The following is a 72,089-nucleotide window of genomic DNA, read 5'->3' as shown; positions in this document are numbered from 1 at the left end:
AATCTACTGAAGCATACAATGAAATAGCCCGCCAACTCGTCCTGTCTGTCAAGCAACGAGATATTTGATACTTCTTCGCCTCACTGTTGATTACATTGAACCGTTGGACTGTTGGAATTCAGAGATGGCAGATCAGAATTCTTCGGTAAATATTGTTTATTCTGTCGTGATTTTATGTTTAAATATGCGATTTGAAGATAGAGTAGTTGACGATAAATGCTAGATTGTTTTTAGCTCAATTTTATTGAGAGGCAGGAGGTCGGATGAGATGTTCTCACACCACATCTTCCATCCCACCCCCACACACATGCTTTTTTTGATACGATACCTAGCCTAGGCCTAACTGTAAATAAAGATCTGTGTTTGCCATGGCTAATTAAGGTCGCAAGTAAAGGAGTTAAGTTAACTTTATGCTAGATATATTCAGTCGTTGAACTAAACTTTAATTAGGAACTTTGAATACGATTTTGTTTCTATCCTGAACAACAAACATGTCCAGTTTAAATTAGGATCGCCTTTTTCAGTCACTGGGCATTTGTGAAGGCATACGCAACAACTGTCTGCAGACAGATACAGAGGCAGACTGTATTACATACTGTAGTATGGTGCGATCTTACATTTTGACAAAGACCAGGTCACACAAGCATGTTGGCTGTGTGTTTGTGTGCTGACATAATGGCATTATGCCATTAATGTGTGTAGGCAGGCCTGCTAGGCTAAAGGCTGATAATATTACGCAGCAACTGTATGATTGTAGTTATGCTTTTTAGGTAGAGTAGTAAGCCAATTAAATATAATGTACCAGTGACAATTTTATTTTTCGCGATAAATAATTGTTCAATCAAATGATTATATAGGCCTATGTTTGGGAACGAAGACCACAATTTTAGGGATAACGATGTAAAATTAAAAGTTAATATTTTTCAAACAACTTATATACATTGAATTAAATACGCTTACAGTTTTTAGTAATATATTTTGTATATCAACATTGTACAATTCAATAAAATATATGTTTATTAAAGAAAAAGGAGTGTTTATTTAACCTCATTCGAAGGATTTCAATACATTATTTTTCCGTGTAATTGGACAGTCCTCTGAGAGAACGTAACTTCACCACACACAAGAAAATTCTTCCGCAGTTTGATGATTCGCATCAATCAATCAAAGGGCGAGAATCCAAAATCGTTCAACCATGAGCCCTGCAGAGCGGTCGAAAGCAGAGGTTTGATTTGCTATACAATGGCATCACAAAATAGCATTTTATAGTTGAGCATATCAGAATTTTCAAAAAATTATTTAAAACGTTGCCTATCTATACACGAGGTGTAGAGTATCGGAAAATTAAACTTATATAGTTTGTGTCATGATCTTAGAATATCTTATTTTAAACATCAATAGAACAAGAATTTATCAAGCAAGTATACAGTGTTCGTTAAGATAGAAATGTACAAAGAAATTTAATAAGCCTGTTTATGGCAGCTGATACCAAATACAAAATAATGTATTATGGCTGGGCTCGCACTGGCCGATCGCCAAGTCGCCATGGGCGAAAACGTTTCCAGATTGGCGAAAAATAAAACGGCTACTTTAGCCATTTTGGCTATGACATATGATAAAATAGATAATAAAATAATAATTTTGGCGAAAGCATAAAGTCCTACTAAAAGGTCCATTTGTCGATCTTCAAGCATTTATTTTGTTCGTTATATCATGTTGTTTACTTCAAGCTCCATTTTCGTCAACTTGTTTCGTTGTACCAGGCGTCTCTTTGTTATTTCAATATGATGGAGATAGCAGAGGTAGACTGCACAGAGAGACAGACATTACACGACACATGGATGATGGAGTCTACCCAAACTATCACGTGTTGCGCTGCACAAGCGAACGACGACTCGACAGCCGACGGTCGGCTATTTACCGGGATTGTCTATTTTTCGATAAGGGTGTTCTTTTCAGATTAAAAAAAAACATAGTATCTTCAATGAATGATCTTATCGAAATCAATATTTATGCGTTATGCATTTTAGGCTCCAATAATGTAGTTTCATATTTTACCCTTAATAAAGTTTCCTTGTGCGTGCAGTGCGTCAGTAGAGTAAACAAAACAACATTCGGGAAATGGTAGAGTCTAACGGGGATTTAGTTAAACACACACGTGCATTTATTGCGGACTATATAAACAGCAAGGCCGGCCGCCGGCTTCTGTGTTGTTGGTGGGTAATAAATAATCGAGCCGGGATGGTATAAATTTCTCCCCCGACAGAAACGCCTTTTCCCTGTGCTTTGGCCTATATTATCTGCACGTTCAACAAACGATACGAGTGTTCGTTTGCTAGAAATATTTTTAGCATATAGGCCTACGACGTACCGTCGTACATACTTTTGTAGGCCTAGGTCCCTAGCCTAGGCCTGCGCTACTGCACTTTCGCACCTCTTGAGCATACCCAATTTAAAAACATTCACCCGCTGCGCGGCGGTGACGGTGGGTGACCGTGAAAGTCTTAGGACACGATTTTCGCGTGGTATAGTACGGAAGCCACCAGCCAAGCGTAAAAAACAAAAATAACATACGTTCAGGGGATTTCAGAAAACTGTAAAATGTTTCTTATTAAATTGATAACTGCATGCATGCTGTATGATTAAAAACAATTTTAACAATTGTTTTGATCATAAAAAATACAACAATTATTTTTTTAAATCAAATATACAGTGATTTAGGCATGGCTCTCTTTCCCCAAATGCCTTACAAAAACGTTCAGGGAACAGTGTATAGACCTATTGACATAGATAAATTAACTAAAACGTTTTTACCATTATATTTCAACAATTTTTAATTTTGGCTAATGACCGATTCATTTGGCTAAATAAAAAAATTGAACTTTAGCCATTTTGGCTATAGATAAACTGATTTGACTAAAAAAAATATTTTGACTTTCGCCAAATGGCTAAACAAAATGAAATGTTAGTGCTACCCCAGTATGGCACCTACTGTAGATCTTCGAATTAATGGCTGGGTTAATATTCCGTACCCGAGTGCCTCATTTTGCATGAAAATTAGTCAAAATCGGGGTTGGCTTATACCCAGGTATGGGCTTATAGCCGCGTTAGTACGGTATATACAGTATTGTCCCCATGAAAAGGTAATTTTTTAACATTTTGACTAAAAATTTGATTGGCAAAACAAATAATAAATAGTCAAATTGTCAGATGATAATATTTTGCTTAAAAACTGTTTGTCTTTTTATAAGTGAAATCATTATTTTTGTTTTTTTCATAAATTGAAAGGTGAATAACGGCATTCAAACTGCAAAATGGCCTATTCAAAGTGTGATTTTATAAATCTTTATTTTTTCATGATTTTGGGGGACAATACATTTTTAATGTTTATTGTATATTAATTTTGTATGAATAATAACATAATAATTTTATTTTGGTTTTAAAGTTTAAACTTTTTTTTTAAAGGTAACTGATACATGTAGTAATTCATCATCTCCTGTACCCCTGGCAGCAAATGCCCCTAAATATGGCACAGTTATCCCAAATAGAATATTTGTAGGTGGAATATCATTTCAAGTAAGTAATTACATTTTCATATTAAAAGAAAACACGGACTAAGTTACATCACAATCTAAAAATAAGTCTTACTTTTCTACAATCTCATAATATGGCAGACTGAACTTATTCAGAATTCAATAGCTAACTGGAAACCCTTGTTTGGATTGACCAGTAATATTTGACAATCGAGAAACTATGATTGCATTTAAAAGAATCGAAAAGAGTTGATAAGAATTTATAGTTTTTGGGAATGGTTTGTATATATATACAAAACAAAAATATTAAACCAGGATATAAAATGGCTTTAAATGTTAAATGACTGAGTATAGATGTGAAATTAGGGTGTGGGACTATACTTCGATTGCATTGAAAAATGAATTTTGCATAAATTCTATAAATTAGGGGAGAGTTTATACTTTAGTCATATACAGTAAGGGTAATCTTTTTTTATGTGTTCAAAATGTCTGAGCTTTGTAATTTACAGTACAGGTTGTAGATTTTATGTTTTTGTTTCTTTTATATTTTATATCAGACAAATGACATAGAACTTAAGAATTTTTTCTCAACGTATGGTCAAGTCAAAGAAGCCAAAATTATAACAGATCGAGCTGGAATTAGTAAAGGGTAGGTAAACAGTATATTCTTGTTTATTGGAACTGTAGAAACAGTTAAATAATAGGGAACTTCCGATTTGCGACAACTGTCACTTTAGTTCATTGTGCGCATGCGTTGATATTAGGACATGTCCACGCTCCTCACCACGACACACGCTTGACAATTGGTTGTCGGTTCTCGGTCGTCACATATCGAAAGCTCCCTAATAGCGATTGTCTGGTGGACTCGTTTGTTAGAAATGAAGTGAGTCTTCATGTGTGTAAAATAGTAGTTTAAATTTTTTTTTAAAGACTAGGCTGAATGGACAAATGCAATTTGTTGTTTTATAACTTTAAAATAAAAGTTGTTTTTTGGTTCTTATTAACACATCTTATGTCAACACATCATGTGTTTTCCTTTTTACAAAATTATAAAATGTACGCCAATCAATGACATCAGGCAAAACACTCAATTAGTTCGATATGTATATTAAACAAACTCTGAAAACAAAAGTGAGGCCAGCCATTGTTGATTAATACAAATATATTATTATCTAAAACAAAAGACTTTTTAGAACAATGAAAATAGAGTAGACCTACCAAAAAGCTGCAAATAAATGTTAATGTATTGTATATAGCACTTGGAATATTGTTAATTGTATTCAACCATTAAGTTTCTATTGTATATTGTTTGAAGGTTTGCATTGTGAAATCAATTTTGTTTATTTAAAGTTTACAATACACTGCTACGTATATAGAACTGCTGACTTTCTCTACGTTTCAATAAAATAAATAAGCATAAAACAAACAATACTTCATTTAATTCCTTTGTTTTTTTATTCTTGAATATTAGGTATGGTTTTATAACATTCGAAAATCCTGAAGAAGCAGTTCGGATTATTAAAGAACAGGTGAACACACGGTTTAACTAGGAACCATTCTATTTTAAGCTCCTCTAAAATTCTTGAAAATCTGAATTATTGGCAGTAATGTGGACACATTTTATAATTTAAGCCTCTGTTCACATGGTGAATAACTTTCACCATGTTCGATACTTTGATTTTAATGTTTAAAATAATTCTTTACATATTTTTCGATATCATCAGTGATCTATATGAATTTTGAGAGGTTTTTAAAAACTGTTGTAATTATTAACATATATAAAACTGACTTCAAATAATGAGAGGGAAGCCATGATTCGACATTTCAATCTTTTATTTGATCATCATCAGGAATGAAGATAGAAACGTCGGTGCATTTTTTTTTTTATTAGGATAGATTATTAAGACAATTCTAAATTAGTACTTATTATTTATTTACTTTATTACTTAGTATATAATAATTATATAATACAGTAGATAGTGTTATAGTCTATCCTATATCAGTTATGGGAAAAATAGCAAAATCAGCACTGTGGTCATGTTAACAATGAGAATATAGATTATCTGACAAAACTCCTAGAATGTATGAAGCCTTTTGCCATTTTCTCCCTGACTGATATAATAAGAATACAAGTTCAATGAACATACAACTGTAGGGTTTGTGAAATAGGAATTATCAAAATTAAGTTATGTATATTTTTTTAACTATTTCACCATTATATTTACCAGGGTAATAATTTGATATTTAAAGACAAGAAATTAAATATTGGACCAGCTATTCGGAAACAGGTAAGAACTTTTTTTTAAATTGTTAAACAAATAGTATGGAATATTATTAATTTATCTGTTTCATTACTTTTGTTATACATCGATAAGCTAAGAAAAAAATGTGTTTTATTTCATATGCATCCAACAGCGAGTAACTCACCAATTACAGGATGGATAAACTATTTATAATTTATCTCATTTGAGGCTTAGGGAGTTACAACCCTGGCACTAGATCAGAATTGAACCCTGGACCTTTGGATTAGAAGGCAAGCACGTCAACCACCAAACTTCAGTTCCAGAGAGTGTTCAGATGAATGCTAATAATATTTAAATATTACAATTTTTTTTTATTTTGCAGCCTGTTCATTACCCAAAAAATGTTGGTAAGCATATAAGAAAAAAATAATATTCAGGAATAATAGTGTGAAATAATTGGACCCTATCATGGACCACACAATGTGTCCCTTTAAGCTTGGTTCCCACTAGGAAGGATCTAAACGCAATGCAAGCGTGTTGACCAATGACAAGCGAGAGTTCAAATTATCCAACGATTGTGATTGAACTCACTTATTTTGCGTTACGGCCTTGCGTTGCGTCTCTAGTGAGAACCAAGAATTAATAGATTTGTCTCCTGAATAGGGCTTGGTAATAGTGTTAAACATATACTGTCCCCAGATTGTTGGGGAAAAGTGTTCTTTAAATAGGTGTGTCCCAAAGAATAGGTTCTTCTTGTAATAATTTAATGAACTATTTATAAGCTAATGTATGATACAACGACGATTGTTGAAATGCATTATTTTCAATTTTTAGATACTGCTTTTTTACCAAATGGAGTGGTGAATGTCGTTCAAGCACCAGCTGGCTTTACGTATACGTACTTAAACGGCGTGGCATACTTTAATCCAAATGAAGTTGGCCAGACGCCGGTAGCACACCCATCAACTATAACTCCACATACACATTCACAACAGGTACAGTATGAAAAGCTCTGTCTATACTATCAAACTAGTTTGACAAAAATATGTGATGTGCCCATATATGGACATGATGATGTCATATCACTACCATATTTGGCCACATCACTACCATATTTGGCCACATCACACTTTTTTTGTCAAACTAGTTTGATAGTGTAGACAGAGCTTTAGCGATGTTTTCAGAATACTCTTCCAAGCTGCAAATACGTTTTCATCTGTGTAAAATGGATTTTTCTTTATTTAGTTTTTGTTTACCAGGTGGTCCTAAATTCACAAATTACAATGCAAGAAAAAAAAAAACATTTAGGTTACGTTCACCCATTAATTTCACATAATTTAGGCCCTTAAATGTGTGTTCTATTTGTTTCTCTCTGTGTTTTTTAACATATTTTAGATTTTTATTGTGATTGTTGTGCTTGCCTTTTCCAAAATTTTAATTTTTTATTTATTTATACTGAGTAGTCCGGTGGCAGGAGGGGGGATATCACCACCCGAAAGGGGACAAATTGCCATCCAACTTTTCTAGACCAGAATTTTCCGTAGATTACGAATATGGAAGGTAATCGATCAGGATAGGAAGCGTTTTCAAGATATAAGGGGTCAAAGTTCAAAATTGACCAATATAAAAACATGCTATATCTCTGGAAATTCTGGACCTAGTGAGATAATTTTGGTGTCAAATTGTTCACAATGTATATGTTTATATTAGCTCTAACAGAACTTTCTTTGTAAATTTGACCGGAAACCCCATTTTTAGCAATTTTGACCTTTGACCTCTTTTTGCTATATCTAAGTAACGGCAGGTCGGAGAGAATTAAAAATAGGAGCAAATTGTTCCCAAGATATACATTTATATTCAGTGTAACAGATGATATTGCTTGAAAATGACCGGAAGTGTGGTTATTAACCTTTGACATAATTGAATAAGGTTATAAAAACATAAATTAATAAATATTTGTCGTAAGGAGCCAATTTTGGTATCAAATTGTTCACAATATATATGTTTATACTTGCCATAATGCAACATTTTTTTCAAAAAGTGACTGAAACAATATTTTTCTGTAATTTTAACCTTTGACCTGTTTTTCTCATCTAAATAACGACATGGCATAGAGATTTCTAACGGCAAATTGTTTATAATAGATATTTTTATTCAATCTAATAGATTATACTGCTTGAAAAATACAAGTGTGATTATTGCTTTGAAATCCTGTACATAAGAGCCTATCGGGGGGATTTAATTCAAAGAGGTGTGGAAGGGGAATACTACTACTATACAGTACAATGTCTTTCAGAAACATTTGAGCAATTTCAATCCGGTATCCATGTATCTCCAATAAACGGAATGTACGGTTCATAGAGAATTCAGAAGTTACCCTTGGTTCATTTTGGCAAATCCATATGGGTTCCTTTTAAAAGGATTGAGGGTGCACAGACAGGCTTTTCCCATGGCTTAATATTGGAACCTACAGTTTTAGTTACCCAATATATTTCTAACACAGTAACTTATGTAGCCAAATGCATTGATCCGATACAGGGGCCAAATGTAGAACTGAACATACAGTAGAGAAGGGTCTAAATAGATGACCTGCTGTTGTTTCATTTTAGGCAAAATCCAAATCGGTTACTTAAGGATCGAGAGTGCACAGGCAGCTTTATTCCATGTGCCTGTCTATATAAACCCACATTGTCACTCCTTATATTTCCATTATGGGGCTTAATGTCCATCCATGGAGGACCGGCCTTTGGGGGGTTAATTTTGGCAAATCCATAAGTGTTCCTTAAGGATCGAGAGTGCACAGGCAGCTTTATTCCATGGGCCGCGCCTGTCTATATGAACTCACAGTGTCACCCCTTATATTTCCATTATGGGGCTTAATGTCCATCCATGGAGAACGACCGGCCCTTGGGTTAATTTGGGCAAATCCATAAATGTTATTTAAAGATTGAGGGTGAACATTTTAGTTTTATTCCATAGTTCATCTATGAAATATTTATCCCATATTAATTTCTAATACAGGGCCTTATGTAGCACACCACATAGAGATCCCAAAAGGGTCCTTAGATGGTTCATTCGGGCAAATCCATATGGGTTATTTTAGAATCTTTTGTGTACAGGAAACTCTTTCCTGTATGGGCCAAACTATCTGTGGCTATATAAAAATTGTGGTCTGTCTGTGTAGTGAGTTGTGGATTGAGTTTGGCCACCTGGACCTGCCTATGCCCTATCCTGTACGAATTGGTATTCTCTGGTTCTGATGAATAGTAGTTTATTTTCCAAAAACGAATATTGTAGCCCTAATAAATTCAACTGTATAGTGGCAAATCATTGAAGGTCAGCGTAACATTTTAACATCATAACATTTTAACCGTCATAATATTAATAATTTTATTATTTATTTTACAGTATTATATTAATACATTTAAAATAATGCGCACTAGAAAAATATAAAAATACCATAACTTCACTGATCAAATAACGTGATTACATTTATGAACATTGATCTCATAGTTTGAATAACTTTGCATTATTTAGTATATCACTTGTTCAAATGTTGACCTTTGACCTATGTCAACTTGTGTAATGATAAATGTGCTCTTTTGATTGTGTATGATTAATAGATGTCTTAACAGAATGATAAAACATAACATTTTTCTTAAATGTTAGTTTTTATTTGGGTTTATATGCAAATTGTGTGATTGGTCAATATTGACATTTGACCTTTAATTGAAAAGTATTTGTTTTATAAGGCGACTGAATAGATACCTATAACCATACAAATGTATTAAAAGACCAAATTGAACTTCAATAAATTGGTTATAATACATATGTATATAATACATTGTTATAATTGGTCAATTTTTGAACTTTGACCCCTTATCTCTTCCTATTTGCTTCCTATCCGCTTCCTATCCTGATCAAAGTCTGATTTGATTAAATACAGTATCAATTATAATTATATTAATCAAAATTATAATGAAATAACATAACTTTACTAATCAAATAATTTGATTACTTGTAAAACCATCAATATCATAGTTTGGACAACTTTGCAATACGTGTATTAAAATGTTGACCTTTGACCTTAGGTCAACTGATGAAATTGACCTTATGTCAACTGATGAAATGATGTATTCGCTCTTTTACATTGCGTATGATTGATTAACAGGATGAGAAAACATCCAATTTTTATTAAATATAAGTTTTTATTTGGTTTTATAGGTACGTTCTATGATTGGTCAATATTGACATTTGACCCTTAATTACAAAGGATTTTTTTTTCATAAGGTGATTGAATAGACACTTATAATCATAAAAATGTAATAAAAGACCAAATTGTGCTTCAATAAATTTGTTATAATACATATACATAATACATTGTTGTAATTGGTCAATTTTGAACTTTGACCCCTTATATCTCGAAAACGCTTCCTATCCTGATCGATTACCTTCCATATTCGTAATCTACGGAAAATTCTGGTCTAGAAAAGTTGGATGGCAATTTGTCCCCTTTCGGGTGGTGATTCCCCCCTCCTGCCACCGGACTAGAGTAGCTTTTTCAGTCAAAGATTGGTCCCCCAGAGGGCCCAGTTATGAACAGTGGCTATGTGTGTACTAGTACACTGGGGTGACCCCATACAAGTCTCGAAAGATGTACTCGGTTATTTAAAGTGAACATGAGCTAGATGTGTACACCGGACCTACGATTTATAGTTCTTATCCGAAAAAATCCCTATTTCAAAATCCTGGATTTGCCACTGTGATATTGTATTAAAACTTTGATATGTTCCACCGAAAACTCCATATTGTGCGGGCTAGTATACTAAATCAAACTTGGTTGAAATACTACAAATGCTTTTTTATTTATTCCATATCAATGTTAGAACAACAATGTTATTAGATTAGATAATCAAAACAGCTGTTATCGTCTATGATAAACAGGTGGATGGAAACATGCAGTAAATCAAATATTTCACATTAACAACACATACTCACATTATCAACTGTAATACTGCATTGCTGTGAGTGAACATTCAAAACATTAGTCGGTGGTTTCATGTGCTGCCTACGTAACCAATCAGCTCGCGTAAAATACATTAATAACACAACTTTAATTCCAGATATAGAATTTTATTTTTTTTTTCAAATTCAGTCTTTATTAACCTTTTTGTCCCTGTGGATAAATATTGTTTGTGATTACATTTTCTAGTAAACTGGATTCATTGTGTAATGATATTAATTTGTATAGGTTTCCATCAATCAACCAACCAATCGTTCGGTTTGTATAGCGCCATTCCAACAGTCATTGCTCATGGCGCTCCATGTTTTAGGGCAAACTGAAAAAAATAATAATAATGTGTTGGGCCTGTTTTTTTTGCACATTGTTGAATAAACTGTTTATTTTAAAATTGTAAAATTGATTAAAAATATATTTTTATAACAACCAAATTTCTGCTAAATTTGTGCTTCCAAAAAAAGTGTTTAAATTAGTGATTGATGAAAAAAGGGTTACTATTAGTCATTACCCTAATATCCAATGTGCTCTAAAATGCTACAGTAGTAGCTGGGAGTTTTTTCGCAGCAGAAACATGCTCTTGGACATGATGCCTTTTCTAGTCCCTCGATAACTAACAGGCTGGTCTTGATATGTAGGTCATTTTGGAAAATGTTTGCCATTTTAATTGATGTACTAATAAGGTAATAATCTGGACCAGAACTTAAAAGTAGTTTCTACTCTCCAATAACCAAATGCTTAGAACATCATCTAAAATTTAAAAAAATCTAAATTTGTTAATGTTCTAAAATGTTTTCTGCACTTTTAAAATTTATTCTGAAAGGCATGACTCTCAGGACCAACATCATAATTATCAAGTAATTAATATTCATAATTGTTATGAATATTCATGGACTATGTTTGCACAGATTATCTTTATGTTATTAATTAATGTCATTTGTAGTGTATACAGCTGCCATGTGACAATTGGTTATGGTTTAAACATACCATGCTGTTACATTATGATATACACTTATACAGCTTAAAGTAAGGGCAATCTGACCATTATTATGCCATTGACTACTAGTAGCATGTAGTCACATTGACACAACATTGCATAACATTATTAATGTTAACTGAATAGAACATTAACAGGTGTCATCGCCATTGTGAATATGATGTTTTAACGAAAATTTGTATTAAGCCTAAATCGATTTACATTTGCTCGCTGTTTTTAATCAAAAGTACCAGTTGTCATCATACATGGGCTATTAAAATATTAGGGAAACACCCTTAAAATCTCCTAAAAATCCTCATAATCTCTCCTATGTAAATTTCATTTTAAGGGAATCTTCAAATATTTATTGACTTAATGAACTATTTAATAGAAGAATTGGTAAGTTTGTGTCATACAACGGCCACTGTAAGCCGTATTGTTATAATACAAAATGATGCATCTATCTTTCCCATTACATTTTGTTTCTTGGATAAATCAAACAGATATATAATTCAAACAGATCAGTATATTAATATTGCAAAACAGTTATCTGATCTATTGCACTCAGTTGCTTTAAAAATTAGATCCTTAAACACGATTTTCATGCGCCGGAAGCCATCCTGCAGCGATTACAAACAATCGTGACCAGCGGAGCGTAAGAAACAAAAATAACAGCATTTCAGGGGATTTCAGGACACTATGTTCATTTTAAAAATGTAAGATTGGCCTACATCATTCATCATTCACTGCCTAAAATCGTAAAAAACACCACAGTGTATAATAAGCATAGTCACCTTGACTGCACTGCGTGTATACACAACATGAAGTAAGGTACCTTTCATATATTCTCATGGATAGGCAGATATAGTGTATTAAATGCATTTTTGTATACAAATTGTTCTAACCAATGTTGTGTTACATTTTTAGCCCCCAGCTTACTCTCCATACAGTGTACCAGTTGTGATGTCACATGCACCACCCCAGTATATGGCCTCTCAACCTCAGAGCTATGCATTCCATCAACCTTCTCCTGTAAGTAGACTTGTTTCATAAACACATGGTGTTATTTGCTCTAGATCATAATTTAGCACTTATGGTATGAGTTATGATAGAAATTTGTCCAAGTTCATTAACATTATTTATTTTGTCTGGGAAATTAATTATATCAGGTGTTAAATACATTGTATGTGTCCCCTGATGATAGCAAACTTTCGGGATGGTAGACGAAGAAGACACGAACAAAATATATGTTCCACTTGTCATGGTTTGTTAAATTATCGTCTACGTCCCATGTACTTTCTTGCACATACAGTTAGCACATACATTTATCTACAAAAGGTAGCAACATATTAAAATTCCACTTGAACGCAGTGCAATGATGTAAATGTTCTGCAAATAATTTGACCAATCACAGCGCAATGGATCATCCAAACTGTGATTGTGATTGGTCAACTCACTTGAATTTGTGCCTACATCGTTGCGTTAGGTCCAAGTAAGGCAGCAAGGTTTGTAATTCATGCCTTTTGTGTCCCAGCAGTCTCCTAGTAATTGAAGATAGTTATTAAATTCAATGAACAAATGCTCTCTGTCTACACTATTAAACTAGTTTGACAAAAAAATGGGATATGCCCATATAAGGACACGATGATGTCATCACTACCATATTTGGGCACGTCACTCTTTTGTTGTCAAACTTTTTGATAGTGTAGACACAGCCTAATACTGGCATTTACTTTACACCATGTTGTAGTTCTTCATATAACTAACTGTCTGCAACCTGACCAATTGTTTTTTTTCTCTTGGCATCACAGACAACTCCACAGTGGACCACACCACCTCCCAACCAGTGGCGACCGTGGCTACTTCCGCAGGTACAGAACGTAATTTCAAGCTTAGATATTTTCAAATATTTTAATAATCGTCAAGCAGTAAGCTTGTTCCCATTTGTACACAACACAATAATATAAGCACAATGCAAGTGATTTGACCAATCACGATGTCATTGATCATCCAAGTGGTTATGTGTGATTGGTCAACTCATTTGCGTTGTTGTGCCTACGTTCTTGTGTTGTATCTGTTGGAACCAAGCTTACTGTGGCATTACTTCAAACAAAAGTTTACTATAAAATGTTATAGTGAGTGAAAATTAATTTTTAATGAAAAATGTGTATTTGAATAGTCAACAGCTGGCTCAAATCCAGGCCATCACGGTGTACCCCTGCATATGTTCTCACCAGCCACACCTGGTTCTGATGTAATCTACTCTGCTGCCCCTCACTACCCCCAACCTGTTGAGGTTCAACAAGATATGTCTGTTATGGACTCATCTCAATCAGAGGTGAGTGCTAAATTTATTTCATAATTGCAAGTCTACTCAACAGTAGTTTCAAGTGGCAGACCCATGATTTTGAATGTGGAGGTTGGAGGCTGAGGGAAAAGCCCTAGGACAGAAAAAGTATAAAATTATTTTGCATAATATTCTATATCTATGCATTTCCATCTTGAATTCGGCCTATGGACAATTGTCCTTTTCAGGGGTGGGTGCTAAATATATTAGTTTGAAGGTGGATAGAATATACTGTAGGAAGGTAAAATAGTTTTGTTTTACACTACCCTTGATAAGGTGAGGTTTTTATGTTGTGAAATTTTAAAGCATGCTCTCCACACACACACACCCCTCCTTTGAAATGTCATTTTATCAATTGGAGATTGTGGTAATTTTGTGTGCGTTGTTCCCCAAGGTTAGTAACACGCATTATTAAATATAATTTAAAAAAAGGGATTTTCTAATTTGCTATTTAAATTTGTTTATCATCACCATGATACCATCACCTTTTGATATTGATAGTTTTCAAACAAATCATAACATGTTCTTTAGAATTATTTTACTTTTAATGATTTATTGATTGCCATTTTGTTTTGTAAAGCTCTGTCAACACTATCAAACTTTATGTTACAACAAAATGTGATGTGCCTATATATGGACATGATGTCATATTACTACCATATTTGGGCACATCACACTTTTTTGTCAAACTAGTTTGATAGTGTAGACAGTGCTTTAGATTTCATTTATTACAAAATATGTTTTTTCTTTGTATTCATTTGTATAAACCGTATATGACCAAGTATAATCCCATACTCGAGTATTCCGTTCCGGTAATTTAGAATGAAAAATTTCACCTAAATTTTGTACCCATGCCTTCTTGTACTATACTGGTTCATATACGGTAATTATATAAAATCACATCATCTCTCATTCATTAATCTTAAATGTATTGTTATGTACTTTTATATTGTGATTCATTTTTAATTATTTGTGTCAATATTTTCTGTTTGTTAACATTTTGTTTGTCATTTCCTATTCTATTGGTATTGTTTTGCACAATTATTTTTTATTTCACCTTGATTATTTTTGTTTTTATCGGTTTCTTTTTGGTTTTTTTTCCTCATTATAAACATTTTTGCTTTGTCAGCCGTAGTAGAAAATCCATCTTTAAAAATGTAACATTTTTGCAAAAACTGAATTTAGACTTTTGGAAAAGTCTTGCAGTCAAGTTATTAAAGCCGATTTTCCACTAAGCAAATTTGGACGCACGACTCGTAAGTGTATGCTTATTTATACGCATGCATACCCATGTTTCCATCTTCCAAATCCAACTCTGTGACGAATTGTTCTTTGAGTTTTTCGCTTCTGCAAAATTGGTCGTTCAAATTGCTTCTACTTTTTGTGAAGCGAAAAATTGCATTACCAATCACAGCTCAGGAAATAAGCTATGACGTGTTCATGAGCACTCATGCAAATTAAAAAGCTCAGCAGACGCGCGATGAACATGAAAATCGCAGCTATTCCCTTTTGTAGTGGAGTCGTAGCACAGGTTTTTTTTCTCTGAGAAACGTCATATTTGCGCGAAGAAAAAATTGCCTAGTGGAAAATCAGCCATAACATCATTTTCTGGAGTTTATCTTTCACCCAGATACAAGTACTGTAATTACTCTTGTCAGGTACTATTTTTAAGTTATGTGATATTTAACCCTATCTAAAGTCTTCCATGCAGCCTAAAGCTAATTTTAATACAGTACCCACTCAAGAAAAATTATGCCTGTGTATTGTATCATGATGAGTATACCTACTTTATCTCATCTGCTTACGCCCCTACGATCCTCTAGGTCATACTAGAACTAGATAAGCATGGACATAGATCGAATAGGTTGTATCAGCTTGTATGCCGCAATTGTCTGGACTTCAGTTTGCGGAGCTGAAGCCCTGCGTTAGTTTATGTATATTTAGGAAGTAGGTCGGCTATTTAGGAAGTAGATATTATGAATTAATCATGATTTCTTCCGGAGACGTCGAGAAATAACAATTTGGTAACCTGCCACCCTGTAAAATGATTACATTTTTAGTAATTTTATATTGTGCAAAACTGTATCATTATGTGTTATTCTTCTCTTCTTTCCTCTTTCACTTCCTTCTGCTGCTTCTCAGCACCACCAAAGATTTGCTTTGATGTCATCTAATGGAACTCTCACCAGGGTGCCCTAATGACGATGGATCCAAGCTATCGTCACTATTCCAGCCAGCAACAACTGCATCATCAACATCCGGCCATCTACAATCGACCTTTTGTGCCAGAGATGGTGTATACTGGTGACCCGAACATGCCAGTTGTTCCAGGCTATCCACCAATAAAGTTTGCACCAAAGAGAGCCATCAAGACTTCCAGACAAGAGCGCACTGCAAAGACTCTCCGTACTACCTTTAATGTAGGCCCACAGGCCATTGGTTGTAATGAGGAAGATGGCCTGTAAGTTACAGTGTAAGCTGCCAAAAGCTGTTGATTTGATATTTGAAACTGAATGTTGTCGTTTTGAGACATTCTTCATTGTAACTGATTCTCTACTGAAGGGTAAGGGTTCTGCTTTATGCTTTTGATGTACTTTGCTTATCTTTGATAATAAAAAATACATTATTATATTAGGCCTTCAGTTAGGAACAGCTTAAGACTTAAGTTGTTGCTACTTAATGGTTCAGTCAGTGTCTTATTTGAGTCATGGTGGGATAGTGGTTTAAATATATATTCTTTTACCAATGACAGCAGAGCAAACTATAAGCTTGGCCAAAAGTTTGATCTACTGTAACAAAAATCTACACAAAAATCTACTGCTAAAGATAATTTTAGAGTACATGCCATTTGGCAATGCTGTCACGTTATAACTTGTTGATGTAGGTTGAGTGCGTGTTGTAGAAATGAGTATTTTCCTTCATAGCCTATATCAACTTGTACCGATCATGAAGTATTAATGATTGGTTGAATAGGAAGTGCCTTGCTGTTTAAAAAAAAAAACATTCCACACTGCCATAAGTCACCTTTTCCATTTAGTACAGGAAAACTATGAAATATGGTTGAAAAAATTGCAACAGAATTTATTTCACACAATGCATTTCTATAAGGTCCCTATATGAACATACTAAAAGTCTAGAAAAATCCAGGTAGGGGAAATAGGTTTTTTTAAACAAAATGGCCGCCAATGGCGAAAATGCCTAAAAAAGGACAAAAAAACATAAATAATAGATCTAATTACTATAGTTTTTACAATCCTTTATATATTTCTTTACAGTTTTGAAGATCTACAATATTGTAAAATAGTGTTGTGTGTGAGGTACTGACTTGTAATGAGGACTCTATACTCGATTGACTGCAGTAACACATATATTGTTTATTCAATAGTCAATAATAGTTTAACTTGATGATACAATAATAATGATGCAACTAACTAACTAAGGAACAGAGGATTAGGTGATGCTGTCGGTGAGGTGTGAGTGTAGGTGTTCTTCTGGAGAAGTGGCTGTGAGGTGTGTTTGGAGGCTCCTCGAACATTACATTACATTACATTTCAATTTATATAGCGCCTTTACAATGATCAAAGCGCTTTACAATGACCGATCATCTGGTGAACATAATTATTTCGGGAAAATATTGGTTTTCAATAGTTTTTTGAAAATTATAATTGAGGATGAGTCACAAATTGTGCGTGAAAGGTTATTCCAAAGGTCTGGGCCTAGCTTTGAAAATGAATGTTCACCAGATGATCGGTGAACACGAGGAACATTGAGTTTAGTCGGATCGTGTTCTGACCTAAGACCTGCTCTTTGACAATTATACCTACTAATTAAGTCACACATGTAAACCGGTGCTTGACCATTTACGCAATTATAAACTTGAACTAAAATTTTAAACTTAACCCTTTGTTCAACTGGCAACCAATGCAATTCTTTCAGAAGCGGGCTGGTATGAGTACGCCGTGGTACACTGTAAACCAATCTTGCCGAACGATTCTGAAGTTTCTGTAAAGGATTAATGTTATCTTTAGTGACGCCGCCAAGGAGAGAATTGCAATAGTCAAGCCTGGTCAATACAAGAGAACGGACAGCATGGGCACATGTATTCACATCAATGTATTTGCGAATTTTCCCTAGTCCCCGAAGACAGTTGTTAACACTACGGCAGATTGAACTAACATGGGCAGTCATATTAAGTCTTTCATCAAATACAACCCCGAGATTGCGAGCAGATTTGTTGGAATTTATAATGAGTTCACCCACCCTAATTTCAACATTTTTCCTATCAAACTTACACCTCGGTGGGCATAAAATTACTAATTCAGTTTTAGAGTCATTTAATTTTAACTTGTTAACACACATCCATTTCCTTACATCGTCAATACATTTATTCAGCCTGCTTACTGCTGCGTTCAAATCACATGGTTTTCTAGGATCAAAACTGACATACATCTGGGTATCATCCGTGTATAGATGGTATGATACACGATGTGATTGCATTATGTCAGAGATTGGTTTAGTATATGCAGTGAACAATGATGGACTTAAAGTCGATGCCTGCGGCACTCCATGATCCAGAGGAGTACATTCTGATTCTGATCCCAGTATGGTAACTTTGCAATACCGTTTCACTACATATGATTTGAACCAGTTTAAAGCTTTGTCAGGGTAACGTGATCTATAGTGTCGAACGCTGACGACATATCTAATAAAACTAAAATAACCACGCAAGATTTATCAAATTCATTGAGAATATCAGTCTTAACTTTTAATAGAGACGTTTCGGTACTATGTGCTAATTTGTATGCCGATTGGAGGGGTTCATTTAAATTATTCTTCTGCAGATGATCATTAAATAGCTTAACAATTGGACGTTCAATGATCTTACTCAACGTTGGCAAATTCGATACGGGTCTATAGTTACTAAGTTGGTTACTGTCGAGAGATGGTTTCTTAATTATAGGATTGATTGCTGCCATTCTTAGATCAGAGGGAAACTCCCCCGACACATAAGAGCAGTTAGCAATATGGGTAATTAAAGGGACCAGTGGATCAACGCATTCTTTCATCAGCCACGTAGGGAAGGTGTCAAGAGGACTGGACTTGGAAGGTATTTTGCTAATAATACAGCGGATATCCTCCTCATTAATTGGAGGAAGACTTTCGAGTGGGGAACAATTATTGTCATCATTAAATCTATTACTATTAAGGATAGGAACAACATCTAAATTATCCATGGATAGATCATCAATGCGTTCCCTGATCTTAGAAATCTTACTACTAAAAAACTTGGCAAATTCGTTACAAAGAGTATGGTTAGAAATATTCAACATGGGTAAAGTGTGAGATGGTTTGCCTAAAAGTCCATATAAAGTCCGATACATGGTTTTAACGTCGCAATTTTCAAATGTGGACATATACAACAATGTTTTCTCCTTCTTTATTAGTTCGATGACAAACTTTTGCTTTTCGTCGAAGATAACTTTATCCGCTAGCTGCTTCGATTTTCGCCACTTACGCTCAGCTTTCCTACGGTCAATTCTGGCGCGTTTAACATCGTCGGTAAACCACAATGGGTTTTGTGAAACTTTTTTTTTGATAGTCCTTTCTGGACAATGCTTGTCTAATACACAGCGAATTCCTTTATTATAGAGTTTGACTTGTGTGCTGGGGTCATTAGTTGTGAGTATAGGGTAAAGTTCTTTTTAAGCGACTCTATGTTTACGCCTTTAAAGCAACGCGATGTAACAGTTAATTTAGATTGTTCTGGGTTACCTGCTTGTAGACGAAACGATATCATATTGTGATCTGATCCATAAGTGTTAGGTGATATTACACAATTTAAAACAGCTCCGTCGTCCTTTCGTACGATAACATGATCTAGAGTGTGACCAGATTGTTGTGTTGGACCATCTACTAGTTGGATAAAGTTGTGGTCATGGATCAGGTTAAGATATCTAGAAGTATCCCATTTATCTGGAGTGTCCACATGAACATTTATATCTCCAATAATGATGGGATTTCCGGACAGGCACGAAACTTCATGGAGAAAATCATCGAATTCTTCGATAAATGTGCAGGTTTTGAGTCCATTCCTTTGCGATGGAGGGGGCCTGTAGACTGCAACTAACCGATACGTCTTCAATGGGTCGGTTTAGCACGCGTGTTCAAATGTAGTAAAATCGGATTTAAGTGGTGAACTTACAAGTTTCAGGTACGACTTATAGATAATTAATAATCCCCCTCCATCTTGATCTGATTTGCGCGGGACATTCAAGAATGTATATCCATCAGGTGTACATTCCTTGGTGGTTACTGAGTCGCCATTTTTAATCCATGTCTCCGTAATTACGAGTATATCCACATTGAATTCTAGAATATAATCGAACACTGCTATTGTTTTATTACACACAGAATGCGCATTCCATAAATGAGTATTCAAATAATTTTGTTTGTGTGTTCCAACATTGCAGTCAATTGTAATGTTAGTTAAGTTCGTTGCTTTCGACTTAGTACATGGGGTGGGCCTACGAATAGGTAACGAAATGCGTGTTGGAATAGGCTTAGGATTATGTTGTGTTGATTCGTTTAACTTATTCAAAGTATCAATGAGGGGAATATTGACAAGGGTTCGATTCGAACCACGTACCTTGTTTCTCCGATAGACCCGTCGAGAAATGACTGGCCGAATGGGTCTGCGACAGTGTCTTCCACCCCTTCTACCTCTCCGTTTAAGACACATAGTGGCCGCAAAACAAATGTTTAAGTATCTAGATAGGCCTAGTATCCCTAGTGTTATAATATATAAAACGCAGTCCTATGCTTAATGCATAGGACTACGGTGTCTAATAAATCAGTGCATTTACATTTGTACTGTTATAACAATATATTACAACATTGGTGGTGCCAGCGGGGAGGGGTATAGGGATGGGAGATCATATGAAAAGGGTGAGGGGAGTCTGTCCGGCCCCCCCACTCCCTCTCCCCAACGGGGAGGATTGGCCATGTTCGGAAGTATATGTAGACAATATGATATTTCCTAATATAAAACAATACCCCATTGAGTGCTGTTTCAAGGATTTTAAAAGTGACTACCATTTACTGGTATAATATTGTCGGAACTTCCGGGTGTTCTCCCATCAACTTTAATAGTTTCTCTGGTGCTGGTAGTAAATCTGTGGGTTGAAGAGTATTTCCTATCCAAGAATTTTGAGGGAATAGATTTTTTTTAAACTGACATTTTGCTTTTTGCAACTTTCTCACAGAAAAGTAGGCTGTCCAAAGTCTCCATTGACTTCCTTCCATATATAGCTACCAATGCCAAATTCCTCTGATGCAATGTTTTCTAGTTTACAGAATTTGACATACTACTCCAACTGTGATGTGATGATTTTTAAAACAAATGATGCATGTGTATGACTGTCTCTCATAGCCATCAATGATAAAATAGTACATGTGAGGGAATGTGCACTGCTTCTCTATTGATGAATATGGCTGATTTTGACCCATTAGTATAATAATATCTTCTTTCCTCTTAAATTAATATTCTGTCACGGTTGCTTCATTCATTGATTTAATACTGTATGTTCTCGATGGGGGAGCACTGTGAATGCATGTAAAGTCTTTCCTTGGTGTGAGCTCTGTAAAAATTAATTTGCTTTTTATACATGGAATCCAGGGATGTGGTACTACATCCCATCTATTTGGTATAGGAAAAGGTGCACCTGCAGTAGTATGATTTATACAAACTCTGTAAAACCAACCATTTTGTTTTAAAAAAAACCTATTTCCCCTACCTGGATTTTTTTCTAGACTTTTAGTATGTTCATATAGGGACCTTATAGAAATGCATTGTGGTGAAGCAAATTTTTTCAACCTTTTACTAATTCTGAGCATATCTTTCCTGTACTATACTACCTGAAGGAAGGAAATATGCCTGTATCCTTTAAATTTGTGATCCATGAAGATTAATTGGAATTCTGACGACCTACCTAACCATTATACTTTTATTGTCAATCAATATTTAAATACTATTACATGGGATTATGATTGTCTTGTTTAAAAAAAATGGAAAATATATGAAAAGTTTAATATTGTGTTGCAACTTTAAAATGATGACACTGACATTGTACAACCGACCAATCAGAGTTCTTTATTGAAATGAAATTGAAAAGCATCCACACAATATTGCAATAAGTTTGATATTTTTAAAGGCCAGTAATTACTACCAAATCTGTACTCTGACAAATTTTGAATTCAGGTAAAAGCATTTTATTTTCTAAACATTTAATTATACAATATTCATTTACAGTATAAAGAAAAAACTTACTAAATTAGTCCCTGTTAAAAATGTATCAAATTTTGATAAAAGGCAATATTATTTTCATTTTCTTTAATATAATATAATACTTGGTGGAATTTTTGGATATTTGTTTGTCCACCAAGAAAAATATTTTTCATCAAAATCAGAGACGATTTGTGATTATGATAACAATGATGTAACTTGACAATTTTAAGCATTTTCGCTATAAAAGTTTTTTGCATCCAAGATTTATAGATTTTAAATAATACATTTTTGTATATTGTCCTACAAACTGCCCTTTCTGAAAGTTAATTTGAATGTTTTGTTGATGAATAGTAGTTTGAATTGATGCGCTGTCTATCGAAAATATTTGACCACTTAGATGAACTATTTCTCATTAAAGTATTGATTTTAAATACTAAATATATACACTCTATTTTATTAATTATTCCTCTTGGTTTTGTGATGTGGTACGTTACTGTATCTCCTTAAACTCTTGCTTATTATCAGTTTGCGATAGAGTGACTTAAATACTATTTTACTACAGCCATATTAATGGTCAGTGTTTTTTATCAGAAACCAAAGAACAAAGTCTATCTATTTATCAAAGAATATATTATGCAAAGATCAAAATAATATTGTAAATTAAGTGTATACAGTAGAAGGCATAGTTGAGTACATGTAGTTTCTCAAAAATGTATTTGAGCTTCAGAACAAGAATGTTTAGCTTTCAATATGTGCAGTAATGTTTTTACCTCAATGTGGATGAAACTTGCCAGGAATTTCCCAAACTTATAACATTAGGTTTTTACAATTTGTGTGTTCCCGTTATTGTGCAACAAGGCTTCTTTTGGTAAGCCTTCGGTATATATTCATAGCATAGGATAGCATCTATTATAGATAAATAAAGTAAAGTAAATAAAGTACACACATTATTGTCACTAGGTGGAATAATTCCAGACTACAACCCATCCAAATGTTTATAGAGAAGGGCAGATTCGGGAAATATTGAGTGGAGGAAACAATTTTAAAGATTTTGAACTGTAGGTAGCTAGGCATGGTTCACCTGAAAAAACCCCTATTTTTTTTTTTTTTTTATGAAAAAGATTCTGTTGTGATATGTAGAGTGAATTCTAATGAAACACACAATTCTAATTCAGTGGTAAAACACTTGCTTTGGAACTAAATAGGTTTGATATTTTTACATCAGGGAAGAGTAGTATTTACTTTGCCAAATCTTCGTACACATTTTCAACTTTTATAATTTAGGTAAAATTGTCTCTTTATTGTAAAAAATATTGATTTACAAAAAAACAACAAAACTGAACAACTGAATATAATAATGTTTTTATTCAAAACATTTATATGCACAACTGTAGACTATGCAATGTATGTTTGTTAGAATTTCCTATAATAGTACTGTACTTAAATTTGGTGCCTATTTTCAATTTTGATATACTTAATACAAAATCTGAGGAAACATAACTGCAGTATAGTGTTTGTGTTTTCTGCAGTAAATAAAAATGAGTTTTGGTGCTTTTTTTTCAACTCTTTTCCATGTACTGTACAGTATTACTATACAAATTTAGTTCTGTTGTGAAATATTTGTGCTTTGATTACTGTCTGTATTAAATAATATATTATTTCATGTACAAACAAGTATTTTTGAAACAGTATTCTATTCATTGATCCGTCCATTTTTAGATATTCTACGACCGTCCAATTCGATGATTTTCACCTTTTGCAGTTTAAAAACCATATACTGCATATATTTTACAATTATATTTATTTTTTGTATAACTGTATAGTGTTTCTACTTTGTGCAGTATTTTCATGTTAAAAAAAAGTGTAGTATTAAAACTAGTAGTATTGTTTTCTTATATATTTTATTGTTTACAAATATTTATTTAACCTTGCAATGCAATTTAGATATCAGTATTTATTATGTGTTGTATTGTTAATGTTATCTTCTTTACTAAAAACCAGAAGAATGAGATCACAGCATTGTTTTGTGTAGTCAACATTTATCATTTACTGTGTGAAGTCATTCTAAAATTATTTTGTTTGGAAAAATTCTTCTTTACAACATTCACCTTGAATGAAAGGAAAAACTGGTGAGGCCTCTCCAAAAAGTCATATCTTTTTCAAGTGAAGGAATTATGGGGAAGAAATCTATAAAGGTGTCTTAAATCAAAGAGCCTTTTATGTTCAAAACCAAAACTTTGGCAAATAGATTTATTTTACTGTAACTAAATAAATGCAAGAATGTACATTTTATAATTTACTATTAAATGTTTTCTTGATTATAATGTTTTGAATGTACAGTAATATTGTAAAGTCTATGCATACAAACTTTGCCACAACTCAGTATAGTTTTATTTTATGTCACACTTCTCATTAAGTATTGTTCTATGTTTATTTTAAAACGGTAGTTAAGTTAAGTTAACGGCGGATACAGGTTGGTATCAGGTAACAGTTGACTGGTTAAGGATCTAGAGTACACATTCTTTTTTGTTTTAAGCCTAGTCTACACTAGAGTAAACTTAACCAAACGAGCTTGCAAATATTCGGTTTGTGTACACTTGTTACCGAAGTCATTTTGTCCATCTTCAGCTAACTTTTTTCAGTAAGCACGGCTTACTTCAGCAAATTGCAGTGTGTCAACTAGTCTATACTAGCAAACTTTACCAAACTGTCTGTTTGACCATTCATAGTTTGCATAATAAAGTGTACTAGTTTAGACTTCCGAAAACTTTTTATGCAGTTTGCCAAAGTTGTCTAAAATCTAGAAAAATTGACAAACTCAGAGATTGCTCGAGTTTTACAAACTAAAATTTGTTAGTGTAGACTTCAGCAAACATTTTCTGTAGTTTGCGAAAGTTCCTACACTAAAAAACCTCACAAACTCAAGAGGTTTCTAGAGTTTTACAAACTAAAAGTTTGTTAGTGTAGACTTCCGCAAACGTTTTTTTGTAGTTTGCGGAAGTTCCAAACTCGGAAGTGTTTTTGGCCAAACAATAAGTTTTTCTTGTGTACACTAAGCTTAACCTTTGGGGACGGGGGTGGCGGGGGGGCTAGTCCGGTAGTTGTAGTAATGTTTATTGTGACCTGATGGTGTGATGTTCTCCCGTGATCTTGATGTTTCATTATGTAGGTAAAACAGTGATTTGATGTGATTTGATAGATTCGTGTGTGATTCTGTAAAATAACAGTGCAATGAAGACCGCAATCAAACTAACAATCAACCAAAATCCAGCAAGTGTATGTTGGTTAATCAGTAGATTAAGATGTAGTTTAGTAAGATGTAGTTAAACTTGTAGAAATTTCCTTTTGAGATTCTCAGTGGCCTTCTCTCTGGAGGTTTCAGTATTTTGTTCTTGCTCCGTTGTTACTACTGTAGTATAGTGTAGTGTAAGAGTATAAAAATCAAAGATTGTAAAGCTAAGGTGAATAAAAAGTCTTGTTTGAAAATATAACATGCGTCTTTATTTACGATGTTTACCTGCCATGATTCGGACAAGTATCAACGCATGATCATATCCTGCAGTTTAATTGTATATGTGTTATATAGTTTTTATATATTTTTAAAGACTCTAGCTATACAAATTGAAGCACAGAGACCCTTGTTTTCCCCATCGTGTTAAGCTCTGTCTACACTATCAAACTTTATGTGACAAAGAAAATGTGATGTGCCCATATATGGACATGATGATGTCATAAAACTACCATATTTGGGAATATCACTACCATATTTGATTACATCAAAGTTTTTTTTGTCGAACTAGTTCGATAGTGTAGACAGAGCTGAATAATGCAGTGGAGCAGCAACTTCGTGGCTAACGTGCTTGCCTTCCAATCTCAATGCCAAGGGTTTCACAGGGTTGTCCACTAAGCCCAACATTATGAAGCATGATAGAGTGTACTGTAAGTAACCGGTCTTTGCTTTTGCGTTTTTGATTTTGGTTGTACAGTATTGTTATGCCTGTATAAGAAATATTTAAGAAACTACAGTAGGCCTAATTTGTATTCAAGATGGCATTGAATGTTCCCAGGTGCGCGAGTTTAATCTGCAAACAATAAGTAACCGGAGAATGTAGTAAATCGACGAGAACTGCTGTAGAGATGACGATTCCCTTCCAGATACAGTTTTATTTGATCCCCTCGCACCAGCTGCAAGATGACGCTGTTCGATACGGAATCCCTGTACGTACTGTCGTCATGGTGATACACGCTTATAATGTGCTTATTGTTGTGCAGAAGTTGAACGTAGAGATTATTATCGCCTACGTCGTAGAAATTGGCTACGTGCATGGCGAAATAATACGTGCCATTTATACGACATCTGAATACTCCTGTATCTTTATCGAAGTCATGACCTACGTTAACAAATAGGGTGTCATATGTAATGACGCTTCCTGGATCCTGTGATGTCATAGTCTTTGTACGCCCTGCTGAAAAGGCAACGTTTGCCCTTTCGTAAGGTCTTATGAAATCTATTACTGGGGGTCCTGGTGGGCCTTGTTCTCCCTTTTCGCCCTTCTGGCTATTTGGGCTACTTCCGTTCGAGGTATTTTGACAGTCCTTACTTTGACATTGAAATACGTCACCCTTTTGACCTCTTTCACCTTTTTGACCTGGTACACCCGAAGATCCAGGAATCCCGTGATTACCGTTTGTTCCAGGAGCTCCTGAAAAATAAGTGCATATTGTCAGCAGTGATTTGGAAATAGTGCGGCAGTTCTTCGACTATAGTGCTCTGGATAAATACCGATCTGACAAACTGTAATAGTGATAAAACAATTTCAAGTTTGTCACTGCCGCATTTCACACTGGCACTGGCATAAATAGAGTTGTGTTTTACCTGGGATTCCTGGTTGACCCGGTTGACCTGGCTGCCCATATACAAAACCATGTGTTGGATGATTGTGGTTTGGTGGTATGGGAACCTCATTCCGTTGTTGACTCTGCTCACAATCACAGACACACTTATCAGTCTCTTCAGTTACCTGTGCAAAGTTGGTACTACATATTACAAACAACAGCAAAAGTAGAAAGTGCTGGTACATCTTGAACATGCTGGTCTGGAATGAAAATACTTTGAAATTATTCCAATGCAATCAGTATATTCACACACACTTTGCCAGCTTCTGATCTTCTTAAGTTTTTCTGTAACATGTGCAAAGTTGGTAGGACTATTACAAGGAAAGAGCGTATCTAACTCATGCAACTAAACAGATTCATCTCTTTCGCCAGTTGTTTAGTAGCATCTAACCATGATACAAGAAGAACCTGTTGCTGCTGCACTAATCGACAATACTATCCTATAGAACAGATGCAGATGGTTGATGCTGCTGAGAAGGACTGAGAAGGAGATAAAGAAGATCCTTATCCTGTGGCCTCGTGGAAAAAAAGTCGTGATTTGTAGAGACCCAATTTACAATCTCTCAATCAGGCATAAGTCGTTCAAAACAAATCATGTTCTTCCTCAACTCAATCTTAAATATTTGCCCTCAATTCAACACACTGAAGATTACCGAATTCCGGCACTTTGATTCCGGTTGCAACCATCTGATCTTCCATTTTTTACCGTTAAGTCATTGAACCGAAGTGGTGAAACTTATCCATAGGCCTATAATACTATTGTGATTAAAGCAAATTAAAAAGTTTCCTCAGTCAAAACAAAACAGAAATTGACATTAGAAAAAATACACATATCATTTTGCAGCATGGCATCGGTTGTATATCAAAAAGGGCGTATGGTGGAGGAGTGGGAGGCTGACACAGAGGAAAATTGAAATAAAGGAGACATCGTAAATGGCCTACATCATGTTTCATATGAAGATAAAATGATGTTTTATTAGAACATCATTTCAATCGATCAATCGTTGGATTTATATAGCGCCATTCCAACAGTCGATTGCTCATGGCGCTGCCAAAAATATCAGAAAATGTGAGTTTTGAGTAGTGACTTAAAAGGTGCTCAATAATGAATAAATGATGTTTGTTTAATGTTTCAAAGGTAGTTCGTTCCAGAGCCTAGGTCCCAGCAATACTGAAAGTCCAATCTCCCCAAGTATCATTTCCCATTTATGAAGATGATGTGTGAGTCCGCCGCGAACTGAATTTTCTAAGGTTATTTTTCAGATTTTTTTTGGTGAGAATGATACTAAAATAAAATAAGCAATACAACTGATTCTATAGTCTTCTCGGAGCTGGCAACAAATAGTTGTTTTTTTTAATTGGTATATAGCAACCCAAAAAAACTTACAAAGTCATGAAATACAATAGGCATACAGTATACATACCTGAGCTGATATCAACCACTGTGGATTCAAAACGTCTATCGATGTCTTGTCTCTTAATAATTATGATGGGTTCCAATCGGAAGCAAATTTAGAAACAATAGGTTGTTATGGGTCATATATACAAGGCGACATTTTAACGGATGTCCGATGGTTTTTATAACTTGTAAAGATGACGGTATTATTATTATTATTACTACAATCTTGCAACCACATTATTACCAGATCGTCTTGCTATAGAAATCGGTACGGATCAAAGTTGGGGAACAATTGTCTTTTGGCAAGACACCATAGACTATTATTATCTTTAATCCATGGACACACGGGATACACGACGTACGCGGCGTATGGTGTTCGTGGATAAATCAGGGAGTTTTATACCTCCGTGAAAATAATAAACCAGAGAAAGTATCGTCATTTTATATCTATTTTATATTAATAACGGTAAGCCTATAAATTAATATAATTTGTTGATGTTTTTTGTAAATTTTTTGAGGAAAAAAACCTTAGGGGTGTTCCTAAGTTTCCCCTTGTTTCTAATAAGGATGTCCCAAAGAAAGGGGATTCTACTCAGTAGTATTTAAAGATGTATTGTCCCTTTGACTAATTCCAAAAAAATAAAAAATAACAGATTTCGAAAAAAGGTGGGTCATTTTGAAGTATCATAATAGTTATTAACTATCACCAAAAATTTGTCGAAAAAAAAATCATTTAACTGAAATACAGACGTTTTTTTGTTAAAAAAATAACTTTGACTTCCAGTCAAAGTTTTCGATCAAAACATATCCCATAATGAAACGCGCTTGTTTGGCTACTCTGTATGCATAATCATAAAACTTTCTCGTGATCTGTGTGAAAATACCTTCTCAACCGTGACGAGTTGTAAACAATCCTAATTAGCATATGCATAATGCGTACTCGTGGTTTGAAATCTTTGTTTACTTTCGCTCGCGACGATTTTCCAGACGAAATGTAATCCAACTAATTTACCTGTTAATTACGTAAACTTGTTGGTTTTGGCTCGAATTTTCGACTTAAAGTGAATAACTTTAATATTACTTTGATATGGCCAATTTAAATTTAGAATATTTTGACCTTCATTTTTTTTGTGTTTCAAGGGACAATACATCTTTAAAATACATCATGCTTGATTGTTCCCCCCCTCCCCCCCCCCCCCCCCCCCCGCTTTAGGGGTGGGTGATCCTGGTTGGTTGGCCCTATAAGTTTCCCCTTGTTTCGCAGGAAAGTAGGCTACGGTATCCTCCCTAATAATAAGGGTGTCCCAACGAGGAAGTTCTACTCAGTATTCAAAATACATCATGCTTGATGTCGATGAGCATGAGTGGCACCACCAATGAGGATTACTTCCCCACGTACGTTGGCACTCAGAATGAACATTCTTACTTCTATCAATAATGCCGGACATTGTTTGTAATATTTGATTATTTTATTACTCTAGTATTTTTATTTTGTTATTAATTATAGAAAATTATGCTGTTTATATCATAATCGAAGCAGCTGAATCGTCAAACCATATAAGGTTAGGCCTACTACTGCATGTGTGCATGTTAAATGTTGTTAATTCGTGTGGGGCCGCACTTCTCTGTTGCTTCTCTGTAAACACATCCCCCAAGAAAAAATGAGCTCGCCCGCCGCGAGTTGGAAAAGAAGGATACACAACAAGAGCTAGTAGCAGCAGCAGCTCAGGGTTTGTTTGGTGCTCAGCAGCTGGCAGTAGCCAACCAGTTCGTATGCTAGTGGTCGTATTGTGCCTAGCCTAGCCTGGGGAAAAGGTTTACACCTAAACAACAAGTTATCTCACGATTTCGGGTCTGAACTATTCATTTATTGACTAAGGTAATTATAAAATAATTATTCAATAATCATATTGTATTATTAAAAAAATATAACCACGCCTTATGTCACATAAAAAATATGAAAATTGTTACGGAAATTGTGTGAGGAGCGCGACGACGAGGTGGAAGTGTCATGTCCAGGGCAGCCTAGGCCGTGGAAGTAGGCTGTCTTTTACTATTGTCTGCAAGCCCAGAGTTTGCTGTTTTTGTAGTAATTAGAATAGACCTGGGCCTAGCTAGGCTTCTTTAGGCCCTAGCTAGGTAGAGGTCGTCTATCCTAGCGGCCTACAAAAGACAGGTGCCGCGAAACGGAACTATCGCCGGCCTCAGCCTAGCTAGGCCTAGCCTATACTAGCTAGGATCATAGGCCCAGACAGGTCTACTACAGTACTCGCACTCAGTTCAGTAGGCTACTACAGGAAAACAGACGATTAGGTTAGGCCTAGTAAGAATATGTCATCATGTATGACTATGAATTATGATTGTCTTATATCTAACTGGTCATTTAGGAGGGCTAGGCTTATTATTAATTATACTCTTTGTTTTTGTCCTGTGTGTTGAGCCTGCCTGATTGTTCCATTTCTTACTCTTAGGCTAATTAATTAGGCCAATCGCTTTTTTAACCAGACCAGATACATCATTGTTGTTTTATAGTCGATAGCTGTCAAAATTTGAGTGGAAGAGATTTATTTATTTTAGAAAGTTATAACTAGGCCTAGCCTATATTGTTTGTTTATGTTAAGATTTGGGCTTTTCACTCATACTCAATTTCTCCATCATTTTTTCCAACAAAGGAACATATTATGTAACTCTAATTTAATTCTTTAAATAAACCAATTAATTTGAATACATTTCCCCTCAAAGGGATAAAATAATTATGCATTTGTTTGTGCAAAAGGCAGCATTTCTTTCTTTTGTTTTAGACATTGTCATAGAATTTATTAGGGACTTTATGAAACGGGAGGACGACAGATATCCTGTGTTCGCTAGAGCATAAAATCATAAACAGTCGACCTAGCCGTTTTATTAGTTACGGACCCTTGCACGAAGAGACTTGCAACCATGCCTACTATTAGCTACTAGCCTATTATTAGGGCTAGCCTAGGGGACCTACCTACTCTGTAGATACTAAATGGCAGTAGTTAGGGTACTTACTAGCTATGGGTGTTTTTATTTGGCCTAGCTAGAACAGCAGTATCTCTATCTCTCCCCTGTCTCGCAAGAGCCCTTATCTGAATCTTTTGCCGTGCAAAATGTATTGCTTTTAACACAGCCATTTTAACCCAATACAAATGTTATTTCGTTAAACAATTTCGGAAATTCCACTTTTAAGTTTAATTTGAACTGCCTTCTTTCTAGTCGTTCTCTGTAAACGGGAAAATGCTAACTTTATCGTCCTCAAAAAGTTAAGATGACATAATTTCACGCTAAGCTCCGCCTACTTTGTTAAAGATCATGCATAAATTATTCATGAGCACCGTCCTGTGGCTTCTCGTCCTGTTTCGTAAAGTCCCTTTTGTTGGCTTAAGTACTGTACTGCAGTTAATATGTACACTACTTGAAATCCAGGTCAGTCCACCTGGATTAAGTTGTAAAATTAAACAGGATCCAGAATGTTTATTTATTATCGCATACAGTAACATTTCTTTCTAAAAAGCTTAATTTTAGTACAGAATGCTTAGAAGTTGCATAATAAATTAGCAGCTACTTTTGAGAGGGTTAAATGAAAGGACAAAATATCTGAATATGAGTAGCAAGATACTAATTATTAAAGATGTATTTTATTAAAATTTTGTTGTTGAATATGGCATTTTAATGTCACATAATTGAAAAAAAAAATATTTACTTCAATTAAATGTACAATAATTTAAAGAAAAAAATAGTCAGATGGGTTTTTGGCTGAATATACTATAACCGTTTATTTTGTCGTTTTATAAGTAAAAATGTAATTTTTTAACATTTTTTTTCTACGGAAGCAATTGACTATTAAAACTGCAAAATGATCTATTCAATCAAAGTCTTTTTTTTTTTATTAATCTTCATTTTTCATGTTTTTTGGGGACAATACATCTTTAACAGTTCAAAGGTCAGTCAATTTTTGTAAGAGGCTTCATTGATAGAATTACAGTACCTATTGTTAACATCTAATAGACAATTATTCAACAATACAACTATTCACCTTTTATAAAATACTGTATTTTATACATTTTGTATTATGAATACTTGAGCCTTTTCTGGTTATGATTTTGAGAGATGAAAATAATTGTATTTGGGTAATTAATATTTAGATGATATGAAAAAATATTTAAAAAAATCACTTATTGGAATAAAAATACTGTAAAAAAAGATAGAGATAATACCTCCATGGTTTAATTAATGTTACTTGCTTTCTCTTAGTTTCTTAAAAAATTATGAAGGCTGTTTGTGTCCGTCAAGCTGATCCAAAGGCCGTTCAGGTCCTATGGGAAGCCATCACAAGCGTCCGGCAGCAGAAACAAGTAGCTAACTTAGATCGCATCGCACGATACCTAAAACGTAGGTATGATTATGCCTTTAAAGATGTTCAACAACAGCTAGAGCTGGCTGTAAGCGACGAACTCGTTGTGAAGGACATCTCAAGGTCAAAGAAGGGGTCACGGATTGGTGTGGAACAGGATGGATTCTGGTGTGTCAATGAACAGAATGACGAGGTAGGCTACTTTTCACTCCGAGATGATACAGCTATAAAAAGCTTTTTTTAAGCTGGCTGGATGCCAACAAATAAGGATGCATAGTTGCCAAGATCTTAGTTTTATTTTAATGCTAATATCCAAAAGTGTAATAAGATGCATGATTGACACTACAGATCTATCATTTTTTTTTCATTTTCACTTGGTATGCATAAAATTAAGGAAGCTATTGGTACAATCAACTGTGCATGTACGTTTTCTATAGGCACAGTTGACCATACATGTAAATGAGTATCTTATATCGGCACGGTTATAAGGGTTGACTGTGCTTTTATATACAGTAGTCAATAATGTGGTAGCTGTTTTCTGCCATTCGTTTATAAATGCCTTGTTTTCAATGTTGACCATGCTGATAAAAAATAATAAATTACATGCATGATTGACCGTCCTGATAATAACCACTTCCAAAAAACAAAAATAAGGCCTTCATTCCACCCAGCTCCAATGTTGTTTCATAGTCTATTTTGTGCCTAGCTTACCTGGATAAACCAACAATGCACAGTTGACCATGCATGTATGATTCTCTTATATCGGCACGGTTGACTGTGTTTATAGTCAATATTGTGGTAGCTGTTTTCTGCCATTCCTTTATAAACACCTTGTTTTCAATGCTGATAAAAAATAATAAATTATGGTTGACCATGCTTATAATAGCCACTTCCAAAAACCAAATATAAAGCCTTCGTTCCACTCCAATGTGGTGTTTCATATTTTAACCACCAGTTGTGTTTTATTTGAATTCTAGAGTGATGCTGAGCACGACTGGTATTGTATTGAGTGCCACAAGGCAGGGGAAGTGGTGTGCTGCACCAGTTGTCATAGAGTATGTCATGTTGAGTGTATAGCCGAGGAAGACCAAGGCAAGCAAGAATGGATTTGTTTGGTTTGTCAAGTAAGTTACAGTAATAATATTGATAATTTTAAACTAACTGTATTGCTCCAGCTTCGGCAAATAAAGTCAAACTTCAATGATCTGTTTCGCAACGCTCCAATGCGTCAATCGATATGATAGTAGCCGTGTGGTATATAGGACATCTTCTGTTGCTCTCTACATTTTACCAATTATTCTACTCAGTTTTTATTGCTTGATTCGTTTGCTAAAATGTTTTGTTTTATCAGCAGGTAATATTTAATTTATAAGTGTGTTATTAAAAATCAGTGTAGCTGTATAGTAAATGATTTATTTGATTCATTATTCAATGGAGATCTCCATGATTATGCTAACTATTGTTATTACCATGATTATTTAATTATTCTTAGTATTTATGATCACTATTTGGATAATACTAACTACCAGCCACGATCAATTAGCGAGTTAATGATGACCTCTATGCGACCTGATCGAGAAATTGGTCACTGAAATCAAAGTATAAGTGACAGCGCATTTTTTGTTAATGCTGTTTAGGAGTAGATAGATTTTGGGTTTGTGCAAGGAAAGAACAAGTAATATATATATTTTGAAAAACAATCTTTCTCTTGATTTTTTCAGGGAGGAACAAAATGTAAGCTGGGATTGACTACAACTGAAATTAGAGAAATTATATCACATGTTTTGGCAAGGATGAAAGAAAAGGTACTTAAATTATGTTTATCATTTCATTTCTTTATATTTGTCATCAAAAAAATTACAAAAATACATAGTGTGAGAAGGTGAGGAATTACCACAGTTTAAGATCAAACTTTGACCCTCAGGCCGGTCACTTTGTTTTGTACGTAGGAGCCTCATAGCTTGTCAGATCGAAAAACTCATTGTTTGTCTGCAACACATTGGCCTAAGACAATCTAGGCTCTCTGCGGGTGAAGTCAATTATTGCAGGCAATGATTGTACACTGCATGATACTGGGGATGTTTTTTGTTTGCCCTGCATCATCAAAACTATGTTATCTTGTTAAGTGCGTGTGAGTGGCCAAATGATAATACAGTTTAATCGTAATTACGTAGCCAGAACATTGGTAGGGTTCGAGGTTCATTCACTCCATGGTTCTTGTGGTATAACAAGTCTTAAGGACTATAAATGGTAGGTCCAGTGTACACATCTAGCTCATGTGCACTTTAAAGAACCTAGTACATCTTTTAAGACGAGTAGAGGATAACCCCGGTGTACTAGTACACATACAGCCACTGATCATAACTGGGCCCTATGGGAGACCAGTCTTTGACTGTATTACCCAGTTACTATAAATAAAATAAAAAAATAACAAATATGCTACAGTAGGCATTATAGGCCACAGCACTCACTTGCACTTCGCAATTTTTAGTTGTGTTAAGACTCTAAGTCAATCTACTACAATTCAACCAAAAATCAAATTGAAATTGTCAGGTGAACTTAAATTTGGTACACAGTTGGCTTAACCAGAATATCAGTTATCGAGGCAAAAAAACAACACGATTCCATAGATCCCCTCCGTCCTGACAAATACAAAAATATTGGAAGATTGAAATTCCCGAAAGCCTGGGAGTTGAATTTTGAATTTTTTAATGGAGACTTCCATGTGATCCATCAAGAGAATTTCATTTCCTGAGACTAGCACAATTCACCACAGTTAGTAAATAATTTGCTATTGTTTGCCTTTTATCCTACTTTAAATTTCATGAATAATATTATTACATCAGTAATATTTCATAATTAATTGAATATTTAACTGGGGTTAAATAACCAATTTAATCTACATAGATTTTCTTTGTTCATTAATTACAGTATTTATGAAAGAAATATTTTAAATCTGTGGGTATCAGTGGCTGGATCTCAATGGAGATACAAAATAAAATAAGCAAAAAGCTAAATCAAAACAATAAAGTAAAACAGCCAGAAAAAGCAGCAGAGCTTTCGGTGAAAAAAATTGGCCCTTAGAAAAGTAGCAGACAACACTAGCCCTTCATCATCAGTGCAAGTGAAAGAAATATTTTATAAATGTTGTTTTTATTTTTCAAAAGCAGATATAGTTTGACCTTTTGACCTGATTGGACAGTATAAATACAATTGTGCTTTGTGTCACTAAATGTAATATTTATTAATAATTATGTAATATAATAAATGTAATATTTATTAATAATAATGTAATATAATAAATGTAATATTTATTAATAATAATGTAATATAATAAATGTAATATTTATTAATAATTATGTAATATAATAAATGTAATATACTTTATAAAGCTCTGTCTACACTATCAAACTTTAGATGACAAAGAAATGTGATGTGCCCAAATATTGACATGATGATGTCATTTCACTACCATATTTGGGCATATCATCACCATATTTGGGAACATCACACTTTTGTTTGATAGTCCTAATAATTATTAATCCTAATAATCCTATATCTGTATTGTTGTAATTTAATATTTAATTATATATTTTTCAATTATGTTTTAGATGCAGTAGTACAAAATAACACATGTTTTATTTGGTCTTTTACTTATTCCTTTGAATTATTTATAGGCTGCGAGGGAACTGCAGAGAAAATTGAATTTAGATGATATGCCAAATTATTATAATTTGGTTTATAAACATATGGACTTCAATATAATGATGCAGGTAGTATATTGATTTTATTTATTGGCTGGGTCTTTGTTTATTTGTCATTTAGTGTATTTTTTTCACGGTGCTACAGGTACATATAGAACAACTTATTCAGGCAAAAGTTGTAATCTCTCACATACAAACATGTGGAACATACAGTTTAAGAACGAAATTAGTAAGGTCAGCTGCATAGATGTCGCCAACCCATATGCGACAGACAAGTTGCTGCACAGTAGAAGAAGATATGGAGCATAAAAATGAGGATGATTGTGATATTGATGATGATATTAATGAAACCCTGTAAAATCTTCAGAAAAGTGATTACCGTAAATCTTCTAATAGTAACCCACACTCTAATAGTAACACCCCCACCCCCTTCTAATAGTAACCCACCTTTAAGTCAATCTATAATAATAACCCACTACTCTAATAGTAACCCATGACGGTTAATATTAGAGTCACAAAAACTATTGACAAATGACACGAAAAGCAACATTTTTAACACAATTTATTCCTTAAAATAGGCATTTTTCACAATGTGATTGTGTCGATGATCCTTATTTGTATGTACTCCAGCTTAGTATGCCTCAATTATTGTTCCAGTTTTAGTTCAAAATAAGGATATTTTAATACAACCTTTGACAGTTCATCACAATCAATATTTTTTTGTGCTTTCTGAATGTACTACAGTACTGTATATGGCTTCATATATTTCAGTTCTACCCACTGGTAATTAGCAATATTAATTGGTCTATGAAGCCAACTTTACCTGAGTAAATAACTAAACCAGAACGGTCCCACATATATTGATTATCAATTGATATTGATTATAGATATATTGATTGAAATTATACTTTAATAAATTATGATATAATTAGTACTGTAATATATTACTGATGTAATACTGATATCGAATTCATCTAGACTATCTCTGTGTATTTGTAAGGGCGTGTGGCGCAGTGTGTTGGACGTTGGACTACCGATCGTCAGACCTAGGTTCGAATCCAACTCTCGCCGCATTGCTTGTATCCGTAGGCAAGATACTTTACTTACGTTGCCTCTCTCCACCCAGGTGTATAAATGGGTACCCAGTTAGATCTACACACAACTTTGCGCTGGTTACCGGCTGCATTATGGGAGTATGTTTCCATACGTGTTTGATCCCAAAAAAATACTGGGGTAATAATGCTTGTAAAGCGCCTTTGAGCATGATTACTCATGAAAAGGGCGCTATATAAATGTGGTATTATTATTATATTATTATTTATGTCTATTGCGTTTTTCGTACTATTAGTTGGGAAAGCCACTCGACAGTGCAGTTCTTTTGAACTGATCCACTTTTGGTTACCTGCAGGTGCTGATAGTACTTTTGTTCTGTTTTGTTGAATGATGCCGTACCTTGTTTATGATTTTTATATGTTGCTGTTGTTGTTCATTTTATTTGTAATCGCAGAAAATAGAGAATGAAGAGTACCAAACATTGGAAGAATTCCAAGGCGATGCTGAGATAGTTCTTCACGTAGCTGCAGTATATCACGGTGTTGATAGTGACAAAGCTGAACTCTGTAGAATTGTACTGGAAGACTGCAAATATGATGTAAGTAATGCAATAAAGCTCTGTCTATACTATGTACACAATGTGATGTGCCCATATATGGACATGATGATGTCATATCACTACCATATTTGGGCATATCACTACCATATTTGGAGATAGTTCTTCACGTATCTGTGGTATATCATGGTCTTGATAGTGATCAAGTTGAACTCTGTAGAATTGTACTGGAAGACTGTAAATATGATGTCAATAAAGCTCTGTTTACACTATCAAAGTTTATGTGACAAAAAATGTGATGTGCCCATATATGGACATTGTGATGTCATATCACTCATCACTCATATTTGGGTATATCACAACCATACAGTATTTGGGAACATCAAATTAGTTTGATAGTGTAGACAGAGCTTTAAAGATGATTTGCCTTAGCATTATAACTATATTGGTAAACTTTTTTAAATCTATGCACTGTTTAATACAGTAAACTTTGTTACGGTAAAAAATGGGTGTAGCAGAAATAGATAGACCACTATCCTTTTTGTTTAGTAAATGGTTTTATTTAACTTTTTATTTCATCTTTTTAGTTTTATATTTTGGAAAATAAATTCAGTCTCTTAATTGTATTTATATTTTAAAATTTTAATTTACATTTAATATCTGTGGTTGACATGCTTGCTTTCTAATCCCAGGGTGCTTGGTTCAAATGTAGTTCAATAGTAGTGGAGCTGTAGCTTGGTGGTTAACATGCTCACCTTCAAATCCCAAGGTCCAGAGTTTAATCCTGATTCAACTCCACTCCATAAGCCTCAAATGGGATTTGGTTTATAAGCATGATAAATTATAGAATAGTTTCTGTATTTGGCAAGTTACAAGCTGTTGGATGCGTAAAAAAATAAATAAAAATAATTAAATGAAGAAATCCTCTTACAATTCCAAGATGCACAATACAATAATTTAAAAATGGCAAACAATGCTTAGTTTACCAGAAAAGGTTGATTTACAAAATGCATGCTAAATTGAAAATATTTTGCGCTTAAGCGTGGTTCCCACTAGCGACGCAACGAAACACAACCGTTGCAGTGTGAGAAAATGCCCTTCCAATAATGTGTTTGCCCCCACCTGCGTGAAATCAAACATACTTGTTGCGCGTCATCATTAGTTGCCGTAGACTTTGACCTCGTTCACCCCGCATATTTTTTAGTACGTGTTATACTATGTTTTCCAGTGTTCTTTTGCCATGTGTTTGTTGCGTGAAATCAAACTGATTTGATTTCCCGTGGCGATGTTTGCAGCACTGTTGCGTCGTCGGTTCGCACTTTTGATTATGCAATACAGCACTTTGCGTCGATACATCGCTGTGTTGCGTTGCGTTCTAGTGGGAACCACACTTTATATGTCATTTTCATAAATTTCAATTATTTTATTTGTTTATGAAACTCTTTTTTCAGCTTGATGAGGTACGCATTTGTAAAGATTGCTATGAGTCGTCCAATTCAAGGAAAGATAACATGTGGTTTTGCCGTCCATGTGTAAGTATAGAATTTAGTGCAATTATTTTCATCAATCCTGTAGGTTGTTCAAGGCAGTCCAACAACAGGACACTGAGCTCGCCTTGCCAAGATAGGATCTCATAACAGTTCTTTGATCTTATGTCTGGCTGCGACAAATACCAACAGTACTGTACTATGTACATATTCTCCGCGTTGCACAGTGTCAGTTTAGAAGGCATGATCGTGTTGCAGCCACAGATAAACTCTTTGATATTCAGAGCTCAGCATTTTGTTAGATTGCATTGGGTTATTCTACATTGGCCTATCTTACCTAGCCAATAGGCACATTTCATATAGGCCTACTAGAGACCTAGTCCGGATTCAGTCTGGCACCCTGAGAAAATATTGTGAATGTTGAGTGTGTTTTCATATTGATTTTCCTGTGTCAAATGAGGTCATTCATGCTCACTGTTGATTGGGCAAAAGAAACAAAATTGTACAATTTCAGGAAACAAATGGCTTCTTGATCCATTGCTCCAAATTTGGAGTCCAAATCATGTATGGATTAAAATCGTACGATTTTTGTGTGAACTATACCATGCCTCCTGGTGCGATGCGAAAGCAGCTTAAAACAATATTTTTTCAGTAGCCCCAATCCCCCCCACCCCCTCTCAGCTCAACCCCCTTTGTCCAAAATTCCTCTAATTATCTCAGGTGTGTTGGCATTCAATACATAAATAAAGAATAAATGAATTCAAAATGTACTGCAAAATGTGTAGATCCCTACTAACTAGCATGTGCAAACAAAACAACTTTCACAAAGCAAGAATTTCCCTGAGGTTCACAAAGTCCCACATACTTTTGTCCTATTAAAAATACATTCATATTTTCTGAAAAACCAGACATTATTGTATTAGACTAGCCCAAGGGTGTCTGGTAATTGGGAGAGTTGAATGTTACAATAAAACTCTTGTCCGCATGTTTTATTAACTTTTCTTTCTATCAATAGAATCCAGTTCACGATGCTGTATGGGCTCAGCTTAAGGGATTTGGCTACTGGCCAGCTAAAGTACTAAGGAAGCAGGCTGGACAAGTTGATGTCCGATTCTTTGGTAGTCGCCATCAACGGTATAGTTTTGATTAATCTTTATATTTAAATGATACAAAGACAATGTTTTTATAAAAAAAAGTATAGTATAGCAAACAATAGTCAAATTGGCTGCTAGCCAATGGGTTTTTAGTTGAATTTAACCATTTATTTTGTTATTTTATAAGTAACTACAAAAAATAACCTATTCAAATTCTGATTTATATAATCTTTATTTTTCATGTTTTTGGGGGACAAAACATCTTTAAAAGTTGATATGGTTTGTAGTAGATATTTGTAGACATGTTTTGGGTTATCAAAAAAACCCATTGCCAATCCAACTGTACACAAAAGCCTTCATAATAATTATTTAGTATGGAGTATTATTTATGAGTGTAGAGCAGGCTGTGCAGTCATTTTAACATAACTGTTTTAGTACTCGGGAGAAAATACCATATTGCCAATCCAAACATTCTGGATATCTGAATTTAATTTATTTGTAATTTACAACTTTTTGTTATAATAAACCATTGAAAAGCTTTGTCTACACTATCAAACTTTATGTGACAAAAAAATGTACATGGACATGATGATGTCATATCACTATCATATTTGGGCACAACACAGTTTTTTGTCAAAACTAGTTTGACAGTTTAGACAAGCAAGCTTAAAGCTATGTCTACAATATCAAACTTTATGTAACAAAAAAAAATGTGATGTGCCCATATATGAGCATTGATGATGTCATATCACTACCATATTTGAGCATATCACTATCATATTTGGCACATTACATTTTTTGTCACACTAAGTTTGATAGTGTAGACAGAGCTTAACAATGGTTTTGTTTGTATAGTAGTAGATAAATTTAGATGTTTTCGCATCATTTTGTATTATCAGAAAATGACCCTATTGCCAATCACAAATGTACTTTTTTTTAGTGCCTGGATATCTGAAATCAACATTAAACCTATTAGCGTAGACATAAAAACTATCAACGTTAAAATGACCTCATCTTGGAAGAATGCCAAAAAGGAGATGGAACTGTACATGAAGAATTGTGGACTGAAGAAACCACGGAAACGACCTCGGGAATCTTGTGACAATGACATTTTACCATCCATTTCAAATTCCAATAACATTCCAAATGCTGACCAGGTGAGTTTGTACGATTAAAATCATCAATAGACTCACTGCAGGTGTGCAATACATTATCATGATCAATTCTACAGTAGCATAGATTTCCATATTTTCAATCTGATTAATATGCCATTAATTGGAATCTATGGGATAGTTAATACAAACGAAATATATAAAAAAAACAGAAAGCTCTCCTAAGACAAAAGACTGCAAAATGTCACAAATTCTGTATTCAAAACACAGTTGTACACATCAGAATTTCTGGAAAACCAGACAAATTATGCCAGCCCAAAGGTGTCCAGTATTGAAAGAGTATATGTATATTTTGAATGATGAAATATTTCATAGCAGACTATGTATAAAAGTGTGTCATATCAACCTAAAGCTGTTAGTATTACGTGATAAAATACACTGTATTCAGTGGCGTACCACAGAGGACTGAGGCCCCTGGTTTAGGAACCCTATGTGGCCCTCCAATGCTGGAGGCCTCAGGCGTTTTTAGCCCTTTTATCGACATATTTTGCTCCGGGCCCATAAAGCTCCGGGCCCCTGGGTTTAGCCAATAACCGCTCATAGCTGTTATGCCACATTCTATTTTCATCCTAGGACCAGTCTGTTTCTACAAGCCAGGCAGTATCTGAAGATGAGCCGCCAGCTCTGAAAAAGGTAAAACAAGTCAATTACAAGCAATTTTTTAAAAATATATGTAACAAAAATTAATCAATGCCCTTTTACAAAAAAAGAATCCGTTAAAAAATTATCCATATTTTTATTCTAGTGTCGAAATGTTGTCGTTGAAGAACTAACCCCGGTTATCAACAAAGATGGAGGATGTGATTGTCATGAAAAATACAGCACCATCTTTTCCGACTTCAAAGCACGCCTAGAGCTGGAAGCTCAGACTAACAGAGAGAAGGCAGTGACAACAGCTGTTGATAAGGTATTATATAAGACCACTCTGCCGCAAACCATAGCCATACAATTGGCACAGGTTCAAGTCACTCCTCAACCAATATTCTGGTGGTAGAACAAGTCTTCTCAGATAAGACTGAAAACTGGAGGTCCAGTGTACACATCTGGCTCGTGTGCACTTTAAAGAACCTAGTATATCTTTCTGAAGAATAGGGGGTTACCCCAGTGTACTGGTGCATTCAGCCCTGTCGTTGTGGACAGACGAACAGGCACCGTTTGGTGGCAGTACTCAACATAAAGGGACCCTTAAGGGAGTAGAAGGTTTTGGTATGTGTTGTCCACAATTCAGTCCAGTAGGCTGCAAGTCGCAGGTTATTCCCCCATTTACATTTACCCATTCACTTATTCACTTATTTTGTATGCTGCTTTTATGCTGTCATGAGTGTTCAATACCACTCAACACAGCTGGCCATGTAACATTACTATTATAGATATTTATATGCTCATTTTCTATTGGTCAATACAAAAGATAAACCTAACTTTTTATGTGTATATCTTAAGGTTAAGAAAAAATTGGAAGATGAAAAGAAAAAAGCAATCACGGCAGAACGTGAGATGATGCAAAAGGAAATAGAAAAACTGGCGGAGGAATTTGAGAGGTACAAAGAAGAGGCCGAAGAAGAGACTAAAGCGACGATAGAAAAACACAGAGAGGAGATCTCTAACACTAAAAAACGCCAATGGGTAAGACATTCGTATTCTACAATGAATTATAGTATAATACCCCTTTCACACCAGAACCGGGGTCTATGACCATTCAAAACGTTGAGAAACTCTGTAGATACCTCTTTCACACCAACCTAGCAACACCAGGGTTTATAAAATAAAATTGTAAGTGTCGCCCTTTATTTTGTTTGTTTACATAGTGACGATCAATAAAATCATTTTAATTGATAATATTTTTTATTTAATAATTATTTTCAAAAGTCTCGGAAGTCATATAATGTTTTATTGATACTATTTTTTAGACCCGCTATATATTTTGTACAAATATTTTGAAATAAAACTAAAGCAATGAGTGATCGTGTGAGGATGACCTTTTGACCTAAAAACTCTGGAGTTTGATGTTGTTACCTTTTACACCAAAAACGGAGAACATTCAGCTGTTCAACCCCGCTGTTTTGAACTCCGGAGTTGTTTGATTTTACCTTTCACACCAATAAAAGGGGCATCAACTCCGGAGTTTTGCTTTTGGTGTGAAAGGGGTATATGAGAGATGTAATGTAATTGTTCTAGGTGAAGATAGATAGAAACACCCGTCTTCTACCCATCCTAGTTTTAACATAACACCCAAGAATCTATAAATCTCTGTCTACACTATCAAACTTTATGTGACAAAAAAATTTGCCCATATATAGACATGATGATGTCATATAACTACCATATTTGGACAAACTAGTTTGATAGTGTAGACAGAGCTTTATAGGCATGGGTTCCGAGTCTGTATGTGCTACACTGATTGTATCCTAATGGAAGATATTTTACTCTCGCCCTTCGGATGGGACATAAAACTGTTGGTTCTGTGTACATACAGAGCATGTTATTAAATAAACTTGGTCTACTAATTCGAGCAAGTTTTCCAGTGAGCTGATCTGAGTCAGCATTGCACTTCTTGTAGCTGTCCAAATTTCCTCGGTTTCCAGTTAAGCTTCAGTGGCTGTATTCACCATTTATACTTAGGACAATTACCTGAAAAATGTGCTATCTAAGTGAATACAATTTAAGGGAAATACTTAAATATTTAAGAGAAATATCTCTCTTAAGTGTGATTGCTGAATATGGCCACTGGACTTTGATAAATACCTTTACTTTTGTTATAACCTAACCGTATTGAGCACTACACAATGTTGATTTTGTTTTATTTTTTGCTACAGTGTATCAATTGTGAACAAGAGGCCATGTATCATTGTTGTTGGAACACTTCTTACTGTAGTATCAACTGTCAACAGGGACACTGGCACAAGGAACACAAGAAACTCTGTCGACGTAAACGTTAGCAGAACATAAACATGGATAACTATTCCAAAAACTATTTGAAATGTTATTATTTTTGCACTTTTTTTACTTTAACTTCTCAAAAACAACTATGTAAGAGCAGAATTTCTTTTTTTTTAAATATTTAATTCTTTTTAAAAAAAGTAGTTTAACCTAAATTTTAACCACCAGAAAAATATCATTTTGTTTTTAAGTTACTTTTCGATTTCTTGGTGTGATGTGCTTGTGTGTGTATATGTTGACGATCAATGGAGGAATATGACTCTTGAAATGTTAGATAACTTTCTATGAAAAAATACAACCTAAACATAATCTTTCTATACAGGGAGGCACTACTTTATGTATTTCCCTAAGGTTGTAGACCTATCACGTGATAATATAATAAGTAGTATTATTATGCTTGTTAGTATCAGGTCTTGGCTTTGTCAGTGAGTCTTTCCATGAATTTCAATGTGGGTTAACAACTCGACCCCACCCTTCCAAATAGTTTTGTAGGGAAAAAATTGAGACGTTTGATGTCACTTGGAAATGGCACTGTACTTGACACTAGTAAATGACTATAACAAAAAGGAACTTTTTAAAAGTGGCTTTCGGTTTGAAGATGTTGATATAAATGAAAGAAACCAGACCACTATTGTAAACAGGAATTCATTTAAACTCTTGTAATCTAGACCTGTTTCCAAATTTTGAAAAATGTATTATAAATACTTACTATAATTAACTGTACATATTTATTAAAAAAATCAAGAAAAAATATTTTAACCTTTTTGGTTATAAATTTTAAAAGATTTATAGTACTAAATGAAATAGAATTAATGGTATAATACTCGATTGTTGATTCAGCCAACAGCTAAACTTGTACATATTTGTATATTTATATATCTATAATATCTGTGCATTGGATGTTACATTTATGTATTTTATCCCTATGTTAACACAGAACAAACTTATTGTTGTTCTCAAATAAGGTTTATTTTCCCGCTTGCTGTAGTGTATAGAATGTATTTTGAAACTTCTGTCAACCCCTATCCTGGGGACAACCCCTTTCCTGGGGACGCCCCCTATTAACGGACACTTTGTTTTCCGCCATAATGGGGTTCTCTACTGTATAGAATAATATAGGCCTTTTTGTATAAAAATGTAGTTTTATGAATATTATTACGGAGGTGTGGTTGTGATGCTGTTTCCTGGCACAAAAATCTAATGAACCCAAATTGACCCATTGACCTCAAATTGACCCATTGACCCAAGTATATTTTGTTGTCCTATGTATACTAGCCATTCTGTACCGGATTAACTAGGATAAGTATTTAATCTAGATGGATTTATTATGAATACTACAATGCTATTCCTGAAATATTATGGAATACTGTATGTCCATTACCACTGTATGAAAAAGCGGAAGGATTTAAGTCTTTATACAATCATACTATGAAAATTATAACCAATTTGGATTAAATGTTCCAAATTTTATCAATACCTAGACAAATGGATAATATTGCAGATTAACCAGGATTAAACATAATTTGGAATCTAAAGGAATTTATTAAGGCTTTCTATTTACACAGAGAATTATCCCTTTTTTTTTTTTAATGTTCACATTTTATCAATTGCTAGACAAAGAATTTTCTATTCTGGATTAAATAGGATTTAAATGCATTGGGATTAGAGAATGGATTAAGCAACATTTGATAAGACGTTTTAATTCCAGTTATATATATATATAAAATGCCCACACCAGCTTAAACATTCCATGTATATAAAATAATAATATTAAAATATATATATATATATAAATGTTGATGTATCAATTTTTAAATGCATGCAGTTTGGAATATTTTAATAGATTTTGATATCATCGCATTATGTATAAGCTTATAACTTTTGTAATCCTAATATTTAAAAGAACTGCCTTTTCTGATAGCCTTATATACTGTACTGCTGTATATCCATTTTGTCTATTTTAGTGGTATTGTCGTAGAAGTTACTATTTTATATTAAGTTTATGTTTGTATATTGAAGATAATATAAGTTTAAATACTAAAAGTTTAGAACTGAAATTTTTTTTTTTTTAAATTTCATTTAAAATTTTTCAAACATAAACCAGTCGTCTTAGACGTTACTATTGTGTTTGTGCTTTTAAGCAAATGTTTATTTTTACATATTGATAAGTTAAAATACTGTAAGTTTAGAACTAGATATTTTATTTATATTTTCGTTTGATTTGTTTAAAACAAAATAAAACGTACATAATTGCAGACGTAGACAATAATAGCTGAATTATCTAAATCTAAGAAGATTATTTTTTATCCTCTTTCAAATTTTGCAATTTTGGACATTATTACTGGAAAGAAGCACATCTGAGCATTGATTGACTGTTTAGTGGTCCTGTATATGTTATACACAAGCAGTCATCATTTTATTTAATTAACGTTGGCTTTTAAATTTCTATTAAATAGTCTAATTTGTGTTTGTTAATAATATAATATTTAAGTCATCTTTAATTTTAAGTTTGACATAAATAATATCATATTAAACTTATAATTTAGTTGTTTTATTGGATAACTATTACTGTTTCTGTTTTTGATGTCTAGTTCGTAGGTAACTTCAGAGAACTATTAAAAGAAGTATTTATAAGTATTTTTACAACAGATTGCAAGTACAGTAATATAGAGGTAAATATTGTGTATAAGAGTGTTAAAACAAAATGTCATGAGTAAATGTTATAGGTCAAAGTTTATGATGACTTAATGTGTCAATTCTTTACATTTTTGTCTTAGTGAGTGCATGGACCTATAAATTACTGTAAATCTTCTAATTGTAACCCTGGGGTGTTTTTTAGGGTGGGTTACTATTAGAAGGGGGGTTACTATTAGAGTAGTGGGTTACTAATCTTAAATTAGGCACCTGAAAATAGTAACCCACCCCTAAATGTTCTGGTCAGCAACTCGTTGCAAAATAATAAAACAGTAGGAATAAACAAATTTGGTTGAACTCTAACTTTATTTTATAAACTCAAATCCTCCCTCACTCCCGATATCAACATGCATTAACGGTTTTGTGACTCTAATAGTAACCCCCATGAGTTACTATTAGAGTAGTTGGTTATTATTATAGATTGACTTATAAGGTGAGTTACTATTAGAAGGAGGGTTACTATTAGAGTGTGGGTTACTATTAGAAGATTTACGTGTCCATGGTGAGTGTGTTTTTAATCGGAAACAAAATAATATTGGATTGCATTGAAAACTTTTTTTTTCATGACTACCGCTATTAAAATTTACTCCTCCTCATTTATTAGATAATTATAATTAAACAAGATACAGACATTCTCTTCTCCATTCCCTTTTAACCTTGTTTTATAAAATTCCTATGGTTACTGTGTACCAATAATCATATACAAATGTATACAAAAAGGGATCCTGATTGGTTGGTTGTTTGTTTTCGAAATTACTGATGCGTATCAAAATTGTATTTTTTTGCGACGTGATATTTGTGGTTTTGTTAATAATCGTGTTTTCTGTTTTCTGTTACTATATACGTTTTCAAAGCTGTATAAATATGACAAAGGTTGTAGAATGTGTGCCAAATTTTTCAGAAGGACAAAATAAAGAGGTAATACTTATTTTATACAGTAGTGTAAGTTGTAACTAGTGTATGCTAGTAGGCTCTCTAAGCCCAGCCCTGTCTTAACTGCATGATTCCATGAAACACGTGAACCGAGTAGTAGTAGAGTAGGCGAACATAGGCATAATAACCGGCTTTGTTATTGGAAACAGAAAATCGACGCTAGGCTTCAAGTAATCGATATTCTACCTATAATAATAATAATAATATATTTAGTTTCAGACGTTACTAATACTATATAAATGCCCATCTCGACAAAAATAAACCTTTGTAACAATCCATATATCATCAATTGTTTTTTCATGACAAAATTAAAATGTGGTTCCATTTTATATTTATGATTTAAAAATGTTGTCATTCAACTTATACCACATTTGCATTACAGAATAAAATTAAAACATGCCTTGAATTTTGTTTTCCAGGTGGTGGAGGCCTTGGCTAATGCTGTTATGCAAACTGATGGGTGTCGTCTGCTTGATGTTGACCCAGGCCCGTCTACAAACAGAACAGTATTTACTTTTGTTGGTTCACCCGAAGATGTCGTTGAAGGAGCTCTTAACATGTCAAGGGTCGCTTTCTCGCTTATCGACATGTCTAGTCATAAAGGTTGTCATTTACTTTTGAATGTACAGTATTTGTACAATGGTTGCTAATGTGTTTTCCACTAAAGTCTGTCTCTCTGTCTACACTATCAAACTAGTTTGACAAAAAAAGATGTGCCCAAATATAATAATAATAATATCCTGGATTTATATAGCGCCTAATGTTGTTAAACCTCTAATACGATAAAAGGGATTCCAACCATGCCAAAAAAACCACCCAAACCGAAGTAAGGGGATACGCCTTCCTTGCTACAGTAAATATGGTGGTGGTATGATGTCATGTCCATATATGGGCACATCAAATTTTGTTGTCACATAAAGTTTGATAGGGTAGACAGAGTGTAACAAATAAACATTGTTGAAATTGTATTTTAATTTTATATGTGTAGCCTCGGAGAAGTCTCAAGAGGCAAATATTTACCCAGACAATAATTTCAAGTTTCAGTTTAGAAGGCTGACTTTAGCTCTTTCTTTTCGAAATCAGTTGTTCTGTCTATAGAGGAAATCTTATCTATTTCCTTTTAACCCTTTATTAATCATTAACACCTGTTTTTTTACAAAATAAATTTAAAATATGAAAATAATCTATTTTTCATCTAATCTATTATAATGCTATCCAAATTTGATATTTATTGTTATATTGATTGTAGATGTTTATCTACTTTTTAGTTAGTACTAAATGAATTTATAAATTTCTTTTTAACAAACCAACTGGTCAGGTTACCTGTTGTTCATAAAGCTCTGTCTACACTATAAAACTTTATGTGACAACATTTTTTAAAATTTATTTATTCAATTTTCTGCCATATACAATACAAAGAAGACAAAACAAATATAAAAGGCAAGGAAAGACCAAACAGGTGCTAAACACCTATGCTAGTTGGTCAACCCAGAACAGAGCACAGAAAAAAAAAAAAAAAAAAAAAAATTACGTTCTACAAAAAAATGTGATGTGCCCATATATGGTCATGATAATGTGATATCACTACCATATTTAAGCATATCACTGCCATATTTGGGCACATCACACTTTTTTTTGTCAAGTTAGTTTGATATTGTAGACAGAGCTTAAGAAAAAGCAGTAAATTTAAGGTCAACAATTCTGTTTATTTTAGGAGAGCATCCCCGGATGGGTGCCTTAGACGTGTGCCCATTTGTACCTGTAGCCAACGTCACAATGGAAGAGTGTGTTGAATGTGCCAACAACTTTGGAAAACGTTTAGCAGCAGAATTGAATGTTCCAGGTAAGTCTATTTCTTAAAAACTGGAAAAAAACCCCAAAAGGCACACACAAAATTGTTTATACATAAAGCCCTATATACACTACAAGCTTTATTTGACAAAAAAATGTGATGTGCCCATATATGGACATGATGATGTCATATTACTACCATATTTGAGCATATTATCACTATCATATTTGGGCATATCACTACCATATTTGAGTATATCACTACCATACTTTGTCAAACTAGTTTGATATTCTAGACAGGACTTAAATTAACTGATCTGGTCTAGTACTTTTTACAAGTAAGATATATTTAGCAGTTTTATTAAATTAAAATAATTGTAATTGATGTATATAGTATTACTGCAATTCAGCTCTTTGGGCTGCAATAGTCATATTTATTATTTTGTACCATATTTATATGTTGAATAAATATAGAGGTATACCGTATATAAATTGTTTTCAATTTCAGTTTATCTATATGGTCATGCAGCGACAAATGAATCAAGAGTTAAGTTGCCAGACATTCGTACTGGAGAATATGAAGCACTGCCAGAAAAGGTATAAAATGATGTTTGGCACAGGCTAGGAAGTTCCGGGTTCGAATCCCGCCAGACCCATTATTTTTGGACACAATCAAAACCATAGTTCTGGTGGTAGAACTTTTCAGATAACGACTGTGACATGAAGGCTGGTACACTAATACACATGACATCTTTCTAGAGGAGTAGGGGGTAACCCCAGTGTTTTTGTCAAATTTGATGTTACAGCAATTATGTGGGCCTATTTAAGGATTGACTTGCACCCAATCCCCATTATAGCTTTGTTTGAGCAGAAGTTATTATTAATCAAATACCAAGTATGTAAAATATATGATTATGAATATTTTTAGAATGTCTTTATTTTACCTAGGGTAAATAGTAAATATATGTTTACAGAGTTTACAGATATGATAAACATATATAATATAATAATATATATTTTTATATATATATTTTTTTATAATCAATCATTTAAGTATACATTCATGAAAACAAATCCCCTTTTTTTATTAGCTTCAGCAGGACAAGTGGAAGCCTGACTATGGACCACCAGCTTTCATTCCCTCATGGGGTGCAACAGCAACTGGAGCTCGCAACTTTCTTATTGCATTTAATGTAAATGTGTTAGGGACAAAAGAACAAGCTCACAGGATCGCATTGAATGTGCGTACACAAGGACGTGGGAAGGACCAGGTAACATATTTTTTAATAAATGGTCAACTTGACAATATAATAGAACACCTTCTTTCGTACCCTCTATTATGATGAGGAGAAATTTTTAAAAAATGTTTTTGTTTTTAAATATTACACTACGGCCATTGCCAACTCTTATGCCAATTTACACAGATGAGTGGCAATGGTAAGCATAAAAACCATGTGGCTTGTCCCACATAAAATCTGTATTTATCCAGAGCAGGTTTTTGCTCGATCACCCGTCCGTTTTGCATTTTATTTACTGTATTTATTTATTCGGTATTTATACTGAATTACAAAGCAATGATTTCCAAAGTGGTTCAGTAGAGAACATTAGCAATGTAATAAAAATAATTCAATTCACAACTAACACAGTAATTTAGTACAAACACATTTACAATATCCACAAGGTAAAAGATACCTAATACTTAATCAGTAGTATAATAGTTTTGTTTATATGGTTATAAGAAATAACATAGATTCTATATTGTTTGTTTGCCGCTTATCGCTCGTCTGTGTAAATTGGCCTTTATTCAGTGGACACTCACTTTGTTTTCTAGCCTGGAAGATTAGAACATGTACAAGGTATTGGATGGTGGTTAGATGAGGCAAACTTAGCCCAAGTGTCTATGAATTTAACTGATCAAGATGTAACACCAATGCATGTTGCTTATGAGGAGTGTCTTAAGGATGCTAAGGTTTGTACTGACTATGTTTCTCAATCAAACTCAAACTCCCCTGTATAAACAATCTTAAGTTAATAACAAATTATTGATTTCTGCAATTCTTAAGCTCTGTCCACACTATCAAACTTTATGTGATGTGCTCATATATGGACATGATGACATCATATATCATATATGGTAGGTATAAACTAGTGTTTAAATTAATAACTAAATGCAGTGAAATTTTGTCTCCACATATCCATTTGAAAATCTAGATATTACAAATTTTGATTTGTTTAAATATAGCATTGTGGTAAACATAATACAATTCCAGGGTTCAATCGTGACGTTGTGTCAAAGTTTTGACACTGATTCTACTCCACTTCAAGTTATGAAATGAGGGAGTGAGGAATCAGTGGTGTAATGCACAGGTCAAGGGTCAAGGTTGAACACTCCCCACCCTTTAATGTGGTCATGCTCGGTGGCCCATTGAGCTCTGGGACCCCAGCCATAGCTGATAAGCCACTGGGAGGAATATAGTTTATCCATCTTGTAATTAGACAGTTATTTTTTCTTTTAGATGTGTCGAAAGAAAGATAAACAAATATAATGTTAAAGTTTTAATTTTTTTTATTGTTCAGGAAATGAATCTTGGGATATGTGGATCTCAAGTTGTTGGCATCATTCCAAGAAAGGCTATCCTTGCTGCAGCTGATTATTACATCCAGAGGGACAACCTGTTCATCTTGGAAGAGAGCCAGAAAGTTAGATTGGTAAGTTATCATTTTCATTTTTTCACACCGCAATTCACACATCAATTCAAACCAAACCCATCTTGCAATCCTCAAAATGAGTATAAAGCCAAAAGGGATTTGCAAAGAACAGATGACCTTTCAACCCACTGTGATTATTTATACAAATTGTGGTGTAGTGATAGGGCCTGCTCAGACTTGTTGTCCACCTATGTAAGTTGGTTCCTACCCACTAAAGTTAGCTATAATAGTGGCCTACCAAACAAACTTACATAGGTAAATAACTAAGTCTGAACCGGCCGATATTTGTAAAATTCTACTGACTATCATGCCTACCTGTTGATGATGACATTGAAAAGAATGGTAATATTCATTCATTCATTCATTCATTAAATCTTTTATTTCAGAATCTTTGGTCCATAGAAAGTAAAAATTACATATAAATGAAATAAAATAAACAAGGCTAATTACTACTACTCATCGCAGGATGGCATTCCACCTGGAGAGCATCTTCGACTTAATATGCATGTACCTTTTTATTTCAGGCCATAAATAGACTCGGTCTCAGTTCTGTATCCCAGTTTAATCCTAAAGATCGAATAATTGAGTAAGCTAATGAATTTATTATTTTGTACTTTAAATTAAATAATATGTCAATTTTTATAGCAGAATATATTTTGTTATTTTTTAGTTGACTTTATTGTTCTAGTTTCAACTTTTAATTTATTCAACTTTTTGTCCTTGTTTCCTAATGGTGGATAAGCATGCATGAGAGCTACAGAAATTGTATTGCTTTGCTTGTATTTGCTTGGACTTGTTTTGTTTTTCTTTTGTTGTTTTGTTTTGCCATTTTTAGATTTGTATTTGAAAAACAAAATAACTAAAGAAGAGAATTTGGTTTCTATTTAAAGTGTTAAAATTGATTTACTGTATCTTAACCATTTTTTCCCATTCAAGGTACATGATAGAGGATGAAAGTGAGAGTGGGCCATTAACATCGCTAAGCCTCAAGTCGTTTGTACGCAGCATTGGGGCACGTACTCCTACGCCTGGTGGAGGCTCAGCATCTGCTGCAATTGGAGCTATGGTACAGTAATAGTTTTATTTTACACTTTTTTTATCTCATGCTGTAGGCTATTCTAAATTTCTAAATCATTAAGTGCTTGCTTATGTCGGTACAGAGGTTCCCGCAGATTTTAAAATGTTCCCAGAATGCTTGCATATGCTATACATAATTTAACATTAAACCTACTTGAAAATAGACATGAATTATATATTTAAAAAATGGTTGTTTTCTTATTTAAGTAATCCAGTTGTTCATTTGATAGCTTCTTTATTTTTATAGTTGCATATAATTATAATTGTTTGGTTTTTTTTGTAATGTATAGGGGGCAGCGTTGTGTACAATGGTTGGCTGGATGACCTTCGGAAACAAGAAGTTTATGGCTTTAGATGGTACCATGAGGAAGTTGATTCCACCACTGTATGAGACCATGAATGCTCTCATCCCATTGGTCGATGCTGATGCTGATGCCTTCACTGCGTTCATGGTATGTTTTACTTTTACATTACCACTCCCTGTATTTCCTTAATTGATTTGCTAAACATGCCCGGTATTTCCCTACTTGATTTGCTAAACACATTTTTTTGTCAAACACTGATCTCTCTGCCTTGTACTTCATTCTCTAGCAGACCTCACAAATGTTGACCAAAAACCTAAAGATTTACTCCATATTTGGTCATTACAAACCCTTATTAAATAAATTTTTATTATTTTAGGATGCCATGAAATTACCAAAAAAATCTGAAGAGGATATAAAAAAGTAAGTACTTTTTTGGGAGCAAATATGGCTGTTTTGTCCTAACTGTTAAACTAAACTGTCGTTAAACATTTTTTGTCTATATAGAAACCACAGCTCCCCACAGAGATCTGGTTTAACAGAGGTAAAAATGTTAAGAACACCAGAACAATGGTCGAGGAGTGTCTAAAACCTGTGCCGATTGTATAGCTATGGTTTGTCGCCCCCCTGCCTTAACCGCTCGCAACATATACAATTATACAGATAAATTATGTTGGTTACTTAGTAATGTTTTTAATCAACTTGAACATCTTGTACAGACGTGAGGCAGCACTCTTGTCCAGTACTAAGTCATCTATTGCTGTTCCGATGCATACAGCAATAACGGCTAACAAGTGCTGGGATCCGTTAAAACAGCTGGCTGTCCATGGCAATGTGCAATGTATATCAGACTTACAGGTAAATAGGTTACCAAAGAGTACTAGAAAAAAAAAGAAGCCGATGGGCTTCTGTTTGAGATTTTACAGTATATTGGTAATTTATGATTAAATAGACTTTCTAGAATATGCACTACTTGGTTTTAAAGAAACGTAATAATACATAAAAATAATTCTTTATTTTTGCCAGGTTGGAGCTCGAGCTTTGGAAACAGCCGTATGGGGTGCCTACTACAACGTGATAATCAACCTACCAAATATGAAGGAAGAAGAATTCAAAACAAAAGCTAAATCTGATATTGACGCAGCTTTGAAGCAGGCACAAGAGGGCGCTGCTGAAGTCTTGAAGATTATTGATGATCGTGTCAACGCAAAGGATAAGTAATATCAACCTATTGCATTACTGCAGTATTGCTGATTTCTTGCAGTAAATCATGGAGTGTTAATTTTACGTAATATGTTACTGCAGAAATGAATATACTGCAGTAATTGTACAAGATTTTATTTTACATTGTTTTCTTAAATTGCCAGTGTCCTAGACATAAAACTTTTTGAAGCTTAAATCTATTTATATACTGTAGTCAATATTTAATAAGTGTCCAACACTTTAACTGTGTATAAAATAGAATGTAATACAATGTTCATTCCAAGTGCTATATATGCAAGGTTTAACAATGCACTGTTTTGTAGTTAATAGTTAATAGAATAATTATTTTCTTAATCCACTCTGGGCAGATAATCTTTTGGGATTGACGAACATTTTTCTTTCTCCCCCACTGCAATATTTTTAAGTAAACGTCATCTACGTGCAATTTAACACCTTTATTCTTCGCGGAATATCTAAAGAATCTGACTTGAAGGTTCTATGATCCTTATTTACGTATGTTGTTTTTACATGCACAAAGGTCATAACACAGAACCAACATCTTATCTGAAAGACGTTGGTTTGTGTAATATTTAACTTTCCAACCTCATCAGTCAAAACACGAGAAAGAATTGCAGTTTTAATGTTCCTATTTTAAATTAAGTATATATGTGCACATATATAGTAGCTAGTGTAGTATCCACAGTGTTATGCTACACACACATTCACATAGGTTATGCATGTATACTTGTTTTTGACAATGCTAAACTAAAGTATACTGTGTGCTACATTTTAAAGAGGTATTGTCTCCAAAAAACATAAAAAATGATATTTAATAAAATCAGTCTTTGAATAGGCCATTTTGCAGTTTTAATAAAGTTATTCACTTCTGTAGAAAAAATTTAAATCCAGTTTATGTGACATTAAAATGGCATAAAACATGTTTTTAGGGGGACATTATCTTTAATATCGTCGTTAAATGACAACATTTATGCTCCTCCATATTGGTGGATATACCATAAGAAAATAAACATTTTATCATGACCTAACTAAACAAAGTTGTGTTGTTTTATTTCAAGATCAAGCCCAGTCATTAAAAACAAGCAAGCAAAAAACGGGCATGATATAGAGTTTAAAGAAAAGTTAAACACTTAGATTTTTAAAATTATGTTTACCAAAAACATTTATTATATTTACTATAAAAACTACTCGCAATTGGTATAACCATCATGATGTAATTGCTCCATTTTAAATCAACGGAGTAGAATTTTATTATGACATGTCATAACAGTAAACATCATAAGTAGTCGATTTATCCTTAAAACCCCAGTGTCGCAGACCAGGAAGTGAGTTTTGGTCACATCCCTGTCGAGGCATTGTGATTGGATACTGAACACTGCCGTCTGACAACCACCCAGCCGCGCAATAGTCCAAACCGAACATATACGCGGCTTGTAGCTGAGATGGAGTGGCGATGGTCCCATTATTGTCGAGGCATGCTTGTTGTGCGTCAGCGAAGTTCAGCTTATAGACGCCTCCAACAGCCAGATGGAACACTCGATCATGGACTGCAATAAAGAAACGTTCATGATGTTAATTTGAGTATATTGAATCTAATAAGCTCACTAAATCGAATAAGCTTACCACATCACTGTGTTACAGAACTAAAATGAAGATCTACAAATCATGTGTAAGAGCAGTGTTCATGATGTCGAAGAGTAGAACGTAGAGCCAACAGAAAAGTGTAGAATAAAAAGAGCACACAGAGAGATGTGGTGTTGGGCTTTCAGAAAGGAACAACCAATGCCCTTCCAATAATTGCGTTTGCTCCCGCCTGCGTGAATCAAACCTGCGATGTTTGCAGCACTGTTGCTTCGTCGGTTCCCACTTGTGATTACGCAATACAGCACTTTGCGTCGCTGCGTTGCGTTCTAGTGGGAACCACGAAGTGGAACTTATAGAGATTGGAAGAGGTCATTTATAAAGAATCGAAAGAGCAATGATAACAAAGATGCGCTGCTTAGGGAATGTCTGGAGAATATAGAATTGCGGGTGCTACTTTATGAAGAGTATGACGCCTACAGTACATTCAACTGGGGGAAGTTGGAGAACAGAAATAACAATGATAGATCCCGAATTCCCAATCCTTGTTTTCAATTATTAAACAAATACAATCTTACGTTTGGAACATGTGCATTCACTAAGGTCATCCACCTTTTTCTCGAGTTCGTCTAGTTTGTTAAGAACTTGTCTTCTCCGTGTATCTTCTTGTTGTGTCAAATTAGCAACTAGATCATCAAGTTTATCTACTACATCGGCTAAGCGGTTGACTTTGTGTTTCAGTTCACGTTCATCTTCCGAGAGTAGTTTCAAGAATCTATGGATTGTCTTGACAAATTTATTGTTTGGGTCGCATAGTTGAGTATCCGTCTGTGCCTAGAAAAATCACACGAGATTAGTGCTGTACTGGTACAAATTCTACAAAGCATCCTAATTCGTCGGACACAAATTTACAAAGCCTAAAGCGGTTACACTTGTCTAATTTGTCTGAGAAATCAAGGTGCCATCTTAATTTCGTTGTCGGCCCTAGAGGCCTTCTACGCAATATAGCGATACGCTATTATAGCGGATAGTATCGATTATGGGAACCAAAACGTCACATTTGTGCAAATCAACCACATTTGTTGTGCAAACATTTTGCCCTAAAATGTGCAAACAACCACATTTGTGCAAACATGGCACCCTTAAATGTGCAAATCTGTAAAAATGTATAATCCACTAATGTGCAAACATCACGCCGCTAAATTTAAAAACGATCAGTTTTGACGTTAAATGTGCAAAAGAAATTCTCAAATGTGCAAATAATATTTTTCAACCAAAATCATGAGTTTATTAAAAATGATTAGCTAATTCAAAATATCTACTGTTAAATAATGTTTTCAATATATAGCCACTTAAGTATTTAAAAAAAAACTTTGTTTGTGACTGTGCAATTTGGTAATATTCACTCTCATACTGTAGATTTAAAAGTAACACATCCAAATGCCAACTTCAATTCAATGGCTACCAGATGTCTCTGTGAGACGGTTATTAACCAGTACCAGTATTTAATTGTAATAATACAGGCTGAAATATAATGAACTTAGTTCATTAGTTTTTCTACATTTCATTTAAAATGTATTTGTTTTATGCGCGATTTGAACAATGTATGTAATTTGAAATTGCCTTGCGCGAATTGAATCAAAATACTCGATTCAAATTGGGCAGAAATGCAATAAATGCAAGAACAGCGCGAGTATTTGATAAACCAATGCACATATAAATCTGCTACGCATACATTTATAAAAAATGCAAGTTTAAAAGAATAAAATGTTATTAACATTTTCTTGCGCAATTTCAAATTGCACAAGGTTGTGCAGTTTCAAATTGCGCAACGAAATCTTTGTGCTATTTTAAATCGCGCATCTTTACATTCGCCTAAGGATTCTACCAATATTCATCCCTATACCATGCCTATAGTACTTCATCTATATTCATCTATGTTAAAGAAAATGGTTAATGTTTATTTTAGTGGATTGAATCAAATAATCTTACTAAATTGCATCTCACTTCTTTGCGTGCATCTCCACGGTAGTGTTATTTTCTTTTGCATTGATACTTAAGTTGATCTCGAATTAATAAGGAATACTTTTTTATGTAAAGTGTGGGAACCGACAACCCAATAGTGCTGCAAACATTGCAGGTTTGATTTCACGCAGGCGGGGGAAAACACAATCAATGGAAGGGCATTTTCTTACGTTGCGTAGATTGCGTTACGTTGCATCGCTAGTGGAAACCAAGATAAAGAGAAATAATAAAAACTTTCTTACCTGAATTGCGCTAAAGAAACACAATACGAAAAACACCTTCATTGCCATACGATTCATCATTGTTGCAGTGATGTTGCTTGTTGAGAGAGTTGAGAAAGTAAAAGTGTATAACAAGAATGGGCATTCTCCTCTATATATAGCAACCTAACACCCGTACTACCAGGCACCGCTATATCAGTGTCATTTCCGTGTCCCATCAAAACAGATATATTGAGTAATATTGTTTCCTTCTATATTTAAAATAGTCCCAAAATATAAATTGGGATTTTTTACCGTGGAATTACCAATTATGTATACAGTTTAGGATTGTTCTTGTGTATTTTGCATTACGCAAGTATTTTTTAACAATTTTAAAGATTATGCAATTTTTTTCCTGAAGATCAGTCTTATGATATTTTATTCGTTTATTATAAAAGCTGATAATATTAAGACGTTTCAATTTTTTTTAAGAGGACCATCCAATTCTGATCCGAGTTAACAGTATATATAAAAATATATATATTATATATAAAAGTATCTTTTCGGAGATCCCGCCTCGTGAATAAAAATACAGAATAGATAAGGGTGTATCAATTTGATCTCTGGTTCGCGTGCGTACAATTGAGGGACTAGTGCTGTTCCGCCGTACCACGCCGAGAATGTTAAAGAGTCGCTATCCAATCGAGTTTGAACAATACCATGAAAGCCCCAGTGGTCTAATGGTTAGGACAGCTGCATATCAAGCAGACGGTCCGAGTTTGAGTCTCTGTTGTGTTCTCTTTTTCTCATTCTCTCCTCATCTTTATCGTTTCAAATTAATTAATTAAATTTCAGTATATCACCGGGCGGTTTAGAATTAATGTTCTTTGCCTGATGTGTTATATATAAAACAAGATATATTTCTTACAAAAAACGCCGCTCGACTCATTGACATTTTTTTTTTTATTGTTCTTCCTTCATTAAAGCTTGGTTCTCATTTGGACGCAACGCAGCGACGTATCGACGCAAAGTGCTGTATTGCGTAATCACAAGTGGGAACCGACGACGCAATAGTGACGACGCAGGCGGTGGAAAACACAATTATTAGAAGAGCATTTTCTTACGTTGCGTGGATTTCGTTACGTTGTGTCGCTAGTGGGAACCAAGCTTAAATGATGCTTTTATTGATATTATAAGTTAATTAAGTAAAATGCTCGATTTGGATACGTCGTTCGTGCCAATGTGCATGGACCTGTCACACCAAAATCGGACCGGCAGACCAGTTTGCCACACAAAACCTGTCCGAAATCTCACGTGACTTAAGCAGCAGCAGACGTTTGCATAGACTCTCTTCTCCCAGACGTGCATTGAGGTGTGCGCATGCCCAGTCCGATTTTAAAAATTCCCATTTTTGTTTAGCCTTTGTAAGTAATAGCTTCCGCTTCCGTTTTCTGGACTATAACTGCTTAAAGGCGCGGCGCGGAAAATAATATCCATAACACTACTATGGCTATCATTGTAGTATTTTTCTCGAAAAGTGATTTAAAAAAAGGCTTAATAAACCGTTAAGCTCAGAATACGTTTTATTAAACAAATACACTAATGTTAATTCGAAAAGACAAAAGTTAGGGAAAATCTCCTTAAGAGGATAATATTAATAGGCACTGATACGTGCTGAATTAATTTCGGAAACAATAGACATCGTACGTCTTGGAATGATCTGGTGTCCCCCAGCTACGAAGCCCAGATGGTGTGTTTTCTCCTCCACATCCACTTCGTGGCATTGTGATTGGGTATTGGACGCTACCGTCTGACAACCATCCAGCTGCGCACACGTCCAAACCAAATGTATGGGCGGCTTGTAGCTGAGCAGGAGTGGCGATAACAGCGTCACGGTCAATACATGCTTGTTTGGCCTTTTGGAAATTCAGCGTATAGTGACGACCCTCCGCCACATGGAACACTTGATCAGGGTCTGTAATAAAAGACAACACAATACGTTATTTATAGGCCCACTATTATCAGATGCAGTAGCAGAGACCTGGGCCTAGCATCCAGGAGGTCCGTAGTTGAATAAGGGGCCGCGGTTTATATAAAAGAAGTATTTGTATATGTAAGTATAAAGATATATTGTCCCCCTGAAAAAAATATTTGTTGTCATATTTGTTTTACCTGAAAAACTGTAATTTAAAACCAAAAGTAGCAGACAATGGTTTCTGGTTAAATTTAACTGTATATTTTGTCTTTTTATAAGTGAAATCATTATCTTTGTTCGTGTTTTTTTTTTATAGAAGTGAATAATATGCAAAATGTCCTATTCAAAGTCTGATTTCATAAATCTTAATTTTTCATGATTTTGGGTGAACATACATCTTTAAAGTCTTTTGATGTCATGTGCAACAGCTGAAGACCTAGGTTCTCTAATTCATGAATTATAATTAGTGTGGAAGTGTAGACGATGGTTCTCGGAATGATAATGACTCTCGGGTAAAAAGGTTTTAGAAGGACATTCTCCTTGTTCGTTTTCTGTCGGTTACCATTATTGAAAATGCTTGACATTCGTAAAACTCTACTACAAATAGTATAATTGTGTTATTATAAATATAATACAATATTGTGTGTATAAATGTCGATGGGCGTTTATTAGATAGTTTAGTTGGTGGGGGGAGGCGATTATTATTTAAAGTTATGTTTTATTGGGGAGGCGTTTATTCAAATAAACACCATCCTAAAGAAGGAAGACGTTTTAGACGGCTTGCAACATGGGACACAGATAGCCTACAGTTATTTCTGCCAGCTTACTCAATAAAACTCGGCTATCAGGATTTCACTCGATTTTAAACGAAATGTCTTATCATCAGATCTCCCTATGTAATTTTATGATACTATTCCCCACAATATACTCCAATGCTTTATGGCGTATATTTAATTTTATATTTAATAATCTTTATTAATTTGCAGTATAATTTTTATTTTGTAACTACTGTATCTTCACACGCGCGGTCCGATCAGAAAATAAACGAAAAACTAAAATGGCTATAGCCACTAACGGCCAACTTAGTTGAAACCAGGTAGTTGCAAGGTGAACTCGTGAACTCATCGTGAACCCGGAAATTACTTTGACCGCGTACAATTGAAATTGAGCTGAAAATCTACCGCTGAAATCAGAAAATTTGTTTTCAACTCTTTATAATATCTTCCTAAGATAGAAATATGGAACAATATTGTAATTGTGAAAACTAATGTTATGAAATTTACATTTCGCGGTACATCTGAGATAGATCAGGTAGGTATCCAAGGCAGAGATTTGCCCCGAAGTTTTTCCATTGTGCTCGCCTATGTCAGAATTAACCATAATTTAGATATAGATTGATGATCTATACATTATCTAACATCACAATCAAAATACGGTGTCTTTCCGATAAGCTATACTTACATCTTGAGCACGTGCATTTCTTGATGTCATCCACTTTTTCCTCGAGTTCTTCCAATTGATTGAGAACTGGATTCAACTGCTCTCGTTGCTGTTGTAACAAATTGCCAATCAGATCTTCCAGCTTATCTACTACTACAGCTAAGCGGGTTACTTCACCTTGCAGATCACGTTCGTCTTCAAAAAGCACATCCAAGAACTTGTCAATGGCCGCGATGAATTTGTTTTTGGGTTCACATGTTAGTACATCAGACGACGAGGGAGGCCCTTTCTCTGCCTGAAAAGGTAGATGTAAACTTATTTAATTTGCTGAAGTTGTTCATTTGGTAATGTCGTCACGTCTAAAATTAATTACCTCTCATTGAAAACAATGTTTTAAGATAGTAGGCATATTAATAATCTTAAGCCAATTTACACCGACTCTTAAGGCCAAGAATCTATGTTATTCTTTAGGACCATTTATACACACCGCTCATAGATACAGATTCTACGCAGGACAAGCTACGCGGTTTTCCGCTTACCGTTACCGTTCGTCTGTGTAAATTGGCTTTTAAAGAAGTATCGTGACAAGAAACAGCCTATTGGAAACGGAGACAAACTTAGAAATAGTAAGAAGAGATGATCTTTTAAATCTCAAAGGGTGAGATCATGGAAATGACATTTTACGAAATAAATCAGAGGCAAGAATGTCTTTTAAAAAAGGGAAAAGAAGAAAGAAGAAAAGAGAGCGACAGGGTAGGTTGAATGTTAAAATATGAAATTCGACAGTACCTGAATTGTTGTCAAACACAGCACAAACAATATCTTCGTAATCATTCTGCAGTTCTTGGTAGTTGAAAGAGTGAAAGTAGAATAAAATTGGTTTAGTGCTCTTAAATAGTAGGCATACCACACCTTACTAAAATCAATCCGGTTGTATGCATCCGGACTAGGGAAGGGTAAATTGTAATTCAGTTTGCACTGACTAAAGTCATCGAACTTTGGCCAATGTCGCTCGATTTTTTTTCTAGACCTTTTCGCGTCTGTTCTAGTATACCAGGAATACCACTCTTCCCTGTGTACACTGTACTGTTTTTAGAGTCACAAAATGGAAGAATATATTGACCAATACCGTGTTTTGTGCCGAAGTGAAAAACATGTATCCCGTATGTATTTACTTTTGAAACATCTTTGTTTCTGCCCAAACATCTCGTCTCGTCCAATTTTCTGAAATGATGCCTTCTAATGTCACGAATGCGTTAGGCTTTATGTGTACTGTATTTCTCATTGCTATGTGTTATGTTTGTTATGGTGATGAAGAAACTAAATGTTGAATTGAATTGGAAAGAAAATATGTTTTTAAGTGTGTTTTATTAAACAATATAAAGTACATTTTGAAACAATGTTTGCCCCAGCTTCGGAGTCCAGCTGGTCTCTCTCCACAATTTTTCGTGGCATTGTGATTGGACACTACCGTCTGACAACCATCGAGCTGCGCATATGTCCAAACCAAATGTTTATGCGGCTTCGAGCTGAGCAGGACTGACAATACATGTTTGTTTGGCTTGTTCGAAATTCAGCGTATACCGACCTATCGCCACATAGAGTCAGGGATCAGATCAGGGACTGCAATAAAAGACAACACAACACATTATTATAGCCTATTATTGTCAGAGTAGCCAATGAATTATTCTTCTTACTGTAGATGATCTATATAGGGACAGTTGTCATTGACGCAGGAGAAATGTTATGTGCAGGAGTCATGTCATGTCATGTACACGATTTATGTCATGTTCACGCACACTACTTTGAAATGAATTTTTAGAAATATTTTAAATATAGAAAATTAATTACACTGAAATTATAGACTACTTCTACACAACCAATTATATATGCGCTGCATATGGGGAAGTACCATCAACCAAACCAAATACAAAGCAAATGTCATAAGTCGTCCAAGCCATTATGATATGAAATCACGGTCTTTACATAATTTTCAGATGTTGTTGCTGATTTGATTTCTTATTCCTTAACCACGTACATTTCCAATGGTGACAAGGTAGGTTTATAGGCTAATAAATGGTATGTATGGTTGTTCTCAAAAACATTCTGCCCGAAGACCGTGCGATGGATTGAAATGTTCCCACTACCAGTGTAAACTTTCAAGAAATTTGTTATCGAAATCCGAAAGTTGCCTTCCATACCTACGGTGTCAAAATATAGGATGGCGCTCGTCGTTGAGAATGATTTGCATTTTCAGATGACTTGTGGCCAACCACCTGTATGTATTCGCAAACAAGTATTTGCGATATATTGGACATGTGCACCTCTTGACGTCATCCACTATTTCGTTGAGTTCTTCTATTTGGCTAAGCACCAGATCCAACTAATCTTTTAGCATTTTGTCAACTTGTCAATCAGATCTCCTAGCCTATCTACTACTCTACTCCAGCTAAGCGGGTTACTTCACCTTGCCAAAGTTGCAGGTCACGTTCGTCGTCAAAAAGCACATCCAGGAACTTGCTAATTTGATTTTGGGTTCGCATATATCGTGTTCAGGACGACAAGGAAGGCCCTGTGCCTGAAATGAAGGTAAATGTAAAATCTTTTCATTTGCTGTTGTTGTTAATTTGGCATCGCTTCAACAAAATATGTGTAGGCTATGTTAGAATGTAATTTCTATATCTGAATTGTTGTCAAACAACACAAAACGAAGAATGTCTTCGTGATCAAGCTCTGGATATGTAAATGTATCGTCGTTAGGTCGCGCGCAGTTTGTAAAACAGTTGTGATGTTGTTTGTTTTGTGTGTGTGATCCATTCGTTGTAAAATTAGAATCAATCTGAATATTTAAATACTCGCCTGTAAAAAACGATATATTATAACAAGAACGTATTTCACTGCACTGATGATGTTGTTCAGCGTAACAACGAAATATGTACATGCACAAATGTTTTTTTATCAAACTGAAGTTTATTTTAATTTTGTTATGCTGTCGGAAGTTCGGCAACATTATTCACGATATCACCATTAAACACTTCGGTGTCAATCAAGGACTTACAAAAAATCCGTAAAAGCAGAGGCTGATATAAACTACCATATATAAACTACTAATTAAACAATTCGGCGTATTTCCAAAATGTATAATATTAGAATCGTTTTAATTATAATAATCATTTGTAACGTGAACACTTCGAAATGATGTATTTTTGTCTTGAACTATAAATGTTTATGAGTAAACTTCTAGAAACCCCTATTACTGTATACTATGGTCCTCAGTCTGTGTGAATTATTCCAAATGGACCGACATAGTAGTTCGATTTGTTATAACATGGACATATTAGGTAGGTCCATGGTTATAGCAGCATGATTAACTCATCATATAGATGACTAATATAGGCGTACAATCCATTTATTACCGAATCTACAAATACCACGTCGGGCCGCCTAATTAAAACAGTGTTTAGATTTTAGTTTAAAAGACTATACCTAACTTGGAAAATATAAAAAAACCATCGAAATAAAAAAAAACCAAACAAATAAAACGAATCCAAATGGGTGTCATGTTTCCACAAAATATCAAATATCAAATATCAACGAAAAATACGATGAATATGAACATACACAAACAAGACGATTCCTAATGGTTTGATATATTGTTGAAAATGAAAAAAACTTAACAATTCAAGTTTCCGGCCGTAGCAATATGTTTTTCATTCGATTTCTGTCCACTTTTTTAAAATTTTATCTATAGGCCCTATGTATCAAATAATTAATACACCACGAAAAAAACCCAAAATAATAACACAATTTTTCTTTAGCGTCTTTTATTTTCGTAAAGTCTGAACAGTCAAAAGTATAAAGTGCGCATCATTTTACTTTCATACTTTTTTTTAACACTGCCCTACAATTTTTACAGTGTATGCGCGCGTCATTTTACTCTCATACTTTTTCGAACACTACCCTACAATTTTTACAGTGTATGTGCGCGTCATTTTACTCTCATACTTTTTCGAACACTACCCTACAATTTTTACAGTGTATGTGTGCGTCATTTTACTCTCATACTTTTTCGAACACTACCCTACAATTTTTACAGTGTTACGTGCGAGTCATTTTACTTTCATACTTTTTCGAACACTACCCTACAATTTTTACAGTGTTATGTGCGCGTCATTTTACTTTCATACTTTTTCGAACACTACCCTACAATTTTTACAGTGTTATGTGCGCGTCATTTTAATTTCATACTTTTTCGAACACTGCCCTACAATGTTTACAGTGTTACGTGCGCGTCATTTTACTTTCATACTTTTTCGAACACTGCCCTACAATTTGTAGAGTGTATGTGCGCGTCATTTTACTTTCATACTTTTTCGAACACTGCCCTACAATTTGTAGAGTGTATGTGCGCGTCATTTTACTTTCATACTTTTTCGAACACTGTCCTACAATTTTTACAGTGTATGCGCGCGTCATTTTACTTTCATACCTTTTCGCACACTACCCTACAATTTTTACAGTGTTACGTGCGCGTCATTTTACTTTCATACTTTTTCGAACACTACCCTACAATTTTTACAGTGTATGCGCGCGTCATTTTACTTTCATACTTTTTCAATTCGAACACTACCCTACAATTTTTACAGTGTATGTGCGCGTCATTTTACTCTCATGCTTTTTCGAACACTACCCTACAATTTTTACAGTGTTATGTGCGCGTCTTTTTACTCTCATACTTTTTCGAACACTACCCTACAATTTTTACAGTGTATGCGCGCGTCATTTTACTTTCATACTTTTTCAATTCGAACACTGCCCTACAATTTTTACAGTGTATGAAATAATACAAATTTAATCTATTTCACTTTTTATTTATTCTGTCAATTTATTTATATACATTAATTACATAATTATATCACAAATTGGCAATTCATAGTTATTGGCACATATTTTAAATTTATATATAATGATAAAAATAAGATATACGTTGCAGTTACATTTATTCATTTATTTCATTTATTTATTTCACTTTACAAATATATAAATATAAAGTGGAGGAGCCTAAAAGAAGGCAAAGCTTGTGGTGAATAGGCTCCTCAAAACAAAAAAAATAAAATATAATTAATATAACACAATTAGAAACTCCAAAAAACAACAATTTAACTAATATCTTTTCTATAACACATAAGTTTAACATGTTTAAAACTAAAAAGTAAAAAATAGATTATATAAGTTATTTAAGAAATATCAAAATATGTAAATAATAAAAGAATTTACAAAGAACCTTCAACCAAAAATAGTTGTTTAAATAAAGCACAGTTATGAGATTTTTTAAGACATAAAGGGAGAGAATTCTATAGTTTAGGTCCAGTGTATACAAGGGTGTTCATTTTAAGACTAGTCGAGTAAGTGGTAGGTGATACTGATCTTTTTGTCTTGTTTGGTGAGTGTGGTATTGTTTATTTTGTGTGAATTTACTGGATATTATGGGTGGTGTCCAGCGGTTAATTGAAACATGATGACACCAACATTAAATCTATAATAGAGGTCCTCAATTTTTAATATTTTATATTTTGAAAGAGATCTTGGTGTGAGCACGAAAAGTTGCCCCTGAGATAATTCTGACAGCTCGTTTCTGGATTAATAAAATGTTATTAATAATTGATTTTGAAGCATTTCCCCAAACACCATAATTTAAATACGATAAAATAAGAGTAGAATATAAAATATTTAATACTTTTTGAGGAAATATTGATTTCAATTTATACATCATGCCAACATTTTTTGATAATAATTTGCAAAGGTAATTAACATGGGCTTTCCAGTCAAGTCTGTCGTCAATAAATATACCAAGACATTTTGTGTTGGTTATTTAATTAATAGGAACATTATTGAAAATAATATACTAGGCTATTTATCTATATAATAGGATAAAAAACAAAAATTATTTTGTTTAAAGCATGTATGCCTACTCAAAACACTTGCGATGTATATATATATATGAAGGGCTAGTGTTGCCCGAAAGCTCTGCTAACTTTTCTGGCTGTTTACTTTATCGTTTTGATTTAGCTTTTCGCTTTTTTTTTGTATCTCCATTGAGATCCAGCCACTGATATCCACAGCATTGTCATTTTTTCAGTAATTTGCCTTGGAATGAATTGCGGCCGGAGTGATCTGTATTCTCCATTATACTTTGTTTCATGATCTTATGATAGAAAACAACATATCATAAGGGAAAGCAGTGTCTTAAACACTGTTTGTATGCCATCCAATACACATTCCATCCAATATTAAGTGATGTATCTAAATTGTCCTAATAATGATATTCTAAATGATTGTTCAAATTGACATGCATTAATTGATATGCATTATCTTTTTGTTTTGTATATTGTAATAAAACTGATATAACTTCTAAACAAAATTGTACATTATGTAATAAGCCTTTACATCTACAGCTCAATACACAACATTGTTGTCTCATTCGTTTATTAGTATTAGTTATTACCAATCATGTAGGTATGCCGCCATGCTACCAATTATAATTATTCACAAATTTAGGTTCTACTGGGATGGTGGAAACATACCGATATAAATATTCCTACTGTATATGTAAATAAATTATATTTATCACAATGTTCACACGTTTCATCAGTAAAAACTATTTTGAGAATGAATTATACTTTCTTAATTACAAACTGAAGAAGTAGATGTATAGTAACATCAATAAGAACTATTAAATACATTCATCTGGTTCCAAATAATAAAGTGGACAATTATTACTTTTTTGGTTTTGGTTCAACAAAAAAGTAATAATTGTCCACTTTATCAATAAGAACTAATGGTACATCCCAATTCATATGGCTAATAAATCTATATCAGAATTAGTACTACAAGATGTTAATGTCCAATATGGGACAAGTTAAGTTGTTTTCATTATTTGTTCTTTTAACCCAACTTGATTTGAGCTTGCATAAAGCAAGATGTTTCAAATGATTCAAACTAAAATGCTTATAAACCAAGAAAAGCAAATTTTATTAAAACTAATTTTATAGGATAAGAATTTAGTATGCGTTTACACTATTTATTTAGAATATTAGTATTATAAAAGTTAACAATGTATAATCAAAGATCATTATTTAAAAAGTTGGATGTCATGTACTCAAACAATTGTTTTTATTTTTATTTTTTTACTTTATTGTTATTTTTCTTAATGCTTTTAATATTTTTTTTTTCGGAATTTGTATAATTTGGTTTTTTTTATCATCAGAAGGGTATATCTTTTCTATTTTCTTCTTTCTTTTATTTTTTTGTTGATCATCATTGGTTGGGTAAACTTTATTATTTGGATGTGCAATAGATGGCGCTGGTTGTCAGATTTTAGAGGATTATTGGATGATAGCATATGCTGGATCTGGATCTGGATGGTTGATCTCGTTGCTGGCACCTTTTGTCGGATTCAAATCAGCATAAGTTAGACCTTCTACATTTCTAAACTGCTTCTATAAAAATAAAAGTGTTTACAATTAATAAGAATGTACTGGTACTGTAACTCAAAAACAAAACAAAATTAACCCATAAAAAACAATAACAGAAAATAGACAACAAAAAATGGACAATGGTAATTTTTGTTCAGGCACCTTACCTAACTTATGTTTGCTAATCTTCAAATTTAAACTCATTTTAAACTTATTCGAAATAATGTTCGCAGTAATCAGGTTAATTTATTCTTTGAGCTTTTGATTTTTGAATTTTCGCTTTATAAATGTCAGCATAACTAGCTTGATTTAATGTTCATTGCCTAATGATTAATTATAATTGATTATTATTATAGGTGTCTCTAAACTCTAATGGACTTAGCTGAAAAGGTAAGACAAATTAAGAAAACATGAGAATCTCATATTGTTAATATAAGCATGAACTAGTTTTTCTGTATATAATACCAAATGAACAATTTGCTTGTGCCAGTCAATAATAACACCATATATAGGGAATAACCAAAATGAAGAATATGGGATACTAATGTTTTAACTTAATTACCATTATTTTAGATATTCAATTTACTTCACAGTGTAATGGCAATCTTAATTTGTTAAATGTGTATATTATACACCAAATGAAACAATATTAATTTTTGGTAAGCCATATCACCACTATATATAGTTCGAAAGGAGGAGAAAAAAAAGTCATAATAAAAAGTGTTAATCGTCATTCCTTCAATAATCATAGTTAATGAAAAATTACGTCAACAACTGGGAAAGGAATATGAGTGCCATCCAGCAAGGGTAGTTTAAAAATTAGAATTTTTTCCTTTATTTTTCTATTTAAACACAGCTGAGACAGAAACAACCCCGAATTATTTGTTTGTATTTTCTAAATATACTTCATAAAATCATATAGTATTCATATAAAAAAATGAATCCTATTTTAATTTACACATGACTGCTCTCTTCAACCTGTTGATGCTATAGTTACTGCTACTAATAATAAAAAAAAAACAAATATCAGAAAATAATTTTTACTTTTTTCTATGTAAATCATTTTTTTTTCAAAATGTCTGCGCTGCAATTGCATAAAAATATGTTTATTTCAAAATTGAGTTTTGTTACCAATACTATAATGCTATTTAAGATTGTTTTTTTTTATTGCAGTAATTATCAAATCATAAAAAGTATATAATATTAAGTAAACAAAAAAGCTGAAAGGAAACAAATACAAATTAAACAACATTTTGATTCCTAGCTATGAATTATAAAAAATCTACCAACATCAACATGCATTCTTAAAGATATATTGTCCCCCAAAAACATTAAAAATGAAGATTAATTAAATCAAGACTTTGAATACTGTATGTTATTTTGTAGTTTTAATAAAGTTATTCACTTCCATAGAAAAAAAAACGAAAAAAAAAAATGTTTTCATTTATAAAATGACAAAATAAATAGTTAAATTCAACCAAAATCCATTGGCTGGCATCCAATTTGACCATTTTTTGCTTTAAATTACATTTTTTCAGGTAAATACATTTTTTCGATCTAATTTTTTGGTCAAAGTGGATAACTATTATGTTA

The 72,089-nt window shown here is 33.9% G+C and overlaps 6 protein-coding genes across 8 annotated transcripts; 3 read left to right on the top strand and 3 right to left on the bottom strand.

Annotated features, from left to right (window-relative positions):
• The first annotated feature begins 51 nt into the window (after window positions 1–51).
• On the top strand, window positions 52–16,686 carry LOC144841300 (protein boule-like). 2 transcript variants are annotated; one of them, XM_078697585.1, is made up of 11 exons: window positions 52–145; window positions 3,466–3,576; window positions 4,091–4,182; window positions 5,005–5,062; window positions 5,762–5,821; window positions 6,159–6,183; window positions 6,611–6,771; window positions 12,697–12,801; window positions 13,581–13,640; window positions 13,949–14,107; window positions 16,306–16,686. In XM_078697585.1, exons 1-11 carry the CDS (start codon window positions 125–127, stop codon window positions 16,579–16,581), a joined length of 1,128 nt encoding a protein of 375 aa, XP_078553711.1. In that variant the 5' UTR covers window positions 52–124; the 3' UTR covers window positions 16,582–16,686. The 2 variants fall into 2 exon arrangements, with proteins under 2 accessions (XP_078553711.1, XP_078553712.1); XM_078697586.1 differs by having other exon boundaries at window positions 16,259–16,434.
• Window positions 16,687–17,734: 1,048 nt separating this feature from the next.
• LOC144841450 (uncharacterized) lies at window positions 17,735–19,497 on the bottom strand. The gene is made up of 2 exons (XM_078697781.1): window positions 19,002–19,497; window positions 17,735–18,744 (listed from the first exon to the last, which is right to left on the bottom strand). The coding sequence occupies exons 1-2, from the start codon at window positions 19,495–19,497 to the stop codon at window positions 17,735–17,737; spliced, it is 1,506 nt and encodes a 501-aa protein (XP_078553907.1).
• Window positions 19,498–25,941: 6,444 nt separating this feature from the next.
• Window positions 25,942–28,768, bottom strand: LOC144840630 (uncharacterized). Its single transcript, XM_078696516.1, has 3 exons — window positions 28,721–28,768; window positions 27,277–27,496; window positions 25,942–27,103 (listed from the first exon to the last, which is right to left on the bottom strand). Exons 2-3 carry the CDS (start codon window positions 27,488–27,490, stop codon window positions 26,478–26,480), a joined length of 840 nt encoding a protein of 279 aa, XP_078552642.1. The 5' UTR covers window positions 27,491–27,496; window positions 28,721–28,768; the 3' UTR covers window positions 25,942–26,477.
• A 1,705-nt stretch (window positions 28,769–30,473) lies between these two features.
• LOC144841605 (zinc finger MYND domain-containing protein 11-like) lies at window positions 30,474–47,810 on the top strand. Its single transcript, XM_078698045.1, has 13 exons — window positions 30,474–30,574; window positions 32,971–33,263; window positions 34,048–34,194; window positions 34,792–34,875; window positions 36,748–36,843; window positions 38,282–38,425; window positions 39,835–39,915; window positions 40,886–41,004; window positions 41,905–42,121; window positions 42,710–42,769; window positions 42,882–43,043; window positions 43,577–43,759; window positions 44,950–47,810. The coding sequence occupies exons 2-13, from the start codon at window positions 32,985–32,987 to the stop codon at window positions 45,070–45,072; spliced, it is 1,695 nt and encodes a 564-aa protein (XP_078554171.1). The 5' UTR covers window positions 30,474–30,574; window positions 32,971–32,984; the 3' UTR covers window positions 45,073–47,810.
• A 699-nt stretch (window positions 47,811–48,509) lies between these two features.
• Window positions 48,510–55,800, top strand: LOC144839450 (formimidoyltransferase-cyclodeaminase-like). Of its 2 annotated transcripts, none has more exons than XM_078694808.1 (13): window positions 48,510–48,685; window positions 49,120–49,303; window positions 50,415–50,543; window positions 51,000–51,088; window positions 51,583–51,762; window positions 52,323–52,460; window positions 53,069–53,200; window positions 53,725–53,786; window positions 54,137–54,266; window positions 54,568–54,729; window positions 54,959–55,002; window positions 55,299–55,437; window positions 55,606–55,800. In XM_078694808.1, the coding sequence occupies exons 1-13, from the start codon at window positions 48,527–48,529 to the stop codon at window positions 55,798–55,800; spliced, it is 1,743 nt and encodes a 580-aa protein (XP_078550934.1). In that variant the 5' UTR covers window positions 48,510–48,526. The 2 variants fall into 2 exon arrangements, with proteins under 2 accessions (XP_078550934.1, XP_078550935.1); XM_078694809.1 differs by lacking the exon at window positions 48,510–48,685 and adding an exon at window positions 48,730–48,870.
• Window positions 55,248–63,895, bottom strand: LOC144841449 (aggrecan core protein-like). The gene is given in 7 exon segments (XM_078697780.1): window positions 55,248–57,347; window positions 57,960–58,215; window positions 59,649–59,792; window positions 59,995–60,064; window positions 61,278–61,581; window positions 63,043–63,310; window positions 63,811–63,895. Coding segments are annotated over 7 exon segments (1,383 nt in total). The 5' UTR covers window positions 63,856–63,895; the 3' UTR covers window positions 55,248–57,051.
• Between the last annotated feature and the right edge of the window lie 8,194 nt (window positions 63,896–72,089).

Source organism: Antedon bifida, chromosome 4, assembly GCF_963402885.1.
Source record: "Antedon bifida chromosome 4, ecAntBifi1.1, whole genome shotgun sequence".
Lineage (NCBI taxonomy): Eukaryota > Metazoa > Echinodermata > Crinoidea > Comatulida > Antedonidae > Antedon > Antedon bifida.
The sequence above is the reverse complement of the archived record's forward strand: the minus strand, read 5'-3'. Positions and strand labels throughout refer to the sequence as shown.

Coding starts and splice junctions, on each gene's coding strand:
- LOC144840630 (XM_078696516.1), bottom strand. CDS start 27,490: ATGTTCAAGATGTACCAGCACTTTCTACTTTTGCTGTTGTTTGTAATA. Junction 27,104..27,276: donor GGGTCAACCAGGAATCCCAG/GTAAAACACAAC, acceptor CTTATTTTTCAG/GAGCTCCTGGAACAAACGGT.
- LOC144841450 (XM_078697781.1), bottom strand. CDS start 19,497: ATGTATCGGACTTTATATGGACTTTTAGGCAAACCATCTCACACTTTA. Junction 18,745..19,001: donor ATCGAATTTGCCAACGTTGA/GTAAGATCATTG, acceptor AATCATATGTAG/TGAAACGGTATTGCAAAGTT.
- LOC144841300 (XM_078697585.1), top strand. CDS start 125: ATGGCAGATCAGAATTCTTCG. Junction 5,822..6,158: donor GACCAGCTATTCGGAAACAG/GTAAGAACTTTT, acceptor TTTATTTTGCAG/CCTGTTCATTACCCAAAAAA. Junction 13,641..13,948: donor GACCGTGGCTACTTCCGCAG/GTACAGAACGTA, acceptor GTATTTGAATAG/TCAACAGCTGGCTCAAATCC.
- LOC144839450 (XM_078694808.1), top strand. CDS start 48,527: ATGCGTATCAAAATTGTATTTTTTTGCGACGTGATATTTGTGGTTTTG. Junction 51,089..51,582: donor ATGAAGCACTGCCAGAAAAG/GTATAAAATGAT, acceptor TTTTTTTATTAG/CTTCAGCAGGACAAGTGGAA. Junction 51,763..52,322: donor AAGGACGTGGGAAGGACCAG/GTAACATATTTT, acceptor TTTGTTTTCTAG/CCTGGAAGATTAGAACATGT.
- LOC144841605 (XM_078698045.1), top strand. CDS start 32,985: ATGAAGGCTGTTTGTGTCCGTCAAGCTGATCCAAAGGCCGTTCAGGTC. Junction 38,426..39,834: donor TGGAAGACTGCAAATATGAT/GTAAGTAATGCA, acceptor CTCTTTTTTCAG/CTTGATGAGGTACGCATTTG. Junction 43,044..43,576: donor TGACAACAGCTGTTGATAAG/GTATTATATAAG, acceptor GTATATCTTAAG/GTTAAGAAAAAATTGGAAGA.